The 72,089-nt window shown below is 35.8% G+C and overlaps 1 protein-coding gene and 1 non-coding gene across 3 annotated transcripts; one reads left to right on the forward strand and one right to left on the reverse strand.

Moving 5' to 3' along the window:
- Nucleotides 1-3,175: 3,175 nt before the first annotated feature.
- LOC125649433 (slit homolog 1 protein-like) lies at nucleotides 3,176-45,935 on the reverse strand. 2 transcript variants are annotated; one of them, XM_056166971.1, is made up of 20 exons: nucleotides 45,360-45,935; nucleotides 19,183-19,254; nucleotides 17,509-17,580; nucleotides 17,266-17,337; nucleotides 15,164-15,235; nucleotides 13,739-13,810; nucleotides 13,580-13,651; nucleotides 13,205-13,474; nucleotides 13,000-13,071; nucleotides 12,837-12,908; nucleotides 12,563-12,750; nucleotides 11,254-11,472; nucleotides 11,018-11,087; nucleotides 10,731-10,876; nucleotides 10,427-10,523; nucleotides 10,011-10,162; nucleotides 8,684-8,716; nucleotides 5,896-5,955; nucleotides 5,686-5,758; nucleotides 3,176-4,028 (listed from the first exon to the last, which is right to left on the reverse strand). In XM_056166971.1, exons 3-20 carry the CDS (start codon nucleotides 17,550-17,552, stop codon nucleotides 3,725-3,727), a joined length of 2,088 nt encoding a protein of 695 aa, XP_056022946.1. In that variant the 5' UTR covers nucleotides 17,553-17,580; nucleotides 19,183-19,254; nucleotides 45,360-45,935; the 3' UTR covers nucleotides 3,176-3,724. The 2 variants fall into 2 exon arrangements, with proteins under 2 accessions (XP_056022946.1, XP_056022945.1); XM_056166970.1 differs by lacking the exon at nucleotides 45,360-45,935 and adding an exon at nucleotides 24,718-24,857.
- Nucleotides 45,936-49,205: 3,270 nt separating this feature from the next.
- On the forward strand, nucleotides 49,206-49,278 carry Trnak-uuu (transfer RNA lysine (anticodon UUU)). The gene has a single exon. It is a non-coding gene; the product is annotated as a tRNA-Lys (tRNA).
- Nucleotides 49,279-72,089: the final 22,811 nt, after the last annotated feature.

The following is a 72,089-nucleotide window of genomic DNA, read 5'->3' on the forward strand; positions in this document are numbered from 1 at the left end:
TGTATATTGTCGGGACAGGAGGCTCTAATTATTTTACTGAACGTTATAGCGGATCTAAGAGGGGTGGAGGATATAAAATAGGTTGTGAAACTTCTCCTATATGGCTTATTGAATAGATTTGAAACTTTGTACAATGCTTCAATGCCATTTGTAGATGTACATATTGTTAGAACAAGGGAATCCAATAATTTTCCTAAAAGTTATAGTGGATCTAAGAGGGTTGGAGGATGTAAAATAGCTTGTAAACATTTCTCCTCCTATATGGATTATTGGATAGAATTGCAACTTTGTACAATGCTTCATTGCCATTTGTAGATGTGAATATTGTCGGTACAGGAGGATCCAATTGTTTTCCTAAAAGCATGATTCAAAGATCTCACAACAAAATGTCCCAAATCTCTCCACTTTTTAAAAAAAAAAATTCAGTGGTATATCCATCTCTTCCTGGACTTGTATTATTAAATTTTTAAGAGTGTAAGCTGCCTCATCATAACTAATATCACCCTCCAGTCTCACTTTTCTTCTACTGATGATTTTCTAGTGTTATCAAATACATTGTCATCTTCTTTGTTTTGTGAATCATCTTTTAAAGTTTTACTTTGGTATAAAGTTTCATAAACTTTCACATATGCCCCCTGAAACTTCACTCTGTGTAGTAAAAATTTCCCCTCCATCGGTTTCTATTCTTTGTATAATTGTACAGGTATAATTCCTTTTTTGCAAGTTATAAAAGTATTCCGTTGATTTTTCACCGTCATTAATTCATTTAACCTTTGATCTTATCATAGCATCGTTTGATTTTTCAATTCTTATAGCTTCAAATTCTTTATTAAGGTCCTAAATGTGAGATGTACCTATTTCCCTTTATTTTTCCTCAAGACAGTGTATTCATTATTATTAACAAATATAAAGCTCACAATTTTCCAAACAAAAATGCAATCAATGGCAATTGTGCGTGTTTATCGTTTTCTTTGTTGTTCCTAGTTTTTTCACAAAAGAGGAATGAGTTATCTTCATTGGTGACGTCTCCATGGGAGTGAAATATTCTTGAGAGGACGTTAAACAATGTTGTCTATGTTTTCCTTTAAGTCGATAAGTGTAATTATAAAATTATAGTACATATCACTGAATGGTATACGCTTAATTTATGTTTTGTTTGTTTGAGGCCTCCTAGGCACCTGATCCCACCTCTGGAGTGTCCAGGGGTCCGTGTTTGCCCAACTATCTATTTTGTATTGCTTGTAGGAGTTATGAGATTGATCACTGTTCGTTATCATCACCTTGCATTATATCCCCTTTGCCGTGAAATGGCTGAAATATTGCCAAAACGGCATAAAACCTTAAGCAATCAATCAACCAATATTCATTATTTTTGTACTCTAGCTGCATTTGTTCTGTTTCTTTTTATTCTATTTTGATACAATGTTCATTAAAATTGTAGATGAATGAGATAACAACTAGAAACTGTTTTTATGAAAAACAAATGTATTTCCAGCTCTCCAAATTGGAAGTGCTCCAAATGAAACCTCCCCTTAATGTACTGCATGGTATGGAGGAGAAAGCATGAACAGGAACTTAGAGATTATGAACTCCCATAAGCCACAGAGGGGAAGTGTTCACAAACTATTTTACACCCTCCACCCCTCAGATCCATTATAACTTTAAGGACAACAATTGGATACTCCTGCCCCTATAATATGCACATACGCAAATGACATTGAAGTATTGTGCAGAATTTCAAATCTATCCGATAAGCCATAGGAGATGAAGCTTTCAAAAACTACTTTAACATCGTCCACCCTTCTTAGATCCAATAAAACTTTTAGGAAAATAATTGGATCCTCCTGTCCCGACGATATGTACATCTACAAATGCAATGAAGCGTTGTACAAATTTTCAAGTCTATTAGATAACCCATATAGGAGAAGGGGTCACAAACTATTTTACATCCTCAACCCCTTTTAGATTCACTATAACTTTAAGGAATATAATTGATCCTCTCGTCCCACCAATATGCCATCTACAAATGGCAATGAAGCATTTTACAAAGTTTCAAGTTTCTCCGATAAGCCATATAGGATTGATTGATTGATGTTTTCCGCCACATTCAACAATTTTTCAGTTATATGGTGGCGCCCAGTTTTTTATTGGTGGAAGAGATAACCCAGATACAATGTACCTGGGAAGAGACCATCGACCTTCCGAAAGTAAACTGGGAAACTTTTTCACTTACCGACGCGAGCGGGATTCAAACCCGCGCCGACCAGAGGTGAGAGGCCGTGTAATTTTGAGTGCGATGCTCTAAGCACTCGGCCACGGAGAAGCGTTCAGAAGATCTTGTGCACCAACAAATTATTATTTATTTTCAAAAATAAGAGCAAGTTCACTTTGCTTATTATACAATTCGCCTGCAGAAACCATTTCTCGTCTTCTTCATCGTTGTCTATTGGTCAAGAATATATAACAATGTGTTAAAGATTGGTTTTCACAAAACGTTGAAAAAAACTTATCAGTTTTGATGCTGCAACTGTTCTATTTCCCTTACGTAAAAATATTTATCACGATATACCTTATATACGCGATTATATTTGGTGATTATTTCCCTTACATACTTAAATATATTTCACAACAATTTTCTGATATCATATTTATACATCCTTGAATAAATATATTTGGCGATGATTAATCTAATTATAATATAGTTGAAAAAAAACCCACATTTTACCTACTTCGATAAATATATTCAATGAATTACTTCTCATACTTATAAGCAACTAGTATTGTAATCGAGGAAAACGATAGGATCTACTTAATCATTAGACGGGCAATTCAAATCATATCTGCTTACTATGTAAAACTTATACGGTACCAATTTTGATGCACCAGATGCGCATTTCGACAAATAATGTCTCTTCAGTGACATTTGTTTTCTGTCACCACATTGAGTACGGGATATACGAATTGTTAAATAAAGATGTACTATCTGTATTTACATATTCATGTCTTACTTATCCATTATTCATAGATGCGAAAACGTACATATATTTTATAAATTGCCGGCACTTATCGACCACCTGTAGCATACTACTGTTTATGTTTACCAGCTTCTGTTACCCAAACTCTGCTCACCGTAGCTCGTTTTTGCTGTCATTAACAATCTGAACAAAAGAAATGAGTGATTGAGATTGAAAAATTGTCATTTATTACAATACCAAATGAAGAAAGAAATCTTCAACAGAAGATTCTGGGGGAAATCAGCTAATACAATTTACATCAAAGTACCTGCAAAGCTAAATAACTGAAAATCTGATTTCCCCCAAAGAAGACAAAATAACGAAAATAATTCTACGTTATAAGATGACAAATAAAAAAGCATAAAAGCAAACCCAGAGCAAAAAGATACATCAACCGGTCTCACGAAGTGAAGCATTGTCAACCGGCCTCACCAAGTGAAGCGTTGTCTTTGACTTTGAAATATCTTGAGTAAACTTGTGTTTAGCTCGCGTCTAATCTGGGTATGGTCACTTTCCATCAAAGCACTTTAATATCGTCGTCCAATACTTCACAAGACCGGTGATAAGACGTTAGAACAGAATTCGAACCACGTCACTTGATTCAAAGCTGGTTTGAAGTGATTGTAAATAGCTTCATAAGGACTATACACCTGCTTTTATGTTCCTGATAACGACCTTCACCCCTATATGCCACACATTTCTATATATAATTACCCCACCCGTTTTACTAGCATTATTGATTCACCGTCAGCTGATGTATCTCGTTTGGCAGATGCAGTAGTTCCTGTTTGCGAGACAGACGAACTAGTTGTATCTCCGATAACCTGTTGTGACGGCTTCCTGTCTGGAGGTTCAACAATTGGTTGAAGGGAAATGTATGAATGCCTTTCCTCCCCTTGACGCTTTTCCATTTCATATAGTTTGATGTCACTGTCATCCATATCACCAATATCGTGATAAATGTGGGCTTCTCTGTTGTTGTGGGTTTCATTCAGCGTATTTTCTTCTTTCTTTCTGGAAAATTCAGATACACTTTATCCAGTGAAAAAAATTGGTTTGCTATTTATATCTAAACTTGTTCTACTGCACGACGGGTGTGATAAGAACGCGTGGTGTTGTAATTCAGTTGACATCCTGATCAAATCTGGGGGGTTTTTGTAAGGGAGTAAGCGACTCAGAATTCGTGTGTAAATTACGTAATTTTTTAAAACAATACCTTCTTTTGTCAAAACTGAAGAACATAATTTAGTTGTGTAGTTTTAAACTACAAAACTGCTCCGAACACTTCCTGTGTAATACGTTCTGGTTTGAATAAAGACTTCCCCGAGGCGCGAGATCGGGTATATATATCGACTGCTCCTTCGCCAAGTGCTCGGTGTTATCGGGTAAAGTCACAGGTATTTCGGATGAAACCCAAAGAAGCGTTGTCAAGATAAAGAACAATAACCGCTAATAGTCCTGAACGCAGAAAAGGCTAAATTTATGACGTCATCTAAAGATGATGGCGTCACTGTATAATCGATTGATTGATTGAAAATTGTTTAACGTCCCTCGCGAGAATCTTTCACTCATATGGAAACGTCACCACTGCCGGTGAAGGGCTGCAAAATTAGGCTGAGATACGGGACCTCTTTTTTTGTGGTTTCATCCGAAGGACCGCCACATTTAGTCGCTTTTTACGACAATCAGGTGGTACTAAGGACCTATTCTAACCCGGATCCCCACGGGACCTGTATGATCGAAATACGTTCGAACGGAATTCCATTAGTTTTGTGAGAGTCGTAATTTTGTTCCGGGGGATTTTCAAAGGAGAAGTAATGGGGTTCTTTTCCTCTTATTGCTTTTTATCTGTCAGTTCCCTTTCCATCACAATCTAATTATATATTTATTAGTTATATATATCCCAGTGACCTCCAAATAAAATGCACCATGATCTTCCATATCTGCTTCATGTTTGGATATTTTATTGAATATAGATGTCAATGGTAAACTAACACCTTAATGACAAAAGAGATGACCTCAACATTTCCATTATCAACGTTCCATATTTGTGTAACAATATTCTGTTATCACATGCATATTGTGTAGATGGCTCTCAACCCATTTGATACGTGAGGACATGTTCTGCGTATGATCAATTTTTTAAATCGAGGCAAGCTACTGACAAATAGATCGATGTTACAGGAATTTCAACAGCTTCGTTTAAAGTCAGCCTTTCACAAATTCTATGATTATTTACAAACATAAGGCATCACTGGGTAGAATGCTATTTGAGTGTCTCATACCAATTATTAGGTCTTCTATTATACTATTTTAACTATGAATTACTTTGTTTACCTGATAAAGATAGAGGAATCACGGTGGGTGCTTACTTCTCCTTGGCACCTACTCCGACCTCTGGTATGTCCAGTGGTCCGTGTTTGCCCTTCTCGTAATTTGGAATATTTTATAGGATTGATCACTGTTCGTTATATTCACTTGTTCATGTGCCAGTGGCGTAGCTACATTGTAGCACTGTAAGCACGTGCTTACAAATATTTTTGTTAAATTTTTATTACATATTACGAAACATGTCACCAGCTTCTTGGGGGCTGCCGCCCCTCGGACCCCCTGCTTACAAATATTTAAAACCCACCTACGCCACTAATGTGCTATACATAAATGAATGTACCTTTTAAATCGGAGACGAAGCAGTAGCACCACCACCGCAATAACCAGCAGGAAACCAGCCATTCCGCCGATGACTGAATGAAAAGCAGTCAAAACATTAGTAGCTGTAGTTAACGTCATGTGAAGTACAATTTTTTATTATAATCTATAGTAATAATATGTTTTAATTTGAAAAAAAATCTATACAATTCGCAGTTGTCTTTTGTTTTACCGAAATGGAGGTTTGTTAAAATAAATTCTTCCAGATTCCTTGTTATGCCATCTTCTTCCTCTGCAAATATATTCACACGATATATGCATATACAGACTCTATATTTCATATAAATCTCGTTATGCCTGGTTCACACTGTCGTGTGATCCGTTACGAACGTCACAATTAACCATGTGAGTTTGGCATGACCTATTATCCGGAAAAATGACGAAAGTCAACACAAGGGAAAATTCAAAAGAATGAGTAAAACCTTTATCAATAATGAATCGTCACATAACTTCAACATTTGAAGCATTCTCTCAGGAATAAATATTTACAAAAATGGCAGTTCTACGTGCGATAGAAGCAGAGAACGTTTTGGCGGTCGGAAATATTTTGACTGAAAAGAAAAAACTGTGTCAATGTTCTGTGCTTCTGTCACACGTAGAACTACCATTTAAGCATAGATTTGTTTCCTGAGAAAATTCTTCAAATGTTGATATAAATTATATGACATTTCGTTATTGACAAAGGTGTTACTTAGTCGTTTGTCTTTTTTTTTTTTGGTGTTGACTTTCGTCGTCATTTTTCCGGGTCATGCTAACGTCACATGATTCGCCACCGTTGCTCGTAGCTGATCGTAAAAGTTTTCTGGAATTTCAGGTTTTGATATGAGGTGATGCAAGCCAATACGTTCTTGCACGAATTGTTGCGCATTGATACGGAAAGGTCATGATAGATAACTTTTAGGTAACCCGATATGAACACCATTCAGATACGATCACATACGTTCTGATAAGATTGTCCCGATTGAGTTCATGATTGGACCTCGATCTCACACGATCATCACGATCCGGGTTCCCGATTTGGGACGATCAAGTGGGTGCAGATACGTTCATATACGTTACGATGTGTTAATCCCAAACAGATGCGCAATGTTGCGATAGGATACGATTGTGATCGCGATGTATTTCACGATTAGAATCGAAGATTATCCCTGTTCGAGCTACGATTGGACTCCGACGGATATATATATATATATATATATATATATATATATATATATATATATATATATATACAGACCGACTGACCATTGCAGACTTAATTTTTTTAACATCTAGAAAGTGAACAATACAACCCACAATCACTGAAACTGGCGGAAGTTGAGGTCGGTGACAACATGGCATTTGCAGAATTACTGTATGCTTATATTATGGCTATCGCGACAGATCGTGGAACATCGGAACAGCGTGGTGTTTATATTGTAAAACACCGGAACCACCACGATTTTGGAGCACGATTAGATGCGATATTTTGCGCTTTTTTACGATGCAATACGATTTGATGCGATTATAGCGACTGAAAATCACGCATGTTGATCGTAGATTTTTTGTTGACCATCAAAACATTTCTACGATTAAAGCCTCAGTCACACTGGATCGTACGTTTTCTGAATCGTGCGATTGATGGCACATTTGCCGAGGTATGATCCATCGGCAATGTTCGCTACGATCTCCACCTGAAATTGCATACTGCGATTTGCTGAAAGATCATTGTACGATAGATGGTAGATGATCGTAGAATTGGTGGTACGCATGGTAGCGCGATCACCTACGATTGGAAAAGATCGATCGCAAGATCCGTCAAGGGTAATCGTACCACGAGTGGTGACGATCAACGACCGATTGTAAGATAAATCGAGGCCACCTGCGACGGTTTGCTCGATCGATCACAGCAGTCGTGAATTGGTTGTTCAACATTAGGTTTGCAATCGTGCGTCAGCATCGGTTGTCATCTAGCTCTTGAACAGTAAACACTGTCAAACTAATTGGCCATGCCTCCCAAGAAAGGAAAGTTTTATAAGACGACACAGCCACAATCAGAGGAAGAACCCAACGCTTTGGAAACTTTGGCAGAGTTTTTTTCCAGTACCGACCACACAGGATGACCTCGTAAGAGTTGATATGTCCATTAAGCAACGTGATGAAGCTGACGACTCGGCAGATGATGAAACGGCGGCAAGCAGAAACAAGGTGCCGGAGTTTTCTTTGTTAACACTGTTTTCATCGTCGGAGAAATAAAGCTGCAGCGACAGTACCCAGTTGTTGCTGTTGCTGCATCTGTAGTCGAATCAACATAATTTCTAGTATTGTCGGCATCACTTTGCCGTCATATCAATATACGAGTGTCGTAGGAGAAAATGATCAAAACTCTAGAAGCCACTCCAGAATTTCTAGACTGGTGGCATCACCAATAGTAAGGTCGTGCAACCAGTATGTTTAGGTCGTAAGTAGTCGCGCACTGCTGATCATGAGGTTGTACCAGAGGTTGCACCACCAATCCAGTTGTACGACCAATCGAGCGACAATTTGACCTACGATTCCTCTCGATTGGTGGTGCGTCCATGTACGGCGGGTGCTACGACCATGCAAGACCTGTCTCCGACTTTGAATCGCAGCTTCGAAGTTTTGAAAATGATCATCGACCTTGCTACGACTGATGTTGCTCTTGCGATCACCCACGACTTTGGCGATCAGTCGCGCGCTCTTTCTACGAATTGCCCACGATTCCAAAACATTTCGGTCGCAGCTAGGTCGTAACCAGTTCGCTAGCTCGGTGTAACAGGGCCTTAACGCGATTGTCACGACTGACACCAAGATTAGGTAATATTTGATACGATCACCACGATTTCAATCGTACCGGGAATTGTGATGATCGGAACCTAGCATTAATTAAGCATTTTAAAAACTTGAGAACAATGAGTTATTTCTATAGGTTATAAACTTCAAAATAGTATAACACTTACCTGTCACTTCGTCATATGTCACTGATAACGGACCTGTACAAAATTAATTTTATAAATATTGGTGTTGTTTAAAAACAGATTTACAATTCCTTAAACATTTCATTGTGACCTTGCTTTTCCAAATACAAAAGACAAATGAGATAATGATGTAGGTGATAATTTGATACTTCTTTGTTGATTATTCTCGTTGTCAACTGTAAAATGAACTTCAACACAAAACCTTATATCTAAATCAATATAATTAAAATAAGATGTTAAATCTGCTCGCATATTTGCATGCATAATGTTATGTACATCTATGAAAGGTGAAGATAACGAACAGTAATCTATCTCATAACTCCTATAAACAATACAAAACAGGGAGTTGGGCAAACACGGACCCCTGGATATACCAGAGGTGGGATCAGATGCATAGGAGGAGTAAACAGCCCCTGTTGACCGGTCACACCACCGTGAGCCCTATATCTTGGTCAGGTAAACGGTGATATGTATGCAAGCGGATCTAACACCGATCGAGGTAGATCAGTAGTAGAACGTTCGCTTTGTAACCGAGAGCGGTTTCCGTGGCCGAGTGATTAGAGCATCGCGTTCAAAATCACACGGCCTCTCATCTCTGATCGGCGCAGGTTCGAATCCCGCTCGCGCCGATAAGTGAGAAAGTTTCCCAGTTTACTTGCGGAAGGTCGGTGGTCTCTTCCCAGGTACATTGTATCTGGGTTCTCTCTTCCACCAACAAAAATAATTGGGCGCCACTATATAACTGAAAAATTGTTGAGTGTGGCAGAATACATCAAAACAATTGTTGAGTGTGGCGGAAAACAACAAAACAATCAATCAATCGTAACCAAGAGGTCGTGAGTTTAAATCCCGCTCGTGCCATGACGACGTCAAGCCTAATAAGATGTTAACATCGGTAGTGATTGTTCCTTCACGAAAAGCTAAGCATTCAAAAGTGAATATCACGGATTTTTCGGATATGACCTTAAATGGAGGTCTCGTGTCGCGGCAGGCGTTGGCACAATAAAGAACCCTCAATGCTACGGCCATGACCGCTAACCATAGGTCTATATTTGTGGTACTTCATCTACAGTTGGTGACGTCTCAATGTGAGTGAAGAATTCTCGATGGGACGTAAAAATCAATCAATCAATTTCAATTAGATTGTATCTAAAACAAGGTAAAATAAGAAAATAATAATGTGTAGTGTTCTTATGTCATGTGAGATGTGAAACCAATGGAAAGTAGAAGGTAATTATATAAATCACTCATTGCTTTCATCGTGTTCACACCCTTACGGGAAACTAGATATTTACTTCTTAAATCTTACATTCAGAAAGCAGAAATTTTTTGTCATCGAATATTCCTCTTAAATCATTTTGTATAACTTTCAGTATCTTCAATTTATCTCGTTCATAGCACGTGGATTTGTTCGTAACCATGATGTTTGCTACCTCCGTATTGATTAGGCGCATCACTGACCTAAAAAAGAAAGATAACGTATAAGGCCCGATTAGTATGCTATATGCCTATTGACAAATTTCCCCACTTTAATTATAACGTAAAACAATCAATAGACAACAAATAGTTTGTAGATAGACAACATAAAAAACATGATTTGCGAAACTTTCCCCACACGTATTGGATCAATGCAGGCATACATGTAACAGCGACATAAAATCCCTATTCTTGAGATGGGTAATATATCGTATTACTGACCATTGTTCGAATACAAGCATTTCTTACCAGCAGAAAATTTGTTGAGTGTAAGTCAGCAGCCCACTGTATGTCCTTACTTTTGCCGCCTCCAGGAATCGTTCATCGGCACACGGTGATGGAAAGCCTAAAAGAAATGGTTTGGCTTTTTAAGCAGCAGCCTACCGGTGACGTAAATGTCTTATTCCTGTACAGTATCTATTTAATGTCATTGGGGATAGATAATACAGAAACACGTAGATACTTTAGACAGGGGAGAAAACCCCTGCTTCACTGTGTGGAAGGTGTCTGCATCTAATAATGGCTATTCCATGAACTGATACTAAACGCTTACATTTCAAGCTTAATTCCTTCCTTATGATATTTTGTTCAACAAGACTGGAAACAACAGCCCTCTCCATCATGAATGATTCAAAACACGAAGTATGGTTTGTTTTCTCCACGCTGGATAGATGGCATCTGACGAAGTCTTTTACTTCACTGATCAGGCAAATAAATTACACATGTATAATGTTATTGCATTAATCATTTGTATATCATAACTACACAACGCATTTGCATACGTTTAAAATTGTCAAAAGGCGAAAGAAGTTAAAGCAGCTTATTACATACATCGCTTACCTGCAATTAGATTTTTTAACTGGGCATAAATCAAAAGATCTCGAATACTTCAAATCATAGCACACGTTGTCTGAAGGGAAAAAAGTAATTAATCAGATGATATTTACACTAGTATAACGCAATGAGTTGAACTTCATCATTTGGAGATGTACACACAATACCCTGATATTTAATACATAAAATATGAATACAAAAAGGTGAGTATCAACTGAATGACTTGTGTTAAATTTACAGACCACAAATAGGGACCTGACAATAGTCCCACAGCACATCCGCATCATTAGTTAAACACCAGGGGATTTCGCGGTCGTAGTTCCTACAGTAGTTTGATTGGTTATGTCCTAGGACGTCATAGTCATGTCGATGTGGTATCTGTTTTGACCAGGACTGGCACACAACGCCTTTAGAGGTTTTGTTCTCAGTCCCGTCGTACATTTGCCCAGGTATTCGACAATCTAGATCAATTTGAAATAATTTATTACATTAAAGCGACTGGTTAACGTTTTTCGAAAGAAATATTTTTCATTTGTTATGTTAAAAATCAAAAATATAATTCATTTCATGTTGACAACCAAAATTTGGACGGTCTGAATGCAAGGATAAGAGCAATATTTTAGCTTTGATTCTGTGTTATGTAAACAAAGACTTGAGTCTTTTTATGTAAACAAACAAACCAGTGAAATAATAAATGCTGTCTGATGTATTTCATACCCATTGTTAGGCCGTTCCTGGTACACTAATTTTGACTAAGGATATCTCCGTTTGCCTTATCAAGATGTAGGGTCACAGCGGTGTGACCGGTCAACAGGGGATGCTTACTCAGCCTAGACACCTGATCTTTCCTCTGGTGTGTCAAGGGGTCCGTGTTTGCCCAACTCTCTATTTTGTATTGCTTATAGGAGTTATGAGATTGATTACTATTCGTTATCTTCACCTTTCCTGAAACAAGTCAGGCAGCATTTGACCTAATGATAGGTTGCATTGTCAAACTAGATCGTTATAACGACCATGCTGACTTTAAACGAGACTGTTGAAACCCCATGCACAATCAACTTGTTTGTCAGTAACCTACCATGATTTAAGAACTGATCATTTGTAAATAAAGCTCTTGCCTATCGAATCAGTTGAGAGATATACACTTCATATGCAGTTGATAATGGAATCTTGCTACATGAATGAAAGGTGAAGATAACGAACAGTGCCTTTCATAACTATTCTTTACAGCATGCATGGTTAAGAAATAAGTCTATTGTCTGTGTATTCAACTAATAATATTTACATTTGCAATGTTGCCGTTTGGTATCTTTATACATTTTAATGATGTCCCTTTCCTCAAGAATTGCAAGAAATAATGTTTTTTTAATGTTTAAAACAATCTCTTCTGATATTGGGGAAAGTTACAAACTATCGTACACTTGACGTTATCAGTTTGTAGAACTGCAGTATATATATATATATATATATATATATATATATATATATATATATATATATATATATATATATATATATTAATTAGAGTGGTAAAACAGAATGCACTTGTACCGCAATGATAATTGGTGAGTGGAAGGCTGTGTACACTTCGTCCTCTAAGAGTCTCAGGTTCATTACAGAGTGTGGCTACAGAGTCTCCCTCTCTGTTTTCTAATTCTAGAGTGATCTGATGTGTTTTCACAAACTCCATTAACCACTTCATTCCACAATCACATCGCAGTGGATTGGAACCCAAATATCTGATATGTAAATGGTAGTTTCTTTATCATTTGAATTGAAGTATGTATGAAGAAAAGGACAACCATCAATCTTAATCATCACATACAATTTTGTAGGTCTTGTTCCATTTCCGAAACAATTTTTCTGTAGTTCTCCTATTTTGTTTTCGTCAAGATACCTGAGAAAAGGTCAAATACATTTGAATGGAGTATACATTTCTCATGCATGCAATAAACTACAGTGTTACCCAAAAGTGTGTGACAACTTACACTATATCTAGAAGAGGAAGAGACTGGAATGCTTGCACTTCTACTCGACTCACCAAGTTTCTGTTGAGAACACTACAATGGAAAATCGAAGATAATAGGATGATTTTGAAAAAGAAACAAAATAGCCATATTGCATTTAGTGCATGCTAAATGCAGATTTAAAAGTAGTGGGAGAAACTAAAATCAATATGATGCTATACTCTACATGAATTTCACTTTTGGTATATCGTTGAAGGTTCTGGATCGGATTTCAGTAATTCCATTGCTTGATAGATATCTAAAAATGATACAATAAACTTCAGTGTCTCCAAAATATACAGAACTGAAATAATGAAATAAACGTTTTACTTTGTTATCTAATGAAAAACAATTAGATGGAACATGATGCTCTGAAATTGCTTGCAATTCTTCTAATGAATCTAAGCCGTCGAAGAGCCTGGCAGGAAGCGTCTTTAGACGATTTTTGCTGAATGACCTACAAGTGATAACGTTTATTATACAGATAGAGTTACATGTACACAATATGTCTTTGTAAAACAAAACGTTCAGTTTTTTAATGTTAAGTAATTTTTTTTTTTACAGAAACCGCAGCTTCCGAAGATCGCGTAGAGCCAAGTTTCCAATGGTTTCTATGTCATTATCTTGTAATTCTCTGTAAAGAAAAACAAAAATCCAAACAGTTTCATGAGTTATTAATAGTTAGAATGATATTTTCTGTTTTAAAATCGAAAGTACTTACAGTTTTTCCAGTTCGGTTAACATCTGGAATGTGGTATTACTAATCGCTTTGATTTTATTACTGTTCAAGCGACTGCAAAAGTAATAATAAAATGATACCCCATTGATTTGATGTTTTAACGTAATATTTAGATTTCAAATAGCTACATAAACTAGACATTTGCTGAAAGGTCAACAGCAAATATTCAAAATAGAATTACCATTGATAATACATACAAAACATGTATGCCACCCATGGTGCAAAATTGAAAAGGGTTATACGCATAATTTAATTGATAGTTGCATCACCAATTCAAAATATTGGGCAGGCAATATCTTCCTATGTCAAGAGTGGATTGACGATGTAACCTAAAAATCAATAGAGGTCATCTACTCCTTATGCTGTACCAGTGTACCAACTTTGGGGTCAATCAAGTAAATCTTAAAATATAGGAGACAATATATTACTATGGCCAGTTTAACTCTTGACCTTTGACCACATGACCTCATAAGGGGTCATCTACTCCTGAAGATGTACCAGTGTATCAAGTTTGATGCCTGTCAAGCAAAGGTTTCTGAAGATATTGAGTGGGCAGTGTATTCCTATGTCCAGTTTGACTCTTGACCGTTGGACCTCAAAATCAATAGGGATAATCTTCTCCTGAAGATGTACCATTGTCAAACTCCCCGTAGAGGCCTCATTACGTCACCTACGTATATACCTCTCCTATGTGACGCAGTACAATATACAGCTTTGTATATTGTGAGTCCACCATTATCACGCGGGCAAATAACACTAAAGAAGAAGTTCGTAGTTAAAAGCTTGAGAATATTGACATTAAGAGCATTACTATAAAAGTATGAATTTTATTTTAAACATAAAATGATCAAAAGATCATTACACAGTAGTGAGACTCTGTTCAGATTATAGTGTAACGTAATGAACTTAGTGTTTACGGTCTTGTTTTGAACTGTTTACGTTTGACGTTATCTTTTTTCGTCATTCTACAGTGTCGTACCATTATAACAAGTTTGTTGTCTGTCAAGCAAAGGGTTCTCAAGATATTCAGCAGACAGTATATTCCTATGTCCAGTTTGACTTTTGACCATGTGACCCCAGGGTCGATTTGTTTTATCCCAGGACTAGAACCATTTCTTTCTCGAACCCAACATTACAAGTGAAAGTCACGGGTCTTTCATGTGTAACGTTAAAATGTATGACACGGGTGACGCCGACACGATAAAGAACCCTTACTACTACATCTCTGAAAGTCATGCATCGATCGAACTTCGCAAACATTCACCTACAGCTGGTGACGTTTCTGTGTAAGTGGAGAAAAAATGAATGGGGCATAAAGTAACGCACGTTCTGACGTATAAAGGTGATAATAAAATGACTTAAATTTACAATAAACTGACGTATAAAGATAATAATAAAATGACTTACAGTTTTTGTAGATTTTTCATTTCCTTAAAAGCGCTGTCTTCTATTACCTCAATAGCATTGTTACTCAAATCTCTGTAAAAGGGGAATTGATGCTGATTGTGCTCTAGATATAGGATAATGATAGAAAACTGTCTATTCGAGAACTACTCGAGCACCGTGAAGCCGTAGTCCTTTCTCTCACAGAATGAGCGATTTGTGGCCTTTCTCCTACTTTAAATCAATAATTCTATTGTTGTCATGGTGGACGGTCCTGCACGGTCTTCGAAACATTAACATTGTATTCATTGAAATTGTTATTAAAAGAATGGATTGTTCCAGGTAAATGGATTTTAATTTCACTAAAATGACCAATGCCACGAACAACAGTGAATTGTCAAATTTTCAGGACAACCTGTTCCTTCCTCAGGACGATATAATATTTACATAGAAAAGGAAACTTAAACCACAACTACAAAGGCTTATATATATGTATATATATATATATATATATATATATATATATATATATATATATATATGCGCATCTGGTGCATCAAAATTGGTACCGTATAAGTTTTACATTATGACCCCTGGGTCGAGGCCTCTGCTGGTGGACTGTTTGTCCCCGAGGGTCTCTACAGCCCAGTAGCCAAGTACTTCGTTACTAGCCTGAAAATGCGGATGTCTATTCAATTGCTGTTATAAAATTTAGAAATTCATTTCAAAATTAAGGATTATCTCCCTCGCGCATAGCTCTTATCCTTAGACGAATTCGTCTCCACTTTTTTGACACTGTTTTTCCCTATAATAGCTCTAAAACTTCATTGCTATTTCGGATTTCAAACATTTCGGTTGAACATCACTGAAGAGACATTATTTGTCGAAATGCGCATCTGGTGCATCAAAATTGGTACCGTATAAGTTTTAAATATATATATATATATATATATATATATATATAATCCAAATAGAAAGAGTTGATATCACACAGTCAAAATAATTCAATAAAAAAGCAGGAAAATATACAGTTCCAAAATATATTTAAATATATTTTGGAACTGTATATTGTCCTGCTTTTTTATTGAATATATATATATATATATATATATATATATATATATATATATATATATATAAAGTACTAAAATCCAACAGCACTCAACATCCAAAGTATCGGACCTAATAGTAGATACATTTTGTACGAGGTCAAATAAGTAAGGATACAAAATGCACTAAAATGACCAACGACACGAACAGTAAATTCTCTTTTTGGGACGACCTGTCCCTTCCTCAGGATGATAGAATATTTACACAGAAATGAAAACTAAATAGAAAAAGAAACTAACACTACAACTAAACTACAAAAGCTGATAACAAACAAAACGTTTGTTAAATTTGACAAATGAGCTCAGTCACTCACATGGAAAATACAGTCCCTTGAAACGTTCTACTTTCAAACTGGAACGGTGAGGAAACGCAAAATGAACGGTGTGTGAACGCTGAACGCAACTTGGTGAAAAGTGAGCAAACACAAACTTCCACTTTTGTGGATTTTTCTCGGTATAAAGATCGATCTTTTCACTTTGGATTTCTGAATGAAAATGCAAAGACAAAGTCTGAACGTTGAACGCACGGTGGGCAAACAGGAATCATTTTGCGAGAGGTGAACAGAAAACTATGAACAGTGAGCAAACGGGAGAAGAGTAAAGAACGTTTCAGGAACTGTGAACTAGCATCCAAACCCTTATTACATGCCACTAAGTTATATTCTAACCTTTTAACTACTGTCCTTAGACCTATATTGAAAATTTAAAAAAACAGTTTTGCACAGATATGCCAAACCATGCAAAAACGAGGAGGGATTGTATAACAACAATATCCTTGGTATGTCTTTCGAAGCATTTTAAGTACTGGGAAAACACATTGTGCTGGAAAGTAATTGAGACATTACAAAAATCGCTGGAATATGAATTCTGGCATATTTTATAATCGTTGATATCGCAAATAAAATGGTAAAATACTGTATATCTTGATTCTGTTCAAAGCTTACGATTTTGATAATCTCAAAACCCGTTTTTAGGAAATTAAGCGATTTTATAGTTTATAAAGTTGTAAACGCTCACATGGATATCAGCCGTGTTGTCATCTGGAAATACTGACGCTTGATTGTATTCAGCTCGTTGTATGACATTGACCTGAAAGGGTTTGGAACAGAACATATAGTAAACATTGTAACAGTTTTCGTTTAAATGGCCTTTCATCGAGTTCCGAAGATGGCATTATCATAGTATAGTAGTGTCTATGAAATTAAATACATAATCATATGACTCAATGTCTTGGAAAGAGGAAAAACTGAAGACACTCACAGCGCTGTTAGTACTCGCAGGGAGGAAAAGGCGTCTCGGTGCATATCATGTATTCGATTATCGTACAGATACCTTAAATAAATAATCAATACTTAACAGTCTGATTTTCATATTTATAAAAGATTGATTTATTGTATCTTGTTTAACATCCCTCTCGAGAATTTTTCTCTCGTATGGAGACCTCACCAATACCGATGAAGGGCTTCAAATTTAGACCTATGCTCGGCGTTTACGGCCATTGAGCAATGAGGGTTCTCTAGCGTGCCATACACACCTTAGCCAAGTGTTTGGAGATGGAACTATCAATACCTGTTTTAACGACTTAGGTCTGTCGCGACCAGGATTTCAACTCCAACCTTCCGCATGCGGGGGGAGGGGGGGGCTCTACCTCTATACCACCGCGGTGGTTAAAAAGTGCACGGGCCACATTGCTCACCCGAGTCACCTTTGCCCTCCTGCTACCAAGTAGATTCAACCCTCGTACGATGACCCCATCCTAGCACCAACGAGCCATGCCATAACCGAACTTTTATAAATGTGCAACATTGGTATTCGTCAACACCTTTTATTCTTAAGAAGAAGGTTCTAAAATATTGTCCTATGTATTTGCAGATTTCAGCTTCTCCATCGTCAACTTCCCATATTTATGTAGCAATATTCCATTATCACCTGCATATGGTGTTTATATATCTCAACTGACTCGATATACAAGAGCTTGTTCTGCGTATAGTCAGTTTTTAAATCGAGGTAAGCTACTGACAAACAAGTTGATGGTACAGGGGTTTCAACAGTCTCGATTGAAGTCAGCATTTCGCAAATTGTATGGTCGTTATAACGATCTAATTCGTCAATACAACCTATCATTGGGTCAAATGCTGTCTGACGTGTTTCATACCGATTGTTAAGCCGTTCTTGGCACACTAATTTTGACTGCGGATAACTCCGTTTGCCTGATCAGGATATAGGGCTCACGGCGGGTGTGACCGGTCAACAGGGGATGCTTACTCCTCCTAGGCATCTGATCCCACCTCTGGTGTGTCCAGGGGTTCGTGTTTGTCCAACTGTCTATTTTGTATTGCTTATAGGAGTTATGAGATTGATCACTGTTCGTTATCTTCACCTTGCATGTTAAACTTTGATCTCTATCGTGACCTCACCTACTCCCAGGGGTCGTGCCTTTACCCTACTCCAAGGGGTCGGGTCATGAAAAAAATGGAATTTACTCTTTGTCAGGAAGTTACATGTAAATTTTATCTTTTCTGGACAGTGTTTCTTGAAATTTTAAATGTTTCCAACCTAGTTGTGGCTTCTCTTGATTTTATCCCCTTTCAAGGGGCACGGACCTTCATCTACACAAATGAGAATTCATTTCATCTAAGGACGATTTGTTCAAAATTTGACTGAAATGGCCAGTGGTTCTGGAAAAAATAAAAATGTAAAACGTGTACAGACAGACGAGAAACGGACGGACAGACGACAATCTAAGTGATCAGTAAACGTTCACTTGAGCTTTCAGCTCGGGTGAGCCAATAATAGCTAAAAATGAAAAACGGGATTTATATAAGCCCGTTAGCTTGTTTCCTATTATCATATATTCATACTTATTGTATGATGATACTGGCAGACAATAAATAAAATATTGTCTGAATTAAAAGATTCAGTAAAAATACCAACAGCTTTTCCAAAGAAGTGACATTTTGAAGTTTGTCCTCTGGTATTTCTCTGAGGTCGTTTCTTCCTAAGAACCTGTAATGTTAAAATCATTTTTATCGCAAACAAATACAGTAGTCTGTCCCACCTCTCTTATTGTGAATTTCTAATCCCTTCCTAAAGCCGAGACACATTTTCAGACAATATTTAACGGAGAGGGGGTGCTATTGCGAAAGACATAATGAAAGAAATATTTCGTTACTCCGGACTATAATTTACTTCATTTATTTTCAAAATAGAATCTACCCGCGAAGAAATCAAGGTCCCACTTCAATTGGTAGAGAATGTTTGCAATTATCAATAAAATCGTATTATATTTGTTATTAGAAATTTGTTTACACAAAGAAATCGAGTAAAGTTTGCATTGTAAAATGTCTTTCGACTGGTGATACATGTATCTATATCAAAACTGGAACAAAACGTAGCAACGTAATTAAATGAAAAGACCCGAGGGAAAATGTCCCAGCTGATAAGGAACCAGGAGATGATCCGTAGAAAGATGACGCTTAAAAAATAGTCGACGTAGTTTTTCTATTTCAGTGATAAAACAAGAATATCAATACATCGATAAAAATATTGGAAATGACCTAAGTCAATTGGGTAAAGAAATGGGGTCCGTGTTTGTCCTTCTCTTAATTTTTTATTCTTTGTAGAATTTGTGAGATTCATCACTGAAAAATAGCTTCCCCAACTTTTATATACTCACGATACGGTTAACCATTAGCAATTAGAGGAAATGGCGTTTAAAAAGCATTCGCTTCATATTTATCGATGGAATATCTTCCCCTCCCGATATACATCTCTCTCTCTCTCTCTCTCTCTCTCTCTCTCTCTCTCTCTCTCTCTTCCTCTCTCTCTGTGTGTGTGTGTGTGTGTGAAAACAGTGGTACAAATACCGTAGGTCAATTTCATATTTTAGAAGATGAATTTGTTTTTATTCGAATTTATGAACAATAACCATTAAGGACTAAAACAGATTGAATTAAGAAATTAATAGAAACATGGAAATACTGGCAATGCAGTGAAACATTTTTTCCATGTATCTTAAACTTCAATAACTTTTCATCTCCCAGTAGAATTTATTCATGCATATTAATATCTTAAACTTCAATAATTTAATTCTTATTGTATCCTTGTCTATGATTGGTCAAATTCCAATTGAGGAACGCAAGTTATTTTTGTATAACCTGGTTTGGTATGGGGACACACCCCCTTGACAACCAGATGTCGGAACTATTTTTTTTCTCTCTCTAAACTTCTATGGAATAGAAAGTCAACGTGCACAATAAGATACTTCGGTTTGATACACATGTTGTTTCTCGTTGTCAATATTAGCAACCTACTTGTACGCAAATCACTTTTGTAAAACATCTTTCTCTGTATGTATGTCGAATAATACTATTAATAGATTAAAACAAAGATATTATATTCGAATTAATGATTTACCAAGTAAGCATTACCCTGTTCATTTTGAAATACATTTCTCACTGGGGAAAAGGAGGGGGGTGCGTTGTTTCATTCCTTGATCCGTCTTTCAACAAAGCAAACAAAAACCCATACGTCACATTTTATCACATGACGTCAGACACATCCACATGTGGATGCTATATTTGTTACTTGCTTACATATTTTCTTGTGTCGGATTTACTATTAGCGACAGCATTGCATACAAGGGTAAGTTTTCGTTTAGTAGAAGTTTTCACAGAGTTGAAAGCCGTAAACTATTGCATTTTCTGATATTTGAAGATTTATTTTGGGTAGGCCTAAACAATGCAATTTCCCGTATTTTCTCAATCTCTCGGAGATGAGCGACTTCAAAGTCGATCTCTATCTCTAAAGGGCAGCGAAATACGCATTACATGGATAGTCTACACATATTTTCTAACATGATAAACTTCACTTTCGATACGATATTTTGATAAATGGCTAGGCTCCGTAGAACTAAGATTAAAGATGGCGACCTTTGGCTTCGCAGCTAAACGCTTCGTGTCGCTGTTGCTAAGTAAATCATTTCGCGGCTTGGTTGACTTGTATTTTCCCGAGTTTAAGTACATTTTAATAAACAAAGGTTAGCATCTTTGTCTCTTGCATTAAATTATAAGGCATGACTTTAATCCTGGGGCAAGTTATACGAGTATAACCTGGTTTGGGTCAGTTTACGCTTTTTTATAATCCGCTTCGCGGATTATAAAGCGTAAACTGACCCAAACCAGATTATACTCGTATAACTTGCCCCAGAATTAAAGTCATTCCTTAAATAACTTGCCCCAGAATTAAAGTCATTCCTTAAATAACTTCTCTGCTCCCGGTAGAATTTATTCATGCATATTTAAAATATCTTAAACTTCAATAACTTCTCATCTCCCGGTAGAATTTATTCATGCATATTTAAAATATCTTTAACCCCAATAACTTCTCATCTCCCGGTAGCATTTATTCATGCATATTAGTATCTTAAACTTCAATAATTTCTCATCTCCCGCTAGAATTTATTCATGTATATTAATATCTTAAACTTCAATAACTTCTCGTCTCCCGGTAGAATTTATTCATGCAGATTAATATCTTAAACTTCAATAACTTCTCTGCTCCCGGTAGAATTTATTCATGTATATTTAAAATATCTTAAACTTCAATAACTTCTCATCTCCCGGTAGAATTTATTCATGCATATTAATATCTTAAACTTCAATAACTTCTCATCTCCCGGTAGAATTTATTCATGCATATTAATATCTTAAACTTCAATTCCTTCTCAGCTCCCGATGGAATTGAAATATTGAGAGGAGGTTCTGAAACAAATTACTTACAATACAGTCGTGTTGTTGGGAATGTCGGGCGGTACAGAGAACAGCTCTCTTCCACCACACATAACCAATGTCCCATTACAGGAACATTTTTCTGGACAGGCAAAAGTTCTGGCAATTAGGAATCCAAAAAAACGCAAGAATCGCTCTTCGCCATAGCATGATCTGTTTTTAGTGATTAACAAGCTGATGGAACGAGGAAATTATTTGTATCTGAATATTTATTTCTAGTTTTGAAGTTTATTAAGCGTGTATAACCTAAATTTATACACCAATTGTTTCCGCACGCTATAAAACCTGCCCTAGCCCCATTTTGGCTTCTAATCTAGCTCCAACCCAAATTTCGGCCTGACCTCAAAAGTTTTTCTTGTCCTCAACCAAAACTAATTTTCTAATTCAAAATTTTGATTGATTTCATTGATTTATTATTGGTTTTAGTTTTTCAAAGTCATAGCAGATAAATGATATGTTTCTGTTGTTTTGTAAATGTGCACTTTAAAATAATCATTAACGTCCACCAATCTGATTGATTTTATTGAATTTTTTTTTTTATCAGTTTATTGATAAAATCATTTTCTTTTCCGTTCCTAACTCATGTACTAATACATTACAAAAATGTACACACTACGAATGAAATGATTGGCGTATTAATTTTTTTTTGAAAATTATGATTGATTTCATTGATTTATTACTAGATAAATTATGTTTTTGTTGTTTTGTAAATATGCATATCAAAATAATCATGAACTACTACCAATCTGATTGATTTTATTGAATATCTATTGATGAGCTATTGATGAAATCATTTTCTTTTCCCTTCCTAACTTATATATCAATATATACCAAAATAGTATACACTATTGATGAAATTGATTGGTTTATTCATTTTTTTCCAGACAGATATATTGATCAACATAATGTTAAAGTGTTACACTTCCAAATAGATATGTCATTCTCATGAATTTGATTTTAAGAACAGTGCACATTGAGAACAGAACGTGCTTTGAATGTGAAAATACCGCATATTTATTTGTTTAATTTACAATGCATGATAGATGACATTAAAAAAGGTAATCAAAATAAGCAGAATAAATAGTATAGCTCATACAATAAATAGGATGTTAAATTTTTATTTTAGTCGGTATTCATTGTTTTGTGTTTCACATAGATTAAATAGGATAGGATGCACAAAAAATATTTATTTATAATTCCCATTTTCCAGTCTTCATAGAAAAAGTGACAAGTTCCCATGCTAAGGAGGGGGTGGGGTGGGTGGGCGGCCCTATCAGGTAAAACAAAATATCTATCACCTGATGAAAAGATTTTGATAAAACACGTTTGCTTAAGTTGGAAATTCCACTATACTAGACAGAAACACTGGAGCAGTCCATTATTTGTAAACAGGGTGTGTTTGATCCTATGGAAAAGTTCCATTAGTAAATCATTTTATGAGTGTGCCTAAACTAAATACGATGTCTGAGTTTCAAATATTGTGATTTTTTCTGGTTTTGAGATAAAGCAACAGAAACACAGAACTAATTACAATTATTGCATTGAATCTGCCCACCCTCTACTTATTTTATACCAAACACTGCACAATTAACAATCAATACTTAATCCTTCGATCATCTAAATTCACAAATTGTAGCTTCAATATTTGTGCTCTACTTCTTAACGTTATTAGACTGTTATCAGAATCATCTTTCATTCTGATAATCATTGAAAATAGAGGTTGTGTACAAAGCATGTGTGACATTTCGGTATATTATAGATTAACCTCAACCTTGACTTCCTGTCAAGACCCCTGCTGTAGAACTCTGTGTTATCTTCTGTTGTAAATAATCTGATATCCCATTACAGTTTACATGTACTGATGAGAAAGTTATCAATAATTGGATAGTGACAGATATGAACATCCTTAATTTATTGAAGTTGTAGTTTCATTCTGTATAATTTCTGGCAGGATTTTTATATTTCGATATCAAACTCACTGTTTTTGTTAATGCGAGTGAAGGCAGTACACTACATTGCTGTGCATGAAGTGTGATGATTCATCATTAAGCTACTGTGAATTTGTTTTTATTCATTATATATAAGCTAGTGTGAATTTGTTTTTATTCATTATAAATAAGTGAAATGGATCATTATTAAATTAGTACTCTCATTGTGCACATTTACCAAAAATATCATAAATAAATAAAATAAAATAAAGAAATTTTACAAAAACCAACAACACAGAAACATATCATTTATGGTCAACAATTTCAAGTAGAATTTATTCATGCATAATATGTTTAACCTCAATAACTTCTCATCTCCTGGTAGAATTTAATCATGCATATTATCTTTAACCTTAATAACTTCTAATCCTCCGGTAGAATTTATTCTTGCATAATATCTTAAACCTCAATAACTTCTCATCTCCCGTTAAAATTTATTCATGTATAATATCTTTAACCTTAATAACTTCTCATCTCCCGGTAGAATTTATTTATGTATATTAATATCTTTAACCTCAATAACTTCTCATCTCCGGGTAGAATTTATTTATGCATAATATCTTTAACCTCAATAACTTCTCATCTCCCGGTAGAATTTATTCATGCATATTAATATTTTAAACTTCAATTTAACTTCTCAGCTCCCGGTAGAATTGAATTATTGAGGGGAGGTTCTGATACAAATTACTTACAATTCAGTCGTATTGTTGGGAATGTCGGGCGGTATAGAGAACAGCTCTCTTCCATCACACATAACCAATGTCCCATTACATGAACATTTGTCTGGACAGGCAAAAGTTCTGACCATTGGGAGTCCAAAAGAAAACGCAAGAATCGCTCTTCTCCATAGCATGGTGTTCTTTTAGTGATTAACAAGTAAATGGAACGAGGAAATTATTTGTATCTGAATATTTATTTCTAGTTTTGAAGTTTATTAAGCATGTATAACCTAAATGTATACACCAATTGTTTCCGCACGCTATAAAACCTGCCCTAGCCCCATTTTGGCTTCTAATCTGGCTCCAACCCAAATTTTGTCCTGACCTCAAAAGTTTTTCTTGTCCTCAACCAAAACTAATTTTCTAATTCAAAATTTTGATTGATTTCATTGATTTATTATTGGTTTTAGTTTTTCAAAGTCATAGCAGATAAATGATATGTTTCTGTTGTTTTGTAAATGTGTACTTTAAAATAATCATGAACGTCCACCAACTGATTGATTGTATTGGACAAATTTTGATCAGTTTATTCATAAAATCATTTTCTTTTCTCTTCCTAATTTATGTACTAATATATTACAAAAAAGTACACACTACGAATGAAATGATTGGCGTATCAATTGCTTTAAATTATGATTGATTTCATTGATTTATTACTGGTTTTCGTTGTTCAAAGTTGTAGAAGATAAATTATGTTTCTGTTGTTTTGTAAATGTGCATATCAAAATAATCATGAACTACCATCAATCTGATTGATTTTATTGAATATCTATTGATGAGCTATTGATGAAATCATTTTCTTTTCCCTTCCTAACTTATATATCAATATATACCAAAATAGTATACACTATTGATGAAATGATTGGTTTATTCATTTTTTCCCAGACAGATATATTGATCAACATAATGTTAAAGTGTTACACTTCCAAATAGATGATTGATCACTGTTCGTTATCTTCACCTTGCATGTCATTCTCATGAATTTGATTTTAAGAACAGTGCACATTGAGAACAGAACTTGCTTTGAATGTGAAAATACCTCATATTTATTTGTTTAATTTACAATGCATGATAGATGACAGTAAAAATATATAACCAAAATAAGCAGAACTAGTAATCCTAATTGTTCGCTAACAATTAGAGGTCTTTCCACCTTTTCTGGATTTGTTTCTTGACCTTCGATCTTGATCCATTCTTCAGTAGGTCAAATGAGGCCAAACAAATTTCAAGTCAATGTAAACTTGGAAAACTTTCAGGGGCAATAACTATTTAAAGGGGTTGGTGAATCTTTTTGCACTGAGGAAATTGAAGAGTCTACTAAATCAGTACAAAACATTAATGAAGGTTTGGTATCTCCAGGGTTAACAGTTTCGAAGGACTAGTGATAACAAGCTTTATTTGTAATATGGGCAATAATTTTAAAGGAGTCCAGCTTAAGGGTCAAGAAAGAAGTTTTAATTGGTTTTAAAGGGACATACTAATGATGCAATGAAAAATGATGTATGTTGAAAGACAAAAGAGATATAAAAAGAGCTAAATTCTCAATATTTGAAGTAACCTTGACCTTTGACCTTGACCTAATATTCAAGGTCAAAGGTCAATGATCACATTGCAGTTGGTCCCATGTTTCTATGATTATACGTTTAAAAGTTAACGATTAGCACAAACACATAAAAGGGCAATAACTCATATAAGGGGGTCATCGGATCCTTTCACACGGAATAGGTTGCGGTTGTGATTTGAGAAACAGAAGACATTGGTGAAGGTTTGGTGTCTTTACGGTCTATGGTTTGAAAGGAGTAGCGATAAATAATTGGATAATGACAGATATGAACATCCTTAATTTATTGAAGTTGTAGTTTCATTCTTTATGATTTATGGCAGGATTTTTTATATTTAGATATCAAACTCACTATCTTTTTAATGCGAGTGAAGGCAGTACGCTACATTGCTGTGCATGAAGTGTGATGATTCATCATTAAGCTAGTGTGAATTTGTTTTAATTCATTATAAATAAGCAACTGTGAATTTGTTTTAATTCATTATAAATAAGTGAAATGGATCATTAATAAAATTAGTACTTTCAATGTGCACATTTAAAACAAAAATAAAATAAAGAAATTAAAAAAAACTAACAACACAGAAACATATCATTTATGGTCAACAATTTTAAAAAATCAAAACCAATAATAAATCAATTATAATTCAGTAAAAATCAATACGCCAATCATTTCATTGGTAGTGTCCACTTTTCTGGTTTGTACTAGTATAAATAATAATAATAAAATCAATGAGATTGGTGGTAGTTCATGATTATCTTAAAACGTGCACATTTACAAGACAACAGAAACATATCAGTTATTTGCTCAATCTAATTAAAATCAGATCCTAGAATACGCTCCCAATCGCTACCCATTGTTGTTGCTAGGAGCGTGATGATTGTTTTTGTGCTCATTTGAGTAACTGGAAGTGCAATAAGAGGTGTAAGTTGATGTACACAAAATCTAACTTTCAAAAGATTGAATAACACGCGATAAATAATTTCAACACAAATTCTACTCTAGACATAACAATTCGAGATAATGCTTTATTTATTAGCACCTAGTGTACATTTAGTAACAAATATTTTTTTCAGTGTGAAACGATAAATTGATAATATAGATGTATGCCATGGTTTTACATGTGTTCTTTGGCATATCGTATTGCATGTTGTTTTGTGATTTGGTTGTCAAAATATTGATAAAGAATTGCTGATATACTAAGGACATCATGAATCTGATCTAAAGAAATCGAGGACTAGGTAATATTTACATACTTTATTACATCATAACCATGCATTGCTTGCGAGAAACTACACAGAGGACACATACAGTGTATAAATGTAATTAGTGACTAAGAGATTTTGTTCATTTATACTATTTTTAAGTCATTACACTTAATTCTTAGAAAAGTTCCTTAACTGAAAATTGATTGCAATCAACAATTGTAAATTTTCTATTTATTCCTTATATGGCACCGTCAACTGAGGACCGCAATTCGCTGCGCCCCCTCTGTAATCAGGGGAAAATAACTCACATAGTGTTATTAAAAATGTAGGCCATTGAAAGGTAAAAAAAAAAACATAACCACAAACAAATCCGAAAGTTGTCTTTTCTATACACTAGCAAAGCAACAACAAATTATTTTATACAAAAACAAGCATTCTGAGAGTATTGCATAGCAATACATAGTCCCCTACCGGAGGCAACAAATCACTGGACCGCAACAATATTCGAAGTTCATTATAAGGTACAATGTAAAGGGGAAAATTGGGAAACCAGGATAGGAATGGTTGGAAATCAAATACTATTCAAGTACAAAGACTAGATCAGGAAAACTTGAAAATTGGTTGATTGATTATGATTTTACGCCGTTTTGACAATATTTCTTCCATTTTAACGGCGGTTGATTAATTGAAATATGTTTGGCTGTGGGTGTTTATGTTTCCCTAACGGCCCCCAGTGAGCGTACTCTTTTTCTAAAATCAGGCAAACGATCTTTTGCTTGCCAAGGGGGTTGTGACCTTTGACACGGGGCCACCGTTTAACGTCCCATCCGACAGGCATAAAAGTTAACTAGAGATGTTTGTAAAACATATATGACCCTCTGGTGCAAAATTGAAATGAGTTATACACACATCATTTAATTGAGCAGACAATATCCTCCTATGTCAAGAGTGGATTGACCATGTGACCTAATATCAATAGGGGCCAACTACTCCTTATGCTGTACCAGTGTACCAAGTTTGGTGTCAATCAAGCAAATAATTCTTAAATATAGGAGACAATATATTACTATGTCCAGTTTAACTCTTGACCATGTGAACTCAAAATCAATAGGGGGCACCTTCTGAATATGTACCAGTATACTAAGTTTGATGTCTGTCAAGCAAAGGGTTCTCAAGATATTGAGCTGACATTATATTACAATGTCCAGTTTGACCCTTGACCATGTGACCTCAGAATCAATAGTGGTAATCTTCTCCTCAAGATGTACCAGTGTACCAAGTTTGATGTCTGTCAAGCAAAGGGTTCTCAAAATATTGAACGAACAGTATAATCCAATGCCAAGTTTGACCCTTGACCTTTGACCATGTGACCTCAAAATCAGTAGAAGTCATCAAGTTTGATGTCTGTCAAACAAAGGGTTCTCAAGATATTGAACGGAGCGTATACTCCTATGTCCAGTTTGACTCTTGACCATGTGACCTCAGAATCAATGAAGGTAATCTACTCCTTAGGATGTACCAGTGTACCAAGTTTGATGTCTGCCAAGCAAAGGGTTCTCACGATATTGAGCGGACAGTATATTCCTATGTCCAGAGTAGATTGACCCTTGACCTTTTGATCTGAAAAACAATAGGGGTCATCTTCTACTCATAACCAACCCACATGAAATATTACGATCAAGTGAATGGTTCTCAAGATATTGAGCGGACATTATGTGATCTACCGACCGACCGACAAGTGCAAAGCAATATGCCCCTCTTCTTTGAAGGGGGCATAAATATAGGTAAAAAAAAAAAGGAAGGTTCATTTCGTGTATATAAACAGTTGTATTATAAACCTTTTCAAATTTTCCTGTAAAATCCCTTTCTTGTAAATCTTGTATAATATAATGATTGTCAATATTTGTAACAAGTTTTTTCATTGACCGCATATTTTAAAAGTCTATTTGGTATGGGCGTAAAATCGCTACATTCTAAAATAATGTGATGTATAAATAATGGACAGTTACAAGATTCAGGCTGAAGTTCTCTGTTTAGTAAGTAAGAATGGGTCAATTTTGAATGTCCAATGCATATTCCGGAAATTATCACGTTGTCTTGGAGTTTCATTACGATGTTACACGGTTTGTTTACTTTGTTTTGAATAGAGAAAAGTTTACTTGTGTCACAGAAATCCCAAGAGATTTCCAAAGAGAATTTACATACAGTTTTATGAAAAATTTCAAATCAGTGTATGGAATTTTGAAGTGTACAATATCATATTGAAGAGCATTTTTGCCGCTTTGTTTGCTTTATTGCCCTGGATACCGATGTGATTTGGGATCCAGCAGAACTCAACTATTTAGCTTGTTTAGTTAAAAGATGGTACCGATTTAAAATATCTAAAATATATGAATGATCAATAATATCCATGTATTTATTGACTGGGGACTTGACAGGGAGTCTGAGAATGTAAAATGTTTGTCATTAGAAATTTGAATGTACTCAAACGCAAGCTGAATAGACATTGCTTCGGCGGTAAAAATTGTTGCATCATTCAGAAGTCATGCAGAGAAAACGTCGTTTGTGATAACTGCAGCAGCAGTGACTTTATTTTGGTCGTTTGAACCATCTGTATAGATATCAATTGTAGAATGTTTGTATTGTTTTATTTCTGATAATTTTTGCTTCAAAATAACGGAATTAGTTTCAGATATTTTATCTTCAGAAAGTGATGTCTCTACTTTGGGTTTTAGACATTTCCATGGTGATATTTCAGAAGGAGATGAGGGTTTTACGAAGTCCAAAGGTAAGTGAGAATCATGGATATGTTTTAACTGTTGTTTTTTAACGTCATCCAGTATACAATGTATGTACATTTTGTAATACATGATGCATTATCTGCTTTGATAGGCGCGTGCATGCACGTGCAAACAAAATGACTATCACTATGCACATCTACAAACGCTATACTATCATCCTGGAAAGTTTCATATCGATCCCTTTTGTAGTTTCTGAGAACACTACCGGACAAAAAAGTACCGGAGAAAAAGAATAATAATAATAATAACTAGTTCTAATTGTAACGGGGACCGTTACAGATGTTCCCCAAACCTCCCCCAATTAAAAAGTGATGTCCTTGTGAATATATAGGAAAAAATCATTTTATTTTAGCCTTTAATTACATGTAGTACGTTCAATATGGTCATTTCAGTACCAAGAAATGAAAGAAAGCGTTGCACGTGCATACACGCGCACGTGTGTATGATTCCGAATTTTTGTTGATGTCGTTCAACAGGCATTTGTATCATATACCCACAGTATGAATTTCATAACGTTTCCACCAAATATAAGGAAGTTATAGCGATTTTAAAATCGTCCAATCAGAAATCAGCACACGTGCATGCACGTGCTGAGCAGTAATTCTAACCACAACAATTTGTAAGGAGTACCAAGATACATCTAAACCCCTAATATGAATAGAATTTGATGAAAAACAAAAACGTTATCGTCCTTTAAAAATTGAACATTTAAAAAACGTTGCACGCGCATGCGCGTGTGCGTTGGCATTTTTTGTTACACCAACATATAGATACACATATTGTCTACATATGCTGTGAATATCATCTCATTCGCTTCATAAATAAGATAGTTACAAACGTTTTAGCATTATCCAATCAAAATGAAGCGCACGTGCATGCGCGTGCAAATTGATAATTTTGACCATGTAAATCAGTTAAGGGTCTCAATATCTACCTATGATATGAATTTCAAGCCATTTCAAAATGGCAACAAAAAAGTTAGACTGATTCCAAAGTTAGCGTACACATTTTGTAATGCGCGTGCACGCGCATGCGTGCGCGTGCTGGCAAAATAACTATTATTTTTCATATGTACAAATAATATACTATCATCCTATTTAGGTTTTATATCGCTTCCTTCAATATTCTGATTTTCCATTTTTTGTACCAAAATTGCAATGCACGTTCGCGCGCGTGCATGCACGTGCAAACAAAATGACTATCACTATGCACATCTACAAACGCTATACTATCATCCTGGAAAGTTTCATATCGATCCCTTTTGTAGTTTCTGAGAACACTACCGGACAAAAAAGTACCGGAGAAAAAGAATAATAATAATAACTAGATTCGATCTCGTTGCGAGCAACGAGTGGGTCTTCCGTCCAAATTTAGATGTGATTAGATAAGAATTTGACTGACATTTTCGTTCATAAATAATGATACAAATATATTGTCTAGACGTACAATTTAGCTTTGGTAATGTTTTACAAATATTGATCATTTAAATGTTATAAATTAAAGACTCTCTCTACCTCTCGGCAACTAATTAAAGGGGTCAGCTTTTTTTCGAGAAAAAAGTTAATAATGTTATTTACTGTGATACAGATTCGACTGATCAGGCGAGTCATGCCGTCCGGAGGCCTATTTTTTTTTTTATATCATTCTAGATATATCTCGCAAAACTGAACAAATTTTGTTCTACATGTCCTATGGAAATTTTCTTAAGAAAAAAGTTATTGATTGCGACATTTATCATACTGTTAAGGCGAGTCATAAGGCCCGTGGGCCTTTTTCTTGATATCGTTTGAAAGATCTTGCAAACCTGAACAACTTTTGGTCTACATGTTTTATCAAAAGTTTCTCCAGAAAAAAGCTATTGATTGTGACACTAATCCAACTCTTCAGGCGAGCCATGAGGCCCGTTCGCCTTTTTCATGATGTTGTTCGAAACATCTTGCAAAACTGAACAACTTTTGCTCTAGATGTCTCATTAAAAGTTTCTTGACTAAAATGTTTTATATTACAACAATAACCCAACTGTTCAGGTGAGCCATGAGACCCGCAGGCCTTATTCTTAACATCGTTAGTAACGCTTGCGAATCTGAATAATTTTTGTTCTACATATCTTATCAAAAGTTTCTCGAGAGAAAAGTTATTAATGTTATTAATTGTGATACAAATTCGACTGTTCAGGCGAGCCATGACGCCCGCAGGCCTATTTTTGATATCATTAGATAGATCTTGCAAAACTGAATAACTTTTATTCTACATGTTTTATCAAAGTTTCGTGAGGAAAAAGTTAATCATTGTAACAGAAATTCAATGGTTCAGGCGAGCCATGAGGCCCATGGGCCCATTTTTTGATACGGCACGAAAGATCTCAATAAACTGTACAACTTTTGTTATATATGTCTAAACAAAATATTTACGAGTATAACGTTATGCGACATTTATCACTGTTAAGGCGAGTCATAAGGCCCGTGGGCCTTTTTTTGATATCGTTTGAAAGATCTTGCAAAACTGAACAACTTTTGTTCTACATGTCTTATCAAAAGATTCTCGAGAAAAAAGTTAGTAATTGTGACACTGATCAAATTGTTCAGGCGAGCCATGAGGCCCGTTGGCCTTTTTCATGATGTTGTTCGAAAGATCTTGCAAAACTGAACAACTTTTGTTCAAGATGTCTTATTAAAAGTTTCTTGACAAAAATGTTATAGATTGCAACAATAACCCAACTGTTCAGGTGAGCCATGAGACCCGCAGGCCTATTTATTAACATCGTTAGTTAACCCTTGCGAAACTGAACAACTTTTGTTCTACATGTTTTGTCAAAAGTTTCTCGAGAAAAAAGTTATTAATGTTATTAATTGTGATACAAATTCGACTGTTCAGGCGAGCCATGACGCCCTGAGGCCTATTTTTTGATATCATTAGATAGATGTTGCAAACCTGAACAACTTTTATTCTACATGTCTTATCAAAAGTTTCGTGAGAAAAAAGTTAATCATTGTAACAGAAATTCAATGGTTCAGGCGAGCCATGAGGCCTATGGGCCCATTTCTTGATATGACACGAAAGATCTCAATAAACTGTACAACTTTTGTTTAATATGTCTAAGCAAAATATTTACGAGTAAATAGTTATGATTTAAAACGTGGAGAAAAATGAGACACTTTTTTAAACTCCATTTTCGACCCCTACCGAGCTTCCATACTAGGCACTTCCGGAAATTTTTAAAACCCAGGTGCACAACTACAACATGTCGTCTAACATCACTGAAAATTTCAGCACTCTAGCTTTTATCGTTTTTGAGTTTTTGTCTGGACAAAATGGTCATCAGAAAATCGATAAAAGGGGGATAACTTCCAACCGGAAGTGATTTTTCAAAAATTGAAACGGCGGTACAAACTTCAAATGGCAACGCATCAATCCTGAAAATTTGAAGCAAATTGATCCAGCCATCTCCGAGAAATCTTCTGCACAAAAATCGGTAAGGAGAAAAAAAAAGAATAATAATAATAACTAGATGCGATCTCGTTGCGAGCAACGAGTGGGTCTTCCGTCCAATTTTAGATGTGATGAGATAAGAATTTGACTGAGATTTTCGTTCATAAATAATGATACAAATATATTGTCTAAACGTACAATTTAGCTTCAGTAATGTTTTACAAATATTTTAAATCATTTAAGTGTTATAAATTAAAGACTCTCTGCCCCTCTCGGCCACTAATTAAAGAGGTCAGCCTTTTTTCGAGAAAAAAGTTAATAATGTTACTTACTGCGATACAAATTCGACTGATCAGGCGAGTCATGTCGCCCGGAGTCCTATTTTTTTATATATCATTCTAGATATATCTCGCAAAACTGAACAAATTTTGCTCTACATGTCCTATCAAAATTTTCTTGAGAAAAAAGTTATTGATTGCGACATTTATCAGATTGTTAAGGTGAGTCATAAGGCCCGTGGGCCTTTTTCTTGATGACTCATTAAAAGTTTCTTGACTAAAATGTTATAGATTGCAACAATAACCCAACTGTTCAGGTGAGCCATGAGACCCGCAGGCCTATTTCTTAACATCGTTAGTTAATGCTTGCGAAACTGAACAACTTTTGTTCTACATGTCTTATCAAAAGTTTCTCCAGAAAAAAGTTATTGATTGTGACACTAATCAAACTCTTCAGGCGAGCTATGAGGCCCGTTGGCCTTTTTCATAATGTTTTTGGAAAGATCTTGCAAAACTGAACAACTTTTGTTCTAGATGTCTTATTAAAAGTTTCTTGACAAAAATGTTATAGATTGCAACAATAACCCAACTGTTCAGGTGAGCCATGAGACCCGCAGGCCTATTTCTTAACATCGTTAGTTAACGCTTGCGAAACTGAACAACTTTTGTTCTACATGTCTTATCAAAAGTTTCTCCAGAAAAAAGTTATTGATTGTGACACTAATCAAACTCTTCAGGCGAGCTATGAGGCCCGTTGGCCTTTTTCATAATGTTGTTCGAAAGATCTTGCAAATCTGAACAACTTTTGTTATAGATGTCTTATTAAAAGTTTCTTGACAAAAATGTTATAGATTGCAACAATAACCCAACTGTTCAGGTGAGCCATGAGACCCGGAGGCCTATTTCTTAACATCGCTAGTTAACGCTTGCGAAACTGAACAACTTTTGTTCTACATGTCTTGTCAAAAGTTTCTCGAGGAAAAAGTTATTAATGTTATTAATTGCGATACAAATTCCACTATTCAGGCGAGCCATGACGCCCGGAGGCCTATTTTTAGATATCATTAAATAGAACTTGCAAAACTGAACAACTTTTATTCTACATGTCTTATCAAAAGTTTCTTGAGAAAAAAGTTAATCATTGTAACAGAAATTCAATGGTTCAGGCGAGTCATGAGGCCCATGGGCCCATTTCTTGATATGGCACGAAAGATCTCAATAAACTGTGCAAGTTTTGTTATATATGTCTAAACAAAATATTTACGAGTAAAACGTTATGATTTAAAACGTGGAAAAAAATTGCACACTTTTTAAAACTCCATTTTCGACCCCTACCGAGCTTCCATACTAGGCACTTCCGGAAATTTTTAAAACCCAGGTGCACAACTACAGCATGTCGTCTAACATCACTGAAAATTTCAGCACTCTAGCTTTTATCGTTTTTGAGTTTTTGTCTGGACAAAATGGTCATCAGAAAATCGATAAAAGGGGGATAACTTCCAACCGGAAGTGATTTTTCAAAAATTGAAACGGCGGTACAAACTTCAAATGGCAACGCATCAATCCTGAAAATTTGAAGCAAATCGATCCAGCCATCTCCGAGAAATCTTCTGCACAAAAATCGGTAAGGAGAAAAAAAAAGAATAATAATAATAATAATAAGAAAAGTGAAAAATCAACAATAGAATAATAGAAGGGTCTTCCGCTGAAGACGGAAGACCCTAATAATAAGAAAAGTGAAAAATCAACAATAGAATAATAGAAGGGTCTTCCGCTGAAGACGGAAGACCCTAACTAGTTCTAATTGTAACGGGGACCGTTACAGATGTTCCCCAAACCTCCCCCAATTAAAAAGTGATGTCCTTGTGAATCTATAGGAAAAAATCATTTTATTTTAGCCTTTAATTACATGTAGTAAGTTCAATATGGTCATTTCAGTACCAAGAAATGAAAGAAAGCGTTGCACGTGCATACACGCGCACGCGTGTATGATTCCGAATTTTTGTTGATGTCGTTCAACAGGCATTTGTATCATATACCCACAGTATGAATTTCATAACGTTTCCACCAAATATAAGGAAGTTATAGCGATTTTAAAATCGTCCAATCAGAAATCAGCACACGTGCATGCACGTGCTGAGCAGTAATTCTAACCACAGCAATTTGTAAGGAGTACCAAGATACATCTAAACCCCTAATATGAATAGAATTTGATGAAAAACAAAAACGTTATCGTCCTTTAAAAATTGAACATTTAAAAACCGTTGCACGCGCATGCGCGTGTGCGTTGGCATTTTTTGTTACACCAACATATAGATATACATATTGTCTACGTATGCTGTGAATATCATCTCATTCGCTTCATAAATAAGATAGTTACAAACGTTTTAGCATTATCCAATCAAAATGAAGCGCACGTGCATGCGCGTGGAAATTGGTAATTTTGACCATGTAAATCAGTTAAGGGTCTCAATATCTACCTATGATATGAATTTCAAGCCATTTCAATGAACAACAAAAAAGTTAGACTGATTCCAAAGTTAGCGTACAAATTTTGTAATGCGCGTGCATGCGCATGCGTGCGCGTGCTGGCAAAATAACTATTATTTTTCATATGTACAAATGATATACTATCATCCTATTTAGGTTTTATATCGCTTCCTTCAATATTCTGATTTTCCATTTTTTGTACCAAAATTGCAATGCACGTGCGCGCGCGTGCATGCACGTGCAAACAAAATGACTATCACTATGCACATCTACAAACGCTATACTATCATCCTGGAAAGTTTCATATCGATCCCTTTTGTAGTTTCTGAGAACACTACCGGACAAAAAAGTACCGGAGAAAAAGAATAATAATAATAATAATAATAATAAGAAACAGAGTAAAAACAATATGTTCCCAAACTTTGTTTGGGGAACATAATAATAACTAGTACTTATTGTAACGGGGACCGTTACAGATGTTCCCCAAACATTCCCCCATTTAGTAAGTGGTGACATTTATTTCAGTACAAGTTGTTTTGACCATTGCAAAGTGTGTAGCATGTGAATATATAACTATCTTATAACGTTCAGTCCATTTCATACTAGTTCAAATCAGTTATAAAGATCTGAGAGTTTTGTGCACGTGCACGTACGTGCATGCACGTGCAGATAAATAATTCGACCATCTGGATACATTAGAAGTCTCACTACATGAGTACAAGAGAAGTTTCACAACTGTTCAATGAAAAACGAGAAATTAACGGCAACTTAAAACTACAAAGACCGAAATCAATGCACGTGCATACACGTGCGCGTGAGTACCATACAACAATTTTGTTGATACTATTCAATAGACATTTGAACAATATACTTACTATATGAATTTGGTATCGATCGCTTCACTCTTAAGAAAGTTATTGGGATTTCAAAATCGTCCAATCAGAATTAAGCGCACGTGCATGCGCGTGCAGGGAAGTGATTTTGAGACTATTAATAAATTGACAGGCCCAAAACATACCTGCAACCTAATTTTCAAACCTATTCATTGCAATCTCAAAATGTTATAGACCAATACTCAAATTTAGACATCAAAAATTACAATGCACGCGCATTCACGCGCACGCGATTTTGATAATGGAAAATTTGTTGACACCATTTCACAGACATTCATATCATAGATCCTCAGGGTAAATTTGAATTCATTTGAGTTTTTAATTCAATAGTTATGACCATTTTAGTACCCCAAAAATGAAAGAAAAGCTATGCACGTGCATACACGGGCACGTGAGTATGACTCAGCATCAATGTTGATGTCATTCAATAGACATTTGATAGATATACTTACAGTATAAATTTCATATTGTTTCCATCATTTATAAGAAAGTTATGGCGATTTGAAAATCGTCCAATCAGAATTTAGCACACGTGCATGCACGTGCCGGATGGTAATTATGACTGTACACTTTTGTTAAGAATATCAAGATACATATACAATACAAGTTTGAAAAGATTTTGACAAAAAACAAAAAAGTTATGGTCATTGAATTAATTGAATATTCAAATATCAATGCACGTGCGTGCGCATGCGCGTTTACAATTTTTGAAACTTAGATTTGTAGATATTTATAATCTTTACCTATCCTGTAAATATCATCAAATTGTCTTAATTTTCATGAAAGTTATAAACGGTTTTGTATTATCCAATCAAATTGAAGCACACGTGTATGCGCGTGCAGAATTGAAATTTTGACGATGTCAAACAGTTAAGGGTCCCATGTTATACCTACGATATAAATAGCAAACGATTTCATTCAAAAGTAAAAAAGTTAGACTGATTCCAAAGTTGGTAAACAAAAAATCCAATGCACGTGCATGCACATGCATGCATATTCAGACAAAATGACATTCGTTCCGCACATCTACATATGCTATACTATCATCCTAAATAGGTTTCATATTGATCCCTTGAGTAGTTTCTGAGAACACTCGTGGACAAAAAAGTCCCAAGAAGAAAGAAAGAATAATAATAATAATAACTAGACACGATCTCGTTGCGAGCAACGAGTAGGTCTTCCGTCCGATTTGTTGATGCACTCGGGGTTAAAAAAAAAAGAAGACAAATGAGTCCCAATTTAGTTTCCGACTTTAAGGTTAATCGATCCTCGTGTGATGTCATAGGTTTTTGCAAAATCTTTATCAAATTAAACTTTGCGCCTGAAAGAAATATATCTTCAGAGGAATTTTATTTACTACATAAAATAAAAAATTTGGTAAACTATTGATATTGAAAAAGTGTATATTTTCTATTGATAATCAATTCTTTATAATTAAAAAAATGTTGTCAAGGGCAATAACTCCTATGCTGCTATTTCTTCTACTGCATGTCTATTATGCATGATTTCCCCAATGTCCACAATTAATTTATACATATTTATGAATTAACAGTTTTCTTAAACTGTTGACATTTAAAATTTGTCATTTCAAAAAGATTTTATCTATTTTAATTATTCTGTACAACGAAAATGTGTGATTTTATGATGTTAACATATACTTCCGTTTTTTTATGTCTGACATCTTTAAAAATGTGGCAACATACACATTTTCTATGGTTATTGTCTAAATTTAACTATATTGAATGGAAATTAATACAGATTTTGCACTTTTAACCATTATTATTGATAAGTCACATGAGGATCGATCGACCTTAAGACACTTTAGATATAATCAATTTTTCATATCATAAGCTTCTGAAGCAAAGTTGCGGTGAAATTCGTTTGAAATTCGACTCTCCAGGCGAGCCATAAGGCCCGCGGGCCTATTTCTTGATGTCATTTGTTAGCCCTCTATAGACTCAACAACTTTAGTTCTATATGTCTTTACAAAATATTTACCTGTAAAAAGTTATTGAGATCGACCGATATCGACAAAAAATCGACTCTACAGGCGAGCCATTAGGACCATAGGCCTATTTCTTGATATCAATCGATAGATCTCGATAAACTGAACAACTTTTGTTCAATATGTCCTTACAAAATATTTACCAGTTACAAGTTTTTGAAATCGACTGATATCGACAAAAATCGACTCTACAGGCGAGCCATGAGGCCCACAGACCCATTTTTTGATATTGATCGATAGGTTATGACACATTGAACAATTTTTGTTCAATAATGCTTTTCAAAAAATATGTCGTTTTAAAGATATGAGGCGTCAAATATTTACGATTTTGGCCCTTAAAATCTCTAATTACGTAACATATGACCTACTTTTTGATTTGATAAGATCAAGCTCGTTGAGATGAACATTTCCGCTTCTACAACTTATTATAAAATATTAATAGTTTCTGAGATATTCTCAAAAACATTTGGACCCTTCTGAACCCCTAATTTAAAGGGCCAGCCCGTTTTGCTTGATATCGTAAGAAAGGCCTTGTCATTTTAAACATTTTTTGCTCAACAAGTATTTAGAAATTCTTTACCGTTCTCGAGTTATCTCTACAAGAAATATTTAGGGGCCAAACTGTAGCTCCCTAACGGGGCCACATAGGGAAAAAACGAAATGTACATATTGTTTAGATTATCATTCTGAACAACTTTTGTTCAATAATGCTTTTCAAAATATTTGTCGTTTTCAAGATATGAGGCGTCAATTATTTATGATTTTGGCCCTTAAAATCCCTTATTACGTAACATATGACCTACTTTTGGATTTGATAAGAACAAGCTCGTTTAGATGAACATTTGCGCTTCAATGACTTATTACAAAATATTAATAGTTTCTGAGATATTCTCATAAACCTTTGGACCCTTCTGGGCCCCTAATTTAAAGGGTCAGCCCCTTTTGCTTGATATCGTAAGAAAGGTCATGACATTTCAAACATTTTTTGTCCAACAAGTATTTAGAAATTCTTTACCGTTCTCGAGTTATTTCTAGAAGTAATTTTTAGGGGCCAAACTGTAGCTCCCTAACGGGGCCACATAGGGTAAAAACGAAATATGCATATTGTTCAGATCATCATTCTGAACAACTTTTGTTCTTTATTACTTTTCAAAATATTTGTCGTTTTCGAGATACAAGGGGTAAAAAATTTATGGTTTTGGCCCTTAAAATCCCTTATTACGTAACATATGACCTAAATTTTTATATGAATAGATTTGGATTGTTGAGATGAACATTTTTTGTTCTTTGACTTATACCAAAATATTAACGATTTTTGAGATATTTGATCTAGACTTTGAGCCCTCCTAGATCCCTAATTTAAGGGGCTAGCCCCTAAATCTTGATATTTTCGACAAGATCTCGTAAATGTGCACAACTTTTGTTCTACATGTCTTAACAAAATATTTGCAAGAAAAAAGATATTGGAGATCAAAGGTCAAAAATCGCCGAAATCGGCGAAAAATTTTGGCATCCATTTTTTCAGGTCCAGGCGAGCGTTTAGGCAAATCGCCTCCGGTAAAATCGAATCCCCCACAAATCTTCTAAAATGTTTACTCTATCTTGTGTAGAAATTTCAAGACTCTAGCTTCAAAACTAACGGAGGAGATGTGTGGACAACAAGGCCCTTCAAAAAGTCACTAAAAGAGAGATAACTCCTGACCGGAAGTGACGTCAAGCACAAAATTTTGCAAGCAAAGTGTCTTTACCAAAAGACATCTTTCCTGAAAATTTCGTGAAAATCGATCGAGAAATGGCTGAGAAAAACGCGTGTACTACCAAGGAAAATAATAATAATAATAATAATGAAGAAGAAGAAGAACGCGAACAATAATAGTAAGGTCTTCCGAAGGAGACGGAAGACCTTAATAAGAAACAGAGTAAAAACAATATGTTCCCAAACTTTGTTTGGGGAACATAATAATAATAAGAAACAGAGTAAAAACAATATGTTCCCAAACTTTGTTTGGGGAACATAAATATATAAGCAGGTAAAAAAAAAAGACAAAATAAACAATTCGTGCATATACACAGTTGTATTATAAAAGTTTTCAAATTTTTCTGTAAAAGTCGCAATGTTGTAAATATTGTATAATATAATGATTGTCAATATTTGTAAAAGTTCTTTAATTGATTGTAAACTATTAAAAAGTATATTTCGTATGGGCGTAAAATCACTACATTCTAAACGAATGTGATGTATAGTTAATGTACAATCACAATATATGCATTCAGGCTGAGGCTCTCTGTTTAGTAGGTAAGAATGTGTCAATTTTGAATGTCCGATGCGTATTCTTGAAACAATCACTTCCGTCTTGGCGTTTCATTACGATGTTACACGATTTGTTTACTTTGTTGTGAATAGAATAAAGTTTACTTGTGTATCACAGAAATCTCAATAGATTTGCCAAACAGAATTTACATATAGTTTTATGAAATATCTAAACTCAGTATATGGAATTTTGAAGTGTACAATATCACCTTGAAGTGCATTTGTGACCGCTTTGGTGTTGTCATGGATACCAATGTGACTTGGAATCCAGCAGAACTCAACTATTTTACCTTGTTTAGTTAAAAGATAGTAACGGTGAAAGATATCTAAAATATATGGATGATCAATATTCATGTTGCTTATTGACTGAAGACATGATAGGGAGTCTGAGATTATAGTAAAATATTGTCATTAGAAATTTGTATGTATTCAAACACAACCTGAATAGCCTTTGCTTCGGCGGTATAAATTGTTGTTTCATTTGGAAGTCATGCAGAGAAAACGTCGTTTGTGATTACTGCAGCAGCAGCGACGTTATTTTGGTCTTTTGAACCATCTGTATAGATATCAATTGTAGTATGTTTGGATTGTTTTATTTCGGATAATTTTTGCTTGGAAATGGCGGAATTTGTTTCAGATTTTTTATATTCAGAAAGCGATGTGTCTACTTTGGGTTTAAGTAGTGTCCATGGTGATATTTCAGAAGATGATGAGGCTTTTACGATGTCCAAAGTTAAGTTAGAATCACGTGGATATTTTTTAAATCGTAAACCGATTGATTTTATGCACTTCTTGTTTTTGTCATATGAATGTTCAAACTGAGGATTGTCAAAGCTAGCTTTTAACTTAACAATATATTGTAATTTAAGTTTTATTCTACGTAGATCGAGGGGTGGTTCGTAGGCCTCAACATATAAACTATCTACAGGAGAGGTTCGGAAAGATCCTGTGTACAGTCGAAGTCCTTGATGGTGAACTGCATCGAGGGTTTTGATATAGAACGTTCTTGCAACACCATATACTATACAGCCGTAGTCTAGTTTAAACCGGATTAGAGAGCAATACAGATGTAGAGGAGTATTTTTATCTCCTCCCCATTTTGTGTTTGCAACAACTTTAATCATACCAAGAACATTTGTATATTTCTCTTTGAGCAAAGCTATATGAGGAATAAAAGAAAGTTTATCAAAAATGACACCTAAATTTTTTAACTCTTTTACAACTTTAATTGGATTCCATCTAATTGCAATATATAAGATTAATTATATAACAATGTTAAATTCAAAATTAAAATACGATATTGCCCATCTGGATCTACTGTGCAAGTTTCGTGGCCAGATCCACATTATGTGCAACAGCTTCTTATAGGAATATTTTACTTTGAAACATACACTTTAATTTCGAGGTTTGATTTTTGATCAAGTATACGTAAGTCATTTTTTATCAGAATTCTGTACTTTTAAGTATCATGAGCGTATAATATCCAGTGATGAATTGGAAGAATCTAAGCTAATTTTGGATATTAATCAATCTCATTTAAAGCTTTGAGGATATCTTGTTGGAGCCAAATGGTAAAGATTACAATAAAGATGATGGAAATTTAATGTGTTGATTAAGATTTAAATTCTTTTACAAATCTTGCGTCACCCTCCAGTCCCTGAAAATTTCTTCCTTCTATTTATATTTCTGTTCATTTGAGTAGGCGATTCCTGCTACATACACAATGTATTATTAATGTCTATTTAACATGATTTCCTTTTGTCCCGTTTGTTTCTCCTCTTTATACTCTATGTTGTTCATATTAAGACACTTCCGGATCCTGTTGTAAGCAGGCTGTCTGGAAATCAACATTTCCCCCAATACTAACAAAACATTAATAAACTTTCCACTCTACAAGAACTGCTTTGAATTTTTTTTCTATAGATGGCCAATACAGTTTGTCCATGATGACAGATGGTTATTTTCTTGAACAAATTTTGTTTGACATTTTGATTGCATGCCATACTGCAGCAGATGAAAAATCAGAGAAAAACTGTAAAAACAAAAACAAAAACAAAAAAAAACACAAAAAACCATATATATTGACAGCTTACTTACTCTTTCCTTTCACTAACATCTTTCATATTGTCTTAAGATTTTGATCTTCAGATTACACATACTGCTCTCATGTGCAGTTTAAATAATAAGAATTGTATACTTATTAAAGGGTATAAACTTCCCAATAAATTTGATGATATTGATGTGGAGAGATACAGACTTCCAGGAATGGAGAAAAGAGAATGAGGATAAAAATTGATCGAATGCGTTTCTTTATTGTTTTGAATATTTGCGTTACTTTCAAAGACTTCAATCATATTTATCATTTATAATCGAATCATTTTGATGGTTATGTATTTTGTTTTTCAATTTTCTAAGTTAGACATGGAATAACTGAAATATCAACATTACTTCCTTTTCAGCTTCAAAGGAAGTAAACCCTTTTCAAATGTATTGACTTTGATACAGGAAGAATAATGGCCTAAATTAGCGATACTCGTTCGTCAAACTCAGCTGCAAATAGATTTAGCTAGGCTAACACATGCAGACGGCAGATCTCCGACTATGTAACGTTATCACATCACGTAAGTGCTCTACCAAGCCCCAATATTTGCTTCTCACGAAAATATTAACAGCTGTGAAGGCGAAACTTTAAACTCGCTGTGCGACTACGTAAGCCAGAAGTGGTGTTAATCAAATGTGGATTCTGAAAAATTCGAAAGAACTTTTAGTAAACCTGAAATCGCAGAATGTTTCCCAAATCAATAACATTAAAACCTATGACTTTTCAACACTATACACGACCATTCTTCACGATAACATAAAGACTAGACTTTTTGATATCATAGACAGTTGCTTCTTCAAAAATAATGGAAAACGGAAATATTCATATCTAGTGATCAGTCATTCAAAAACTTATTTTGTTAAACACCACTCTGATTCCACGCACAAGTACTCTGAAGTTGAAATAAAAAATATGCTAGAGTTCCTCATTGACAATATCCTCGTGGTCTTTGGTGATCAAGTCTTCCAACAGTCTGTTGGAATTCACTTGGGCACGAATTGTGTTCCTTTGTTAGCTGACCTGTTTCTATATTCATATGAAGCAGAATTTATTAAAAAAAAAAACTTGCTGTAGCCTTCAATTCGACATTTCGATATATCGATGACGTTTTGTATATTAAAGAGATACTACAGCTCATTTTCCACATTTTAATGAAGTGTTTTTTAAACCATATATTGATAAAATGATAAAATTCACATCGATACTGACAATTTTGAACATTTGGGGTGCATCAATTTACTCTCAACTGCGCGTTGAAGATCGTCCGGAATTCAAAGGTTTCTTCATGTTGACTCGGACTTTTGAATGCTTATTTACATCACGTGGTTTTGAATGACAGCAAAGGTGTTGTGTAGGAAATTATTTAAATTCCCCTTCAAGGGGGTCCACACTCACCTTTCAAGTACATAAGATTATTCCCTGCTCCTTATAATAACTAATTATAAATAATTATTTCAACAGAAACCCTTCCATGTTCCCATTGACCGATGTTTTTACAACTAACACGTGTCGTGTTCAGATAAAAATAGCACGTACTTACTTTTAAACGTAGTGTCTTCGCAGCTAGTCTCAATGGCAGATTTAGGGGGCCAGTATCCCCCTCCCTTTTTACGCCACAGATTGTGAATGAAAATCAAAATTTTGCACCCGAATGGCCGATTACTTTGGCTAATCTTTGACTTTCACACCCCTCTTCGGAAATCCTAGATCCGCCACTGAGTTACATGCGTTTCTCCGAGCTCTCTGATTTCCAACGGTCATACTGATCCCTAGGTAAATTTTATTTCACATATGAGTTTTATCTCATTCTATTTTTACCTCTTTTCTCACAGAATCTGTCAAAATGCTAGATCTATCAACTACACTTTCTCTCACTGGACGACATGCTGCACTGTTTACTGTCTATGCGCATGCGTCTGAAGACTAAAAGGAGGAGACTCGATATTTTTTGTATAGGCCATCAAAAAGTATTAATTTTTACGTTAAAACGATAATTTTTAACTTTAGATAAGTGTTATTTTCGTAAAGTTCATACTTTCAACAATGCAACAAAAATTGAGAAAGCGCTGGGAAAATTGTCATTTCATGATTTTTGCGCAAAATGAGCTGTAGTGTCTCTTTAACAATGATAACTTTCATTCATAGGTCGATTTGATATATCCCTGTGAGCACGAAATAAAGGACACAACAGAGTCGTCCATTTCTGCTTCATACTTAGATATTTTATTGAAAGTAGACATTAACGGCAAACTGACAACTCAACTGTATGACAAACGGGATGATTTCAGCTTCTCCATCGTCAACTTCCCATATTTATGTAGCAATATTCCATTATCACCTGCATATGATGTTTATATATCTCAACTGATTCGATATGCAAGAGCTTGTTCTGCGTATAGTCAGTTTTTAAATCGAAGTAGGCTATTGACAAACATTGATGGCGCATGGGGTTTCAACAGTCTCGATTGAAGTCAGCATTTCGCAAATTATATGGTCGTTATAACGATCTAGTTCGTCAATACAACCTATCATTGGGTCAAATGCTGTCTGACGTATTTCATACCGATTGTTAAGCCGTTCTTGGCACACTGATTTTGACTGCGGATAACTCCGTTTATCTTATCAGGATATAGGGCTCACGGCGGGTGTGACCGGTCAACAAGGGATGCTTACTCCTCCTAGGCACCTGATCCCAGCTCTGGTGTGTCCAGGGGTCCGTGTTTGCCCAACTATCTATTTTGTATTTCTTATAGGAATTATGAGATTGATCACTGTTCGTTATCTTCACCTTGCATTGATCACTGTTCGTTATCTTCAACTTGCATATACCTGGAATGTACATTATGTAACACATGCACCACCAATATCAAAATGAAAAGAATGTATATTACATTATACATGTCAGACATATATAACTTATCATCACTATTTCAAATATTTTACATCTTGCACAGACCAAAAGTGAGCTTTGGTTTTTAAATTTCCGTATATAAGATAAGACATAATGACGTCTTAAAGCGTACATATAATTTGGCACTTTTGACGTCATAGTTAGATTGCTAAATAACATGTGAAAGTAATCAATATTGTAATTCATCTTGCATAGAGATCTTCAGGCTGACGTAGTACAGCTTACAAGTCCGCGATTCTCACGAGCGGAAATAACACCAGAGCAGTGCATGTAGTTTGTATGTTAAAGCTTTAAAATATTGACTGTAAGAGCATTAATAAAAGTATGGATTGGATTTCAAACATAACATGATAGGAAAATAACTAAAAAGTAGGGAAACTGTTCAAATTACACTGTGTGTATAGTGTAAAGTAATGAACTTTCTTTTTCAAACATTACACTTTCACTAATGGATGAAAAACTACACAATGCGAAATTAAGTTTGGGCTTTGGTATTGGATTCGGAAAAAGTGTTATATTCCAGGTACCGTGGGGATCCTGGATAGAATAGGTCCTCAGTAACCCTTGTTTGTCGTAAGAGGTGACTAAATGGGGCGGTCCTTTGGATGAGACAGCAAAAACTGAAGCCCCGTGTCACAGCAGGTGTGGCACGATGAAGACCCCCCTGATCTAAGGCCGTAAGCGCCGAGGATAGCCCTAAATTTTGCAGCCTTTCACCTGCAATGATGACGTCTCCATATCAGTGAAAGATTCTCTCGAGAGACGTTAAAAAATATTCAATCAATCAGTCATATTCTAGATATTACCCTTTGTTGTTGAAAATCCTTATGTCGTTGCAATTGTAATATCGCTTTTAATTGCCATAAAGATCAGACAAAAAAACTGATAACGGAGAACATGGATACTTTCTGGATATGACAGTAAAAGACGGCACGACATGCAAAATGAGAAAAACGCTCTCACAACCAGTCAGTGTGTTCCTGGGAAATCCCTATCCCATGGTGCCTTACTGGAAAAATTTGGTTTGTGAGCAAAACGATATTTGACGGAAGTTTGTATCGAAAATGAAACCGATTGAGTAATATTTGCCATTATTTGGCGTTCTGATTTTCCTTTATTGTACTATTACTTGTGTGGATATTTACTTTAAATAAGTAGTAATTGCTCCTTCGCCAAGCGCCCAGCATTTAGAAGTGAGAATGACGGGTCATTCGGATACGACTTTAAAAACTCAAATTGCTGAGTGATTATTTTTGAAATATTTAGAATAGTACAAACATGTAGGATCTGTTTTCAAAGTGTTGGGATAGTCGTCTACAATTGTTGACAAGCAGAAAAGGATCCTAAAACTACCTCTTTTGCCCAAACTTGATGCTCCTAAATTGGAGGGAGGGGGTTCCATTCATCCTTCAATTCATCGGTTCATTCCTTATTAAATTTTTAAAATTCAATACTACCACCAAAAGAATAGAATGGGGGTAATCAGCCAATTAATCTTATTTCACATGTGAAAATAACTTAGTTTGCCTATGAAAAAAAGAAGAAAAAAAGTTAAGGGTCAGCACCCTGGTTCTACCTGCCTGATACGTTGGTATATTAAGTTCAGTTCAGTTTATTAGCATAAAACCATACGGTTAACAGGAATGTACAAATGAAGATTTGTTCGTTAATATTTTCGTGAGGAGCAAAGATAGGGGCTTGGTAGAGCATTTACTAGATCCAGCAATGTATCTTTGTTTGTAAGGGTTTTTATGTAGTTTATGAATAAATTATGCTTCATGTGAGTATAGAAAAGGGTATCATGTAAAACTTGTACGGTACCAATTTTGATGCACCAGATGCGCATTTCGACAAATAATGTCTCTTCAGTGATGCTCAACCGAAATGTTTGAAATCCGAAATAACTATGAAGTTTTAGAGCTAAATATAGCCAAAAACAGTGTGCCAAACAAGTGGAGCCAAATTCGTCCAAGGATAACAGCTATGCATGAGGGAGATAATCCTTAATTTTGAAATGAATTTCTAAATTTTATAACAGTAATTAAATATACATCCGTATTTTCAAGCTAGTAACGAAGTACTTAGCTACTGGGCTGTAGAGACCCTCGGGGACTAACAGTCCACCAGCAGAGGCCTCGACCCAGGGGTCATAATGTAATACTTGTACGGTACCAATTTTGATGCACCAGATGCGCATTTCGACAAATAATGTCTCTTCAGTGATGCTCAACCGAAATGATTGAAATCCGAAATAACTATGAAGTTTTAGAGCTAAATATAGCCAAAAACAGCGTGCCAAACAAGTGGAGCCAAATTCGTCCAAGGATAAGAGCTATGCATGAGGGAGATAATCCTTAATTTTGAAATGAATTTCTAAATTTTATAACAGTAATTAAATATACATCCGTATTTTCAAGCTAGTAACGAAGTACTTAGCTACTGGGCTGTAGAGACCATGTGTATCATTAAAAAGCAGCTCGCGTACCTCAGTCGGTAGAGTATCAGAATTTTAATCTGAAGGTCTTGGGTTCGAGTCCCAACGTGGGCGTATATCTTTAACAGATCACCAAAACATCCGTATGTCCCCACATGGAAAGTATCTTCATAATTTTATCCCCATCTTGAAAGTGTCAGCTTTCTTTGCCACAAATTGAGGTTCACTTTAAACTGTGTAGTAATTCTGCCAATCGTCTCAACACATAATATACAAGAAGGAAGCATCTGGGTAAATTTATGTTGATTTGATACAAGGGAATTAGTTACAAGTTCTAGCAACTTAGACAACCTCTCCCAATTTGTTTTTTAATTTTAATAGTTTATTCATATTTCAAAGTGCCCTTACAATGTTTAAGACATTCGGGCGCATGTCTTGATAACAAGAAAACATTGATATATATATAATTGCATCACAATATATTACTAATTTTTTCAAACATATCATTGAAATCTATACGTATCCTTTTGTATACATGAGAGTACATCCGGGCGCAAGAAAACATTGATATATATATATATATATATATATATATATATATATATATATATCGAAAGATCCACTCTCCTCCTTATAAAAATATCTTAAACACTGAATAACACAGCGACTGTGTGAGATTGCATCAGTGTGTATAAGTAGCGCTTTAGGAACATAACAAAACCTTCTTTCCGGGAAAGTCGTTGTGGCCGAGTGGACTTACACACTGGTTTGACAGTCTTGCTAGGCGGTGGGTGCCGTAGGTCGCTGGTTCGACCCCGGGCTGGGGTGAAAATTTACAGTACCTAGTTGTGATTATTTAGTGCTTAGTAATATATTACTAATTTTTTCAAACACGTCATTGAAATCTAAATGTAGTTTTTTGTATACATGAGAGTACATCTTTAAAGAAACTTTAACATGCATATAAATGCTGTCTGACGTGTTTCATACCGATTGTTAAGCCGTTCTTGGCACACTGATTTTGACTGCGGATAACTCCGTTTACCTGATCAAAATATAGGGCTCACGGCGGGTGTGACCGGTCAACAGGGGATGCTTACTCCTCTTAGGCACCTGATCCCAGTTCTGGTGTGTCCAGGGGTCCGTGTTTGCCAAACTATCTATTTTGTATTGCTTATAGGAGTTATGAGATTGATCACTGTTCGTTATCTTCACCTTGCATATGCATATATATATTTTCGGTACTTTCTTCAATTTCTCTGATTCTACAGTACAACAGTTGCTATAGTAGAAATTACGTTATTCAAAATGACAATTCTGTGGTTGTTTTCAAAATAAAATCCAATAAGAATGTGTTTCCATTTGATGTGAAATTTGATAACCTTTGACATTATTTCCCATATATGCTTTACATTTTCACAAAAATAAATCAAGTGTTCATTGTCTTCAATATTTTCTTTACATAATTCACACATGTTTGATTCGGTTTTCTTTATTTTCATGAGAAAAGATTTGTTACATAGAAGATTATTGAGAAGTTTAAAATTAAATTCTGCTACCTTTTTTTCATACCTATCGATTTTGTTTTTGTAAATGAGACTCCAGGAGGGTTTATTAATATTTAAAGTTTTGCTATGGTAGGATTGATACAGGGGGGTATAAAATTTGTTTTGAAAAAAAATGGTATACATCTTTTTCGATGAAATATCAGTTATTTCAAGAGGAGTTTTCATTGATGTAATTTCAATGATGAGTTTCAAGCGCAGGTTTTGATAGAGTAAATCTTGAAAATTCAAATTTCTTAGCTTTCTAAAAATATTATTCATGATTTCGTATTTGCATAAAATATTTCTTTTTCTCTTAAGATTATCGTAAAACCATTCAATGGGTTTAATACCATTTTCATCAACAATATCAACCACATATCTTAAACCACTTTGTATCCAATTTTTAAAAAATACACATTTTCCTTTATATTGAAAAAGTTTGTTACACTTGTTGACATTAGAACTTCATATCATTGATGTCCTGGCATCTTTTGCATGAATTGAAAAATATGAAATATTTGAATATGAATAATTCAGTATAAAACTTGTTAAAATTGCTAATTAGTTCAAAATCATTCACAACTGTAGCATTTGTTTTCAGTATATATTCGATGCAAGGTGAAGATAACGAACAGTGATCAATCTCATAACTCCTATAAGCAATACAAAATAGATAGTTGGGCAAACACGGACCCCTGGACATACTAGAGGTGGGATCAGGTGCCTAGGAGGAGTAAGCATCCCCTGTTGACCGGTCACACCCGCCGTGAGCCCTATATCCTGATCAGGTAAACGGAGTTAATCAGTGTGCCAAGAACGGCTTAACAATCGGTATGAAACACGTCAGTATATATTCGATATCAATATTTCTTTCAATACAAAAACTATTCAAAAAATCTTTTAAACTGGCATTGGAGGAATATATCTTCTCCACCCATGCTGCCTTTAATTACTTTATTTTGGATTCAATATCAACTAGATTGATACCACCTTTAGAAATTTTCCCAATCATCGCATTTCTTTAAATTCTGTCCTTTTTGTTCCAAATAAAATGAAAAACATACCTCATTTAATAATATATATATTATATTATATAAAACGATTTAAAATAAATTAATAAGGTGTATTGAAAAACCTGGCCGGAATGGACGGAGATCGACAAAAATACTACTCTAAAACCGATGGAATAGACTCGTTGAACTGGCACTATCTCCTAAAATACTTTAAGTATTTTCATTCGGTAAAGTTTCCGCATATCTGTGATACCAGTACTATTACAATTGATTGATTGATTATTTTACGTCACGTCACTCATTTTGAGATCTCACCAGCTGTACGTGAAGTACCACAAATTTAGAGGCAATTAGATTTTGGAACGCAGTTCGCAGTTCACTATTCGTAATTCAATAGCGAACTGCATTCTAGAACGCAGTTCACAATTCAAATTTCTATATGCATAAAACAGCACCACACTGGAATTAAAAGGATGGGGTGCCAGTTACCAACCCCAAACACTGTGAAGAAATGCTGATGGTAATCTCTCTAGTTACGGAGATCCGCTCCTCCAAGTTTTATGCATAACGCATTACAATTAGTGAATAAACATCGGGTTTGGAATTATCGAAGACCCCAACCCCGGGGACTGAAATTTTTGTAGGAGGGTATTAGTGGTCCTCTCCCACCACTGTGAAGAAATAGTGATGTTACTCTCTCCAGTTACGGAGATCCACCCCTCCAATTTTTATGCATAACGCATTACAATTAGTGAATAAACATCGGGTTCGGAATCATCGAAGACCCCTACCCCGGGGACTGAAATTTTTGTGGTAGAGTATCAGTGGTCCTCTCCCATCACTGTGAAGAAATGGTGATGTTACTCTCTCTAATTACGGAGATCCGCCCCTCCAAGTTGTATGCATAACGCATTACACCTAGTGAATAAATATCGGGTTCGGAATTGTCGAAGACCCCTACCCCGGGGACTGAAATTTTTGTAGTAAGGTATTAGTGGTCCTCTCCCACCACTGTGAAGAAATGGTTATGTTACTCTCTTTAGTTACGGAGATCAACCCCTCCAATTTTTATGCATAATGCATTACACTTAGTGAATAAACATCGGGTTCGGAATCATCAAAGACCCCTTCCCAGGGGACTGAAATTTTTATGGTAGGGTATTAGTGGTCCTCTCCCACCACTGTGAAGAAATGGTGATGTTACTCTCCCTAGTTACGGAGATCCGTCCCTCCAATGTTTATGCATAATGCATTACAATTAGTGAATAAACATCGGGTTCGGAATCATCGAAGACCCCTACCCCGGGGACTGAAATTTTTGTAGTAGGGTATTAATGGTCCTCTCCCACCACTGTGAAGAAATGGTGATGTTACTCTCTTTAGTTACGGAGATCCGTCCCTCCAATTTTTATGCATAACGCATTACAATTAGTGAATAAACATCGGGTTTGGAATTATCGAAGACCCCTACTCCGGGGACTGAAATTTTTGTAGGAGAGTATTAGTGGTCCTCTCCCACCACTGTGAAGAAATGGTGATGTTGCTCTCTTTAGTTACGGAGATGCGCCCCTCCAATTTTTATGCATAATGCATTACACTTAGTGAATAAACATCGGGTTCGGAATCATCGAAGACTCCTACCCAGGGGACTGAAACTTTTATGGTAGGGTATTAGTGGTCCTCTCCCACCACTGCGAAGAAATGGTGATATTACTCTCTTTAGTTACGGAGATCCGCCCCTCCAAGTTTTATGCATAACGCATTACACTTAGTGAATAAATATCGGGTTCGGAATTGTCGAAGACCCCTACCCCGGGGACTGAAATTTTTGTAGTAGGGTATTAGTGGTCCTCTCCCACCACTGCGAAGAAATAGTGATGTTACTCTCTCTAGTAACGGAGATCCGCCCCTCCAATTTTTATGAATAACGCATTACAATTAGTGAATAAATATCAGGTTTGGAATTATCGAACAATCCTACCCCGGGGATTGAAATTTTTGTAGTAGGGTATTAGTGGTCCTCTCCCACCACTGTGAAGAAATGGTGATGTTACTCTCTTTAGTTATGGAGATCCGCCCCTCCAATTTTTATGCATAACGCATTACACTAAGTGAATAAACATCGGGTTCGGAATCATCGAAGACCCCTACCCCGGGGACTGAAATTTTTGTGGTAGGGTATTGGTAATCCTCTCCCACCTCTGTGAAGAAATGGAGATGTTACTCTCTCTAGTTACGGAGATTCGCTATAGACAAAAATAATTTGACGATTTGCATTTTACTTACTTCTATTTATATTCCTGATCTTGTAGACAGATTTATTAACAATACCATGGTAATGTTGTTATTTGTATTTCTTTCTGATTATTTACCCATTCCCTTTCATTTTGATAAATTTTATTTCCCCATTTTTCTTTATTTACATGTTGAATTTTCGTCTGATCAAGGTTAGGACTGCCCCCCTTCTAAAACGATGTTACGTGTCTAGTCTACATGTACATGTAGCTATCGATCTCCCTCTCAACGAAAAATAAAACAAGAGGTACTGTGAGCAATGGTCATTAAGAATATCCCCCGCTTACCCCAGTATCCCAAAGGTTGTTGTGAATAGGTATAAATTACCTCTTTCCTGAGTGTAAAAATATGGTATGCCTTTGTAGAAGAAAAAGGAAGATAAAGTGCGAACACAAATCCATGTCATAAGCCTATAATTTTGACCTTGAGATCAAAGGTCAAGGTCATAAAGAGGTTATGAATGTACATGACACATAGTCTCATGGTGATACACCCATGTCTTATGGTATGACTATGTCAAAACCCTATAATCACTTTTGACTTTGAGGTCAAAGTTCAAGGTCATGTAGAGGTCATGAAGGTACCCGACACATCGTCTCATGGTGATACACTCATGTGTCAAATATGGTATGCCTATATCAAAGAACAAAGAAGTTATGGCCCGGACACGAATCCGTTCTGAAAACCTTTCATTTTGATCTTGAGGTCAAGGTCATATAGAGGTCATGAAGAAGCTCGACACATCGTCTCATGGTGATCCACCTGTGTGCCAAATATGGTATGCCTAAGTCAAAGAACAAAAAAGTTACGGCCCGGACACAAATCTGCACAGACAGACGGACTGACGGACAGACAGACAGAGTGATTCCTATATAATAAGTTCAAAAGCTATACTATAACTTCATTTGATTTACTCTATAATTATTCTGTTCGCTAGCCAAGAATATCCGTCCACAAAGGCACAGTTGACCCAAAACCCATGGCTAGTAAAGATGAAGTTTATTACCGGTGTCGGATGTTGTAACTGGTCACAAATTAGTACGTTTGTTTCAGAAGACGGACAATATTATGAGTCACTGATTAAACGAGAAAACGTCTGCAATTTTATTTCTATCGTTGTCAACTTTATAACATTTCATTTGGGATGAATCTATGTGAAGTTCGTACATTTACCGATATCCTGCGGATTAGTGTTGAAACTGAAGAGATACAGCGGGAAAGAAAGATTTAAACAGAACCAATGAAAACTAAGTTGAAATTTACGATCCACACAATGTAGTATGAGTAATTAACATATTTATTTCATAATATATTAAATAGCTAAAAGGATAACACAGAATGTATGCTTGAATGGAATTGAAAGTCATTTCATTTTGATCTAAATGTTAAGCTATACAAGTATTTAGTTTAGAAATGAACTGCCTATTTCGGATTGGAGTGCTGTGGTAATTAATTCTCTGTTAGTTACAAAATAATAAATCAAACACAAAATGTTTAACTTGTTGACTTAATAAGATCATGAATTTACTCGTTGTTTTATACATATCACACTCCCTGTATAGACACATACACAGTTTATGTGTAAATTCATGTACATGTGCGTTAATGACGTTCAGCCACGGTAGGGGGGAGGGGTGTTACAAAACACGTGTGTTCTTTTCCATTTCGCCATTGACAGAGGTGTTAGCGAGCAGTGACACCTATGGGTAGAGAACTGCCCGCTAAAACCTCTGTCAATGGCGAAATTTCAAAATTCCTGTAAAAATCTTTGTAAATTCTTATACAAACGTTTAACTTATCTCGCTTAATCAATTTATGATGCAAAATTTTAAGAGTTGTTTTTTCGCTTGTAAACAATATCCAAATTGTTGATTTTAATCAAAATGAATCATTTCCCCAAGAATTTTTGGCGTTATCTTATCTACATTGTACATACATTAATCATTCTAATTTCTTAAATTCGATTCCGTTCCGTCTTCCGTTCCGCGTTTAGCAACACCCGAGAATAATAGAGGTGTTTGTATGGAGCGCCAAATCAACATAAACTTAAATAATTGAAGATATCTTCAATTATTTGAAGATATCATCAATTCAATTATTGCTCTCTTTAATTGAATTAATGCGCGCATTAAATCAATTATTGCTCTCATCAAATGAAGTAATGCGCGCTTCAAGTCAATTATTGCTCTCATCAATTGAATTAATGCGTGCATCAATTGAATTAATGAGAGCAATAATTGATTTAATGCGCGCATTAATTCAAGTATTGATCTCTTCAATTCAATTGATGTGAGCATTAATTCAATTAATGAGAGCAATAATAGATTTGATGTGCGCATTAATTCAATTATTGCTCTCTTCAATTCATTTGATGAGAGCATCAATTTAGTAGAAATATTGCTAGAAATAATTGATTTAGAGCTCGGTATAAATAATTTGATGATCTCTTTAATTCAATTGAAGATATCTTTAAATCATTTACAATGCTTTTGTATGAGGAATTAATGCGCGCATCTATTCTTTTAAAGAGAGCAGCAATTCCATCAAAGATATCATTAATTCAATTGTGGATATGTTGAATTGAAGATATCTTTAATTATATAGTTGCTCTCTCTAAAAGAATTATTGCTCACTTCAAATGAATTAAAGATATCATTAATTCAATTGAAGAGAGCAATAATTGAATTAATGCACGCATTTAATCAATTATTGCTCTCATCAAATGAATTAATGCGCGCATCAATTCAATTATTGCTCTCATCAATTGATTTAATGCGCGCATTATATCAATTATTGCTCTCTTCAATTGAATTGTAGCGCGCATCAATTCAATTGTTGATATCATTAATTCATTTGAAGAGATCATTAATTGAATTAAAGCGTGCATCAATTCAGCTGAAGAATTAATGCTATCATCAATTCAATTAATGCGCGCAATAATTCAAAATTGAAGATATCATTAATTATTTGATGAGATCTTTAATTCAATTGTTGCGCGCGTCAAATGAATTGATGATATCTTCAAATAATTGAAGATATCTTCAATTATTTGAGTTTATGTCAATTTGGCGCTCCATATGTTTGTACACTGGATGTCGAGAATTGAGGCGTTTCATAAATGAAAGGTGTGAACATCTGCAGCGACGTCTGCATACGGATACGTACCGAAAACACCAATCTATCATTAAACACCCATTACAAGAATTGAATGATTTATACATCATTTTTACATCTCGAATTAGGGGGCATATTGACCAATTGAAACACTTTGGGGGTTGCTAAAAGGGGGAAAGGAAAATGGAACGGAAGACGGAACGGAACGGAAAACGAAACTGAATGATTAATGTAGCCAAGATAACACCAAAAAATCGGAAGAAAATACTTCATATGATTAAAATCAAACTTTTGGGAATTAAATACAAGAATTTTGAAATATCGGCATTGACAGATGTGTTGGCGAGCAGAGAAACCTATGGGTAGCGAATGCAAAAAACACACGTACTTTAAATGCCCCCTTCCCCCGGTGGCAAAACATCATTAACGCACATTTGCAGGGTGGATCCACGCATTCTGGTTAGGGGGCATGGCGTGGTATTTTGCCAAAGGCAGGGGGTCTGGGGGCCACCCTAAGGCCTCCAGTGGGTCTAGGAAAAAGCCCTGGTGGGGGCCCAGGGAGCGAAGCCCCCCGGAAGCTCATGAATTTTAAGAGTAAAATTTAACCATATAATTAGCCTTCACAGGCGAAGTTACATCCCCTCTTACAAACAGAAACACACCTTTATCAACACTACTCAAATGAGGCAAAAGTTATCATCAGTAAATTTCTTTCTAGTCAAACTTATTTGCTCGTCATTGAGCTGTGATTTGAGTCCATCTATTTGTATTTCTTGGATTTGAATCCCTCCTACATACACCTCATACGCGGATCCAGGATTTGTGAGGGGGGGGGGGGGGTCTAGCACTTGATCGATCAGTCAGCTACTTTTCACAATCTCCAACCCCACCCATTTCCATCTACATATACTTTGCTTGTGTTCCTAACATTTTAGGGAGACCTAGAGACAGTTTATACCTGCAAATTGTTTCTCACGTTCTAGTAATTTGTATTCCTATATTCAGATCTGATTTTAAATCTTTTTAAAAAGCTGATTTAATGGTTATTCCCTATATGCCAGGGGCCTGCGGTAAATGGTGCAAAATCCTGTATTCCGAGCATTTCCTGGCACTTCTTATTTACTTTTAAATTGTCTATTTCTTAAACAAAACTTTTATGTTACATAAAATTTTTAACAATTTTAAGTGATACTTGTATCTGACGAAAATATCGTAAATATACATCAGCGTCTCGTCTTATTCATCTTGGAATTAAATGATGTACTGGTGTTGATAAATTTGAATGATGCTATTACATGTAAGTATCCACCTTTCATATCCTTTCGACGCAAAATCTCGTTAAAATTGAACAACTTAATGTTTTTGGTTAACAGAGGGGGGGGGGGGGTCCCGGACCCTCTGGACCCCCCCCCCCCCCCCCCCCCCCCCCTCTGGACCCGCCCTTGCATCATTCCATCACATGTTGCACCTCTTGCCTCAACAGATGTTTCTCGTTTTTTAAATAAGAAAGTAGATTTAAATAATTATAATAGCCAATAAAAAATCAATGCATGACTTCGGGGAGGGAGATAAGGAGTGTCTGCAAAAAATTAAACCAAGGTATGTATAAACAATTCTCAAGAAACGCATACTAGTATTTCTACTGAAAAAATTTAATCATCTCGGAATCTCTATACAGTTATTCATTTTCCCTCTTTTTATAGTACGCACTGATTTATAACCTAAACTTGGAAATTGTTAGGGGGTTGGGGGCGTTTTCACCCTGAGAAAACCATTGTCAACCGAGGCGTAGCCGCGGTTGGTAATGGTTTCTCGAGGGGTGAAAATTGTCATTGTTACCATCAACTGCATGCAATATTTGTTTTATTATACTGAATTTTATAAAAACAACAAAGCAGAAAGACTTACGTCTGTTGACATTTGATCAATCACTGTCATGCGATATTTCGAATATCGATGCGGGTATTTGCGCTCAAACGACGTCGTCTAACAATCTACGGCGAACCGTACGCGCATAAATTTGACGCATGTGATAATATTTTTATAATATCACCCGTTGTCAAGTACTGTTACCCGTTGCTAGATACTATCACCGTAGAGGGTGTGCTTTCTGTTCTCACAGGGTAACAATATATTTTTTTTTCAAATGATTCTCGACCAATCAGATTCGAGTATTTTACATGAAAGTATACTAAATTAAAATTATTGAGTGTAATATGTGGCAATAGAAAAGTTTGTTCCCATCGAGCGTCAAGACTGATTTGAGCTGATCAGCCCTACGCTGGATCAAGTCAATATCTAAGCATGATAATGTACGGTATATGATAAATGGGTTATTGTTTTTAATCATATACTGTATCGTACATCTGCAAAACATAAGCAGTTAGTTATTTTCGGGAGGGGGGGGGGGGGGGAATGGGCATCTTGGTACCCAATTGTAAAAACCTCAAATTCTCATTTTTCAAAAAACAAACGAAGAATCAGGTACGGAAACAATTTTTACTTTACTGGTCAAAAAAGAAGAGGGTCAGAAATCAAGAAAACTCACAACATATTTTTCGTATAAAAAAACTTTACTATGGAAAGTTATATATTTTTAGAATCACTAGAATTAAGAAAAACTCAATGTAGATTTCGAATTAGTGCACATAACCTTCGAATTGAAAGAGGAAGATGTGAATTTATAAAAATCAACTCTGGCCAGAAGATTTCTTTAGAAAGAAACAAAAGAATACGTTAATTATGTAACCTTAATTGTGTAAAAGATGAATTTCATTTCCTCACTGATTGTTCCTTCCATGTTGAAGAGAGAAATATGTTTTTTAATGGTATATACAAGCTCAACAAAAATTTTATCTATTTAACAAATAAGGACAAATTTACTTGGTTGATTATTAATGAAGACAAACCAGTAATTGTCAAATTGAGTGAATATTAGTTCAAACTTTCAGAAAAAGAAGTGATGCTTTAAAACAGCAAAAATCATTATAGTTTATTATTCATATGTTGGTATAATACTGATATTGTCCATTTACTTGTGTATACACATGTTTAGCAATTCATATATGTATGTACTCGTTTCCCCAACATGCTACATCCACATGTAGTTTGCAGTCCATGTAACCTGTAGCTACATGTAATGTTGTAAACTTTCTTTCTTTTTTGAAATTTCCTTCTTTATAAATTGTCTTGCTGTTATGCCCTCTGGGCCCAAAATTGGAATAAAACTTATCTTATCTGTAAGCATGAAAACGTACAGTATGAAAACGTACAGTATATGATAAATATAATACTATGTGCCAAAATCCATTTCATATGGCATGCATGTATAAACTCTCGAGCCCCATATCAACCCTCGGGCCTTTGACCTACGGGCTGATATGGGGCCACTCGGGCTGATATGATATACAGTGTATCATATGGGGTTTTTTCTATTGACTGCATGGATATTGATAATTACTATCTATTGGGGTGAAAATTTTTGCTGTGTTGCAATATATATGATTAGTAGTTTTTTGTTAAATCTGTAAACAATTTTGCAACTAAGAAAGTTAACGCTGTTTTTCTTTTTATTTAAAGCTATGATAGCAATGGTTCCTTGACAGTCATTTTAATGAAAATGTTTTGAATGGTAAATCTTGGTCAATAAATTGTTCAGCATCGACTTCAAATTCTGTGCATCACTGGGTTTCAAGTGTTATAAATTATCATAATGTATCATGTTCATTATATCCCCGTAACTAGTCAAGATATAACCATAAAATGTTCAATGATTTTACAAAACAATATTTCCGTTTCCATTCCATTCCATTTTCTGTTCCGTGTTTTACCAAAACCCCAATTAATCCCCACTTCCTTTCACTTTTGATGTCCGTACGAACAAATTTATCGCACTGCTCATTTCGGGGTATGAACTGAAATAGAGTAAAATACACCTTCTTAATCTTACCCATATCCCATGTACATGTACAAGAATTTCGATCCATACATGCATGTGTTTCTTGTCTTCCTTCTCAGAAAGTGTTTTTTTTTTTTTTTGGTCTCATCAACACTTATGGGAAAAGAGTACCAATTCATTTCCCATAGACCTCAATGTTAACCTTTGGCCCTCTCACTAATTTAACTATATCGATTTTAAACAAATGACCGCAAGCATTTCAAAGTTCATTCCAAGTGTTGATAAAAAATGACAAAAAATATATAGGGTCCCATGCCTTTTATAGGCCATATTTGTACTTTTTTTACAACACATAGCAATCTGCAGTAAATTACACACTTCGTTTTAAGCACACCCCTACCATGGTAATTTCCTCAGTCATTTCTCGATTTTGTGCGATAATTTTTCATCCTGACAATTAATTTGAACCTCTATAATATTTCTTTCAATTCCAAATAATTTCACTCTTGATATTAGCCAATCACGCAACACCTAGACATTTATACCTCCGCTCAATCTTGGGGTAAACTGCGTCCGGGTTACGCATACGGGGGTTTGGTACTCTCATTCCTTATAGAGTAAGGGGTACAGCTTAAGGTGGGTCGATCCTCATGTGACTTATCAATATTAATGGTTAAAAGTGGAAAAACTGTATTAATTTCCACTCAATATAGTTTAATCTAATCAATAACCAAAGAAAATGTATATGTTGCCACCCTTTTAAAGATGTCAGACATACAAAAACAGAAGTATATATCAGCATAAAAAAATTGCACATTTTCGTTGAACAGAATGATGAAAATTAATAAAAACTTGTTGAAATGACAAATTTTAAATGTCAACAGTTTAAGAAATCTGATAATTCATAGATATGATATGTCTTACGGCGTGACCGTGCTTGAGGGCGAAGCAAAAAGTATTGGCATTAGTATCTATATCCTAAACAAGACAACAATCAACCCAAAGTTAGCATGAGGACAGAGCTTCATCAAAGCATCCTAATTTTGGACATTTGATCCGCCTATATATTGAACGCTGGAAATATAACACAATTGATGTAAACAGTACATTGTGACGTCATATTCAGCGTCGTTATTTAGCAAATTAAAAAACATAGCGTTTGAACCAGGGTAGACGAGATTCAAAATGGAGGAATACATGTCCACGTACTAATATTCGAATCGACGCCATTGCTACCAAACTTTTCAAGTTCCATACGTATGGTTTAATTTTTCATTATTTTCATATATTTTCCTTTTAAACATGTAGATACGAGTTACCTATAAGGAGAGCTCCTCTCTCACGGCCCTTCGGGCCGTGAGAGGGCTTCGCCCTCTAATAAAAATTAATTGTGGATATTAGGGAAAGCATTGTGTCATAGACATGCAGTAGAGGAAATTCCAGCATAGGAGTTATTGCCCTTGACAACATTTTTAAAATTATAGATAATTGATTATCTATGGAAATTTAAAACTTTTTCAGTATCAAAATTTTTTATTTTATTCAGTGAATAAAGTTCCTCTGAAAGATATATTTCAATCATGTGCAAAATTTAAATAGATAAAGATTTTGCAAAAACCTATGACATCACAAGAGGATAGACCAACCTTAATACGGGGTCAAATGGAAACAGAAATGCAATATAACAAAGAATTGATGTTACAATGTCCACAGAACTACTATAAGACATCATGGTTTTCTAGAATTGTATATTTGTTTTTACGCTGTTCAATATATCTACTAGTTGAAAAATAAAACACCATACTTAAATTTTAGTCCCTGGGGTAGGGGATCTTCGATGATTCCGAACCCGATGTTTATTCGCTAAGTGTAATGCGTTATGCATAAAACTTGGAGGGGCAGATCTCCGTAACTAGAGAGAGTAACATCACCATTTCTTCACAGTGGTGGGAGAGGACCACTAATACCCTACTACAAAACTTTCAGTCCCCGGGGTAGGGGTCTTCGATAATTCCTAACCCGATGTTTATTCACTAAGTGTAATGCATTATGCATAAACATTGGAGGGACGGATCTCCGTAACTAGAGAGAGTAACATCACCATTTCTTCATAGTGGTGGGAGAGGACCACTAATACCCTACCACCAAAATTTCAGTCCCCGGGGTAGGGGTCTTCGATAATTCCGAACCCGATGTTAATTCACTAAGTGTAATGCGTTATGCATAAAAATTGGAGGGGCGGATCTCCGTAACTAAAGAGAGTAACATCACCATTTCTTCACAGTGGTGGGAGAGGACCACTAATACCCTACTACAAACATTTCAGTCCCCGGGGTAGGGGTCTTCGATGATTCCAAACCCGATGTTTATTCACTAAGTGTTATGCATTATGCATAAATATTGGAGGGACGGATCTCCGTAACTAGAGAGAGTAACATCACCATTTCTTCATAGTGGTGGGAGAGGACCACTAATACCCTACCACAAAAATTTCAGTCCCCGGGGTAGGGTCTTCGATACTTCCGAACCCGATGTTTATTCACTAAGTCTAATGCGTTATTTAAAAATGTCTGACGAGCGGATCTCCATAACTAATGAGAGTAACATCACCATTTCTTCACAGTGGTGGGAGAGGACCACTGATACCCTACCACAAAAATTTCAGTCCCCTAGGTAGGGGTCTTCGATAATTCCAAACCCGATGTTTATTCACTAAGTGTAATGCGTTATGCATAAAAATTGCAGGGGCGGATCTCCGTAACTAAAGAGAGTAACATCACCATTTCTTCACAGTGGTGGAAGAGGACCACTAATACCCTACTACAAACATTTCAGTCCCCGGGGCAGGGGACTTCGATGATTCCAAACCCGATGTTTATTCACTTAGTTTAATGCGTTATTTAAAAATGTCTGAGGAGCGGATCTCCATAACTAAAGAGAGTAACATCACCATTTCTTCACAGTGGTGGTAGAGGACCACTGATACTCTACCACAAAAATTTCAGTCCCCGGGGTAGGGGTCTTCGATAATTCCTAACCCGATGTTTATTCACTAATTGTAATGCGTTATGCATAAAAATTGGAGGGGCGGATCTCCGTAACTAGAGAGAGTAACATCACCATTTCTTCACAGTGGTGGGAGAGGACCACTGATACCTTACCACACAAATTTCAGTGCCCGAGGTAGGGGTCTTCGATAATTCTGAACCCGATGTTTATTCACTAATTGTAATGCGTTATGCATAAAAATTGGAGGGGTGGATCTCCGTAACTAAAGAGAGTAACATCACCATTTCTTCACAGTGGTGGGAGAGGACCACTAATACCCTACTACAAACATTTCAGTCCCCGGGGTAGGGGTCTTCGATAATTCCAAACCCGATGTTTATTCACTAATTGTAATGCGTTATGCATAAAAATTGGAGGGGCGGATCTCCGTAACTAGAGAGAGTAACGTCACCATTTCTTCATATTGGTGGGAGAGGACCACTAATACCCTACCATAAAAATTTCAGTCCCCGGGGTAGGGTCTTGGATACTTCCGAACCCGATGTTTATTCACTAAGTCTAATGCGTTATTAAAAATGTCTGAGGAGCGGATCTCCATAACTAAAGGGAGTAACATCACAATTTCTTCACAGTGGTTGGAGAGGACCATTAACACCCTACCATAAAATTTTCAGTCCCCTGGGTAGGGGTCTTCGATGATTCCGAACCCGATGTTTATTCACTAAGTGTAATGCGTTATGCATAAAAATTGGAGGGGCGGATCTCCGTAACTAAAGAGAGTAACATCACTATTTCTTCACAGTATTGGGAGAGGACCACTAATACCCTACCACAAAACTTTCAGTCCCCGGGGCAGGGGTCTTTGATAATTCCTAACCCGATGTTTATTCACTAAGTCTAATGCGTTATTAAAAATGTCTGAGGAGCGGATCTCCATAACTAAAGAGAGTAACATCACCATTTCTTCACAGTGGTGGGAGAGGACCACTAACACCCTACCATAAAAATTTCATTCCCCCGGGGTAGGGGTCTTCCATGATTCCGAACCCGATGTTTATTTACTAAGTGTAATGCGTTATGCATAAAAATTTGAGGTACGGATCTCCGTAACTAAAGATAGTAACACCACCATTTCTTCACAGTGGTGGGAGAGGACCACTAATACCCTACTACAAACATTTCAGTCCCCGGGGTAGGGGTGTTCGACAATTCCGAACCCGATGTTTATTCACTAAGTGTTATGCATTCTGCATAAACATTGGAGGAGCGGATCTCCGTAACTAAAGAGAGTAACATCACCATTTCTTCACAGTGGTGGGAGAGGACCACTAATACCCTACCACAAAAATTTCATTCCCTGGGGTAGGGTCTTGGATACTTCCGAACCCGATGTTTATTCACTAAGTCTAATGCGTTATTAAAAATGTCTGAGGAGCGGATCTCCATAACTAAGAGAGTAACATCACTATTTCTTCGCAGTGGTGGGAGAGGACCACTAACACCCTACCATAAAAAATTCAGTCCCCTGGGTAGGGGTCTTCGATGATTCCGAACCCGATGTTTATTCACTAAGTGTTATGCATTATGCATAAACATTGGAGGAGCGGATCTCCGTAACTAAAGAGAGTAACATCACCATTTCTTCACAGTGGTGGGAGAGGACCACTAATACCCTACCACAAAAATTTCAGTCCCCGGGGTAGGGGTCTTCGATAATTCCGAACCCGATGTTTATTCACTAAGTCTAATGCGTTATTAAAAATGTCTGAGGAGCGGATCTCCATAACTAAAGAGAGTAACATCACCATTTCTTCACAGTGGTGGGAGAGGACCACTAACACCCTACCATAAAAATTTCAGTCCCCGGGGTAGGGGTCTTCGATGATTCCGAACCCAATGTTTATTCACTAAGTGTAATGCGTTATGCATAAAAATTGGAGGGGCGGATCTCCGTAACTAGAGAGATTACCATCACCATTTCTTCACAGTGTTTGGGGTTGGTAACTGGCACCCCATCCTTATAATTCCAGTGTGGTGTTGTTTTGTGCATATAGAGATTTGAATTGCGAACTGCGTTCTGGAATGCAGTTCACTATTGAATTGCGAATAGTGAACTGCGAACTGCGTTCCAAAATCTGAAAGCCCAAATATTTGGTAGACCTATACTTCGCGCTCAGGGTCGTAGCAATGAGGGTTCGTTAGCGTGTCAACGCCTGTCGCGACACGGGACCTACGTTTTTAAGGTCATATCCAAAAGACAGTAAAAATTAATAAAAAAAAATGAATAATATCGAGGCAATCAGAAAATAAAAATATCTCATTCTCCTTTTAGCAACATAATTTAGATAATTATTGATCAAATTACCTTGAACGAAAATCAAACAGTCCGTCTCAATTTTCTGTATGACATCTTTTTTTCCACAAATTGAGTTATACTGACCTCAGAAACTTTCTCGGGTTTTAGTTTGACTTTTTTAAATGATTTGATATTGTTTTGAATTGATAGTATGAAGTTTGACATTAAAATTCTAAAAACAAAAGGGATCTATAAAAGATGAACAATGGAAATTCTGTGTATTCATTTGTGGTGTTGTGTAAAAGTCGCTACGCCACTTGATTATATTTCTATACAATAAAGTGAATGAATTACTCTCTTGATCGCATATTGTTGTACAGCAGTGGCGGATCTAGAGGGACGGAGTGAGTGGGGTGGGGGTAGCGGGGCTTGATTAAATAAAAGCATGTCAATTTTGTTCATAGGCACCTATGTATGCTTTTTAAATAGTCCATTTATGCCATTTTGGGATCTCCACACTGGGGGGGGGGGGGGGGGGGGGGGGGGGTTAGTTATGGGGGGGGGGTGTTTATGGGGGGGGGGGGTAGGAGAAAAAGGTACACACTTGTGTCGCATCTCTCTCATTTTCAAAAAAAGGTCCAGATCTGCTATTGTAGAAATGAAAACATAGGGCCAAACCTGAAATCATATTTCGCAATGGCGTCACACCGTGGGTGAATAAAAATGGGGGAGGAGTGTCAAGAATGAAAATGTACGCTGACATTTTTTCAGTTTATATTTAGATGTCATAGCCTATAAAATTTAGATTTTTTTTTTTAGAATAAACGTTGGTGGATCTAAAAGGTACGGGAGTACGTGTACCCCAACCCCCTTTGGTTATGGTAGTTGGGGGGGGGGGGGGTCATATAAAAGGATTTCCCTTTCCTTCCCTTTGGTTGCAATTTTTTTTTTTGATCCGCCACAAAAAAAAAAAAAAAAAAAAAAAAATCCTGAAAGGAACTTCTCGGGTCATTCCGTAAGCTCGGGGATATGAATGTGCTGTATTTCACTTGCCGGAAGGGCCCGAGAGTGTGCGATTGCTAAAACAAGAGTTGTCTTTCTTGAAGAAGCAGAAGACACTTACAGCGAAAACGAAGATGGACGCCGAATCAGCGTGATCAGACAGAAAGCTTATATTTGCGGATATTTAGCGAAAATGACTGTCGGGTACAGTATTATGACACGTAGGTACCATTTATTTAGATTCCTATGGTTATTTGGTGTTGTCTGAGTTCCATGAAAGAAATATTCAGGACAGACGAGTTTTTCAAATTTCATGGGTGTTGCTAAAACGCGGAATAGAAAATGGAACGGAAAATATTGTATGCAGCGATGTTATGGGGGGTCACCTGTGAATAGATGAAATTGACTGTTTTGAAGAAATATTTACCGGTCAGCGTTTTTGTTACTTAAATAGAAAAAAGAAAACTTTAAAACAAATTAATCATTAAAGCCAAAATATTCACAGCCTTATGTGAGAGTAAAGTAAGAGTAAATTCGGACGGTTGAATGCCATCCATGTCAATCGGAACTCCTCGAATTGCATCCATGTCAGACCATCCGGTGTCGGGTTTATCCGTCCTACAGTTCATTCGTCCCTAGATGATCCGTCCTCGTAAACTGTGTTTGTAGAATTGTATCAGGGGCAGTCGAGCAATGCATCTGTTGTTTCAAGTGTAATAATCAATAATATGTTGACGGTGCTACCGTTTGAGCGAGCGCAGCTACGTAGGTATGTACATATTTTGTAATGTTCATGCTTTGGTCAGGTTTAATTTAAACAATATCTATTTTCCAAATACTCAGTATATGACTAAAATTAGGCAGCATAAACAGCCCTTTCTAGTTTTCTCCCATGGTTTTATATCAAGTCATTAAAACATAAAACTTATACGTGAATGGGATTGAAATATTTTTATACCTATACATTTTATTTCTGCCGCCTTCACGGTGACTTACTTAACCTTTGACCCGCGACTTCTTCTGAACTGTATGCTCTCGAAAATAGAGGCTACTTTCCTTATTTCTACTTTCTATCTTTCCAAGTCACTAATACACACCTATTTGATTTTTAAAAATGAAATTCATATAAAAATCTCCTTGTAGCAATGGCATGCTTTAGAAGAGAAACTTTTAACAAAATTTATAATATTGTACATAATCCTAGTTGTAACACAATGATGAAATATTTCAGCACTCTCAAATAATATTGAATAAATTGCAACATATTTGAGACCCTCTCCACTGTTTTTGTAAGGATACATTGAAATTTATTCACAAAACTAGAATTATAAATGATTTTTCAGTCATGAAGTGGCATCATGGTTTGCATTACTGGACGAGCCAAGGGAATAGATTTATAAGTAGTTCTTATTTTTAGACGTGAAAAAAAAAGATTTAAGAAATAATGTTTTTGATCCGGCCAAATTCCATCAATTTTTTTGCGTTTTTATTATTTTTCTTAATCGCTCTGTGTCTAAAGAAAAATGCAAAAGTAAAGGAAGAACCTCAGTCTTGATAAGACATTTTCATGGTTGATATAGAGATTGCAAAATGTTTTGCAGAATTTGTGAGGCCAATCAGCCAGCAACGTCCACCATTTCTGGACACCCATTGTCCGATTTCACCACGACCTGGTGTACATCTTTCAGATGTGGAACTGTGACTATTCACGGTAACAGTAAGATACACGTCTTGTCCGTGACTGCATTATTAGCAGTAAGTCGAACGAGGCAACTGTTGCAGCTAATTTTCACAGACAATTACAAACTCGGGATGTAGTGTTCTTATTGATGCTGGTACTGATTGTTCAGTAAAATATCCAACAAAAGTAGAAGCTCTTATTCGCATAAGCAGTGAAGGCCCACTTATTAGGGCCCCGCATGAAATGCGGGAAGCCCTATAGTAATCACATTGTCCGTCCGTTCGACCGTCCGTCCGTCTGTCTGTCCGTCAACACTTTCTTTGTGACACGATAACTCAAACAGTTTTTATCGTACAGTTTTCAAATTTTGTGTATGTGTATATATTTGTTTTTTTTTTTATGTAATATAAAAAATGCTTGATGTTACATGTATATTGAATTAAAACACGTCATTCCCAGTCAACAACTTTCGATCGGGATCGGAATACGAAATAAAATTTCTTATATCCGGTTGCAAAGTGAAACTGCTTCATGCTTCAAGTTATTGAATTATGTAGCAATTGCACGTTACACATTAGAGAACTGTTCCTTTTGATAAAGAAAGTCACAAAATAGATACAAAATGAGTGTACCTTATTCATTACTGTTACCGAGCTTTCGTCGGTGAAAATCTCGAAATGGTGTGTTTCGCTGCGCTTCGTCCACATTTTCTATGTGAGTATTTTGATATTTGCTTATGCATTTTTTACGCATACATGGTATGTCTCGGCTAGGAATAATGGAAACTTTCTCACCTATGTATGTAAAGACATATTAATCTCTGTTTTTAAAAATGTAGAACACTTTTATCGAATGACAATGTGTTTGAAAACGCTTAGAGCCCCGATGTCAGAATTTCCTTTTCCAAGACATCAATATGTCAAATTCATAATCGTTTTCGAATAGTATGTACCATATTTTGTACCAGTTATCCATTTTGAGTCCCCTATTACAATGGGATTTTGTTGCACTCTGTTGTGTTTGAGTGGATGTCATGAGTGTCAAACAGAAGTAATTTAAATTGCATAAGTCTCTCAAAAATATGCTTCATGATTCCTTTTTCACAAATTGGCATTCCAGTGTATCTTTATATATTATTAATTCTAACATATATAAAAGCCCCAAACATTGCTATATCAAATACACATGTCACTTTCCTCTAATAACCCTCGGCGGGGCCCTTGCAGACCGTGTCAGTTTTCTAGTTGAGGACTTTAAAGTAAATCCTTGTTTGGAACGCTAGGTTTTCTTCCCCAGAAGCGTACTGTAAAATATACAGGATGGCCCAATGCAATACAACTTTTGCCAGAGTAAATACTTGACTTGTTAGCATCCAGCATGTTTCACAGCACATTTCTATTCAGTTTAAAAATAAAACAAACAAATCGCATACATGGGTGTTGATTTTTTTCTTGAAAGATATTCAAATTAAAAAAAAAACTTGTAGATCTTATTTACAAAATCTTTTACCATGGCAAGTAGAAATTTTTAACATGGCGACTAGATATATGAAAATGGCGACCAGAAATTTTTCTAGGTGGCCATTTTGTGACCTGATAGTAGATGTGACTTGGAGCACTGTTTTGAATATGAATTCTTTATCATGTTTATGGCAAGACCTTGTTATACTTTGGTGTTGACCCTGAACAACAGCAGAACCAATGTGGCTCAGGTGAGCGATGTGGCCACTGGGCCTCTTGTTTATATTGTTATGTTTTTACATTCATCGGGATCTTGTTCCATGGTAGGGCATATGCATATCTAGAGGTAGTAGATGAAACACAGTTCATTATTCTAATATTTCAAGCTCTTTAATCGCAATAGGAACATACTATTGAAAATATATATCAAATATGTTCATTAATCATGTGAATTTTTTTCCCCTATAGGTGGTGACTGAAGTCTGGTCAGTCGGCAGGCAGCAGTACTCAATTTACCGCATTCCTACAATCCAACTGAAATTACGGGTATTCAGAATCGGCCTTCGAACAGTTGATGGTAAGTAGAATCACAAACAGGATTCAGAAGTCTGACTCTTTAAAAGTAATTAAAATACAGATATTATTATTATACATGTATATACAGGTTTTGTTTTATGTTGCATGTATTTTTTGGCAAAAATGGGGACCTAGACTTGATGCTTTTCAGCTCACCTGAGCCAAAGGCTCAAGTAAGCTTTTCTGTTCAAATTTTGTTCGTTGCCTGTCGTCGTCGTAAACTTTTCACATTTTCGACTTCTTCTCAAGAACCGCTAGGCCAATTTCAACCAAACTTGCCACAAAGCATCCTTAGGTGAAGGGCTTTCAAGTTTGTTCAAATGAAGGGCCATGTCCCTTTCAAAGGGAAGACAATCGCAAAAATGCAAAAATAGGGTGGGGTCATTTAAAAAAAATTTTCTCAAGAACCACTGGTCCAGAAAAGCTGAGATTGACATGAAAGCTTCCTGACATAATGCAGATTCAAGTTTGTTCAAAGCATGGCCACCCGGTGGTTGGATGGGGCCACAATAGGGGGTCAAAGTTTTACATACAAATATATAGGATAAATCTTTCAAAATCTTCCTCTCAAGAACCACTGAGCCAGAAAAGCTGAGATGTACTTCAAAGCTTCCTGATATAATACAGATTCAAGTTAGTTAAAATCAAGGCCCCCGGGGGTTGGATGGGGCTACAATAGGGGATCAAATTTTTAAATGCCAATATATAGAAAAATCTTTAAAAATCTTCTCAAGGACCACTGAGCCAAAAAAGCTGATATTTACCTGAAAGCTTTCTGACATATTTCAGATTTCAGTTTGATCAAATCATAGCCGCAGGGGTAGGATGGGGTCACAAGTTTTGCATACAAATATATAGGGAAAATCTTTAAATGTGAGCCAAGGTGACTCAGGTGAGCGATGTGGCCCTGGGCCTCTTGTTGAACTCATTTTTATCCTCTTGGACTAGTGACAGGTGTCAATGGGTTTTTTTTCCAGAAGCCCGCCCTGGTAGATGGAATCTGCCGCTTGACCAGCAGCACTGTCCAGGTCAGT

The sequence above is a fragment of the Ostrea edulis genome, chromosome 5 (genome assembly GCF_947568905.1).
Source record: "Ostrea edulis chromosome 5, xbOstEdul1.1, whole genome shotgun sequence".
NCBI classification, from domain to species: Eukaryota; Metazoa; Mollusca; class Bivalvia; order Ostreida; family Ostreidae; genus Ostrea; species Ostrea edulis.

Coding starts and splice junctions, on each gene's coding strand:
- LOC125649433 (XM_056166970.1), bottom strand. CDS start 24,833: ATGGTCAGAACTTTTGCCTGTCCAGACAAATGTTCATGTAATGGGACA. Junction 10,524..10,730: donor GAAGGAATTAAGCTTGAAAT/GTAAGCGTTTAG, acceptor CATTTCTTTTAG/GCTTTCCATCACCGTGTGCC. Junction 5,956..8,683: donor GACATATGACGAAGTGACAG/GTAAGTGTTATA, acceptor ATATATTTGCAG/AGGAAGAAGATGGCATAACA.